Here is a 60,411-nt window from a genome sequence, read left to right as displayed (position 1 = left end):
TGGGCCTGCGCGTCCGGAGCCTGTGCTCCGCAAAGGGAGAGGCCACAACAGAGGGAGGCCCGCATACGACAAAAAAAAAAAAAAAAAAAGAGCTGCTTGACTTTTGTTGAGTTACATCACTCCTCTGAACCTCATTTTCCTGACCTATAAAATAAGAACCACCAATATCATCTGATTGCTATGATATGAAAAACATTTAGAAGAAAAGCCTAACAAATAGAAAATGCTCATTAAATATTTGCTACTATAAAAGTCAATGTTTATTAAACATGCAATATTTTACAATACTCTGCTGAGAAAAAGTATTCATAAAATAGCTCCCAGGCAAAATAGAAACCATTTCCATTTCTGCAGAAATCAAGACCCTTCCATAGCTCCCTCACATGCATGTCAGATAACCCTCCAGAGACCACTAGCTTTATCTTGAGATCAACAGTGCAAGCAGGAAACCCAGGCCTGAGGAGCCTGCAGCCGGCACTGACAGCCCAAGGACCCACGAGACCCACCAGACTCACCACTTCCTTCCCCCACCCCCAATTCAGGCCATGCCCTCCTACCAGTGACTTGGCGTGTCCAGCCACAAGGTCCCCACCTTCCTGCCTTCTCCTTGAGCACACAGCCCGGCAGACAGGATGTCACCGCTGCAAGCATTCACCTTCTTCTCCTTCTGGGCTCGTGAGTCACTTCCTGACCATTTCGGTCTCGATAAGTGAGCAAACGAATTCTTTGATGGGGGCACAGTTTCGATCCCTGGTTGGGGAACTAAGATCTAGATGCCCTGAGGCATGGCCAAAAAAAAGGAAGAAAAAAGAAAGAAGAAGGAGTACATTTCAAGACCAGAAGAGCTAACATTGTGTGTGTGTGTGTGTGTGTGTGTGTGTGTGTGAATGAATTCTCTATCAGTGTTCTCAATGCTTCGCATGTATTAGCTCCTTTAAACAGCACTAGCTATAACGTTTTTTTCCTTATCATGAAACATATTTGACTCATGAGGCAAATAAAGTACCAGGTGGTACAGTCACTTGGCCAAATCACACAGCTGGCACATGGCTAGTTGACAGAGTAGGTTAGGAACCTAGATAATCTAGCTCCTCTCAACTATTACACTAAACCACTTCTTAATTGAAAGACAATAAAAGGATCAATCCATTGTTGCCATTCCCACAGAGACCGTACTGAGCATTACAGAACACTAACTGACATACATTACACACGACTGACATACATTACATGACTGACATACATTACTTGTTGAAGCGTATGCCTGGGATTTGAGTGAGTAGGTGTCTTCATAGAATAAGCAAAATGCCAAGAAATTATCTACTGGCTTTTCAATGTAAAGCAAAAAAAATTCTTATTTTCTATTTCTAATAGTACTATCTGCAGTGGGCTTTTGCTAGGAATATGGATATGATCCTTCAACCTTTCTTCTCCCATTTCTGGTGGGCTTGTATTTCTTTAATTTACATCCTGACCTACACTGCTTATGACCATGACAGTTTCTTCATGGAGGGACCATTGCCTTTTTGAGTCAAAAAATAACCTTCCTGACCCATATATCTTTAAAAAAAATGTTTTTTGGAGTATAGTTTATTCACAATGTTGCGTTAGTTTCAGGTGTACAGCAAAGTGAATCAGTTATACATATACATATATCCACTCTTTTATAGATTCTCTTCCCATATAGGTCATTACAGAGCACTGAGTAGAGTTCCCTGTGCTATACAGTAGGTCCTTATTAGTTGTCTATTTTATATATAGTAGTAGTGTATATATCAGGCCCCTATATTTTTTATGCAAGCAAATGAAAGACCGGAAACTGAGTGGAAAACACCAAATGTGAGAAGAGGGGCCTTTTCCAAAAGGAATGCATGGAAAGTGTGGATTAAGCTTCTTAAAATACTTTTGCTAAGTTCTCTGCATGTATTTTTTCGTGTAATATACAGAAGAGCAGTGTACCTTAGCTATATGATGACTTTAGAGAAACAGATCTCAGGAGATAAAAGTTATATCAGCTTTTCGATATTATCCCTTGGAAAAAATAGTGACCAAATAACTCAGTGATGAACCAAGGGAAAGAGGCAAATAATTTATGTTGCATTCAAATGATAGAATATTATGAAGTCATTAAAATGGCATATTGGAAGATTTCTTAATAAAAGTGAAATTGTTTAAATTGAATTATCAAAAAATCACATAAAGTACAAACAAATATACATCCAGTCTCAATTCCGTACATGTCTATATTGGTGGAAGAAACAAAATGAAAGGAATGTGGGAGTTGTACTGTAGGGTTTTTTCCTGATAGGGTCGACGGGTTATTTTCTTCTTTATATTTTTAATGACTTTCTACTTTTTTAAAAAACAGACTACAAGAATTTTTACAATTAAAATCCTATTTAGGGCTTCGCTGGTGGCGCAGTGGTTGAGAGTCCGCCTGCCGATGCAGGGGGCACGGATTCGTGCCCCGGTCCGGGAAGATCCCACATGCCGCAGAGCGGCTGGGCCCGTGAGCCGTGGCCGCTGAGCCTGCGCGTCCGGAGCTTGTGATCCGCAACGGGAGAGGCCGCAACAGTGAGAGGCCCGCGTTCCGCAAAAAAAAAAAAAAAAAAAAAAAAATCCTATTTAACAAGGTAGTTTTCTTTTGTCGTTCAAGAATATTAAAAATACATACAATTTGAAAACATCATAAATGGCTTACTGTGTCAGGCACTATTATTTATACTTTATATCATTATCATTTTTAGTGTTAATGTAACTTTCTTAAGTCTCTGAAAGATATTTTTCGAGGCAATTAGAGAGGCAAAAACCGAGACACCAAGAGATTAAATAACTCAGCCAACATCAGAAGGGATAAGCAAGTTGTATAGAAGGGTGCTTATTTTCATAGGTCATTAATAATGATATTCACATAAACTGGTTTTTTTTAACATCTTTATTGGAGTATGATTGCTTTACAATGGTGTGTTAGTTTCTGCTTTATAACAAAGTGAATCAGGTATACATATACATATGTCCTCATATCCCCTCCCTTCTGTGTCTGTCTCCCACCCTCCCTATCCCACCCCTCTAGGTGGTCACAGAGCACCGAGCTGATCTCCCTGTGCCATGCGGCTGCTTCCCACTAGCTATCCACCCTACGTTTGGTAGTGTATGTATGTCCATGCCACTCTCTCACTTCGTCACAGCTCACCCTTCCCCCTCCCCGTGTCCTCAAGTCCATTCTCTAGCCTGTGTCTTTATTCCTGTCCTGCCCCTAGGTTCTTCAGAAAATCTTCTTTTTTTTAGATTCCACATATATGTGTTAGCATATGGTATTTGTTTTTCTCTTTCTGACTTACTTCACTCTGTATGACAGACTCTAGGTCCATCCACCTCACTACAAATAACTCAATTTCGTTTCTTTTTATGGCTGAGTGATATTCCATTGTATATATGTGCCACATCTTCTTTATCCATTCATCTGTCGATGGACTCTTAACTTTTTAAGGACCTAATATATTTTCAAAATATAGTTATTTAAAAGAGCAGATATTATGAAACTATATGTGTAAATCCCAGTTAAATTTAAAAAAATATGTATAATGATCCAAGCAAACATATTACATATTACTATGAATAAATGTGTAGAGAAAACACTTAAAAGTAAAAGATGGAGAGTGGCACTGACATATACACACTACCAAATGTAAAATAGATAGCTAGTGGGAAGCAGCCGCATAGCACAGGGAGATCAGCTCGGTGCTCTGTAACCACCTAGAGGGGTGGGATAGGGAGGGTGGGAGGGAGATGCGAGAGGGAGGGGATATGGGGATATAAGTATACGTATAGCTGATTCACTTTGTTATAAAGCAGAAACTAACACAACATTGTAAAGCAATTATACTCCAATAAAGATGTTAAAAAAAAAGTAATAGATGATGGCTATTACATATTTTCATCATTTTGTAACACATTTACTCTGATCTTCTTCGATGAGCGTCTGTTACTTATCCAAGCTCCCACATTTCCCAGCTTTTTAACATGGGATAAGGTACATTTGCCACACTGTTCTCATAGGTCAAAGTGAGATAATAATACCACTAACTCTCAAGATTGAGAAGTATAAATGAAAGAATGCGAAAAAGATATTTAGAATGGTGCCAGCAAATCCTCAGCAGATTTGTAGTAGAAATACCCTACCTACATCTTCCTCCTGTCCCGCCAAGTCACACGACACCTGGATCTTCCCAAACCCCATTTTCCTGCCTTCTTCTTGGTGACATGGTCAGGCAGACAGGAAAATGTCACTGCTGGGCACATCCATATTTTTCTCCCTCTGGGCTTGTGAGTTGCTCTTAAGAGATGAAATACATTCTTTATTATTTCCACTTTCTGTGTCAGATGTTCATGGGAGTTTCCCTCAAAAAAAAAATTTTTTTTTTTTTGTGGTTGGACATGGGCAGTTAAAGTTAGAGCAACCTCAAATGTCATCTTCCAGAGCAACAGAAAAAGAAATAACATATCCTGTATGAAGAAGGCTTTGAAAATATACACTGGTATTTGCAGAAACCCAACGAAATTATGACACATCAGATGTTCGCCATCTCAATAAAAACCCCAGTTTGAGTTCACTTAGGTGAGAAACGAAGCAAATTTGAGGCAAGAAAATTTTCAGGCACCCAGTTCAATCCTTACCATAAACTTCAGAGAAGAAGCTGTGGCCACAGACTACAGCGTGGTGGGACCCACGGCACTAGAGGTGCCAACAGAGCCTACCAACTGCCTCTGACGGGGCTCTGCCCCACATCACAGCCTCCCCACAGGAGCAGACTCAGCTAGTTCCTGCCTGGGCTTCCAGCCTCTGCCTCACTGTCTCTGCTACTTTCCTGAGCTTTCCAGGAAGCCATCTTGGCTTGTCCTTATACATCAGGCCCTGTCTTGAGCAGGAAGCATTTCTGACCATGATGTTCCCAAATCTTCCTTTAACACAACTTCCCAATGAACTAAAGTCTTGTCTGGGAAGGAGTAGACACAGGCTTCATTTATCATATCACCATCCAGAGATTTCCAGTAACTGGGAATTGTTCAGGCTGAGGGAAGGAACCACTGTGTACCAGGACTCCTAGACTTGATACATATATATTACCACACGTAATTATCACAACTCCCCTGCGTGATAATCATTATTTGCCCATCTTATAGGTAAAGAAATTAAAGCTTAGAGAATTAAAATAATTGGCCAGAGACAGGAAGTCTATGCTTTTTTAACTGGACCTTGAGGCTATCCTGAAAATTTAAAGATCACAGTTCTATAACCGACAGAATACTTGAGGTAAATTTGGGATGGAGCAAGTGTCTTTTTTTCTGGGGGAGGAGCAAGATGTTTCCTCCCTTCCCATTCAAGGCTGTGGCAGCCTGACTTCATCAGAGTAGAGGTCTGAGCTACTGGAGCCAATAGATGAGCCCACCAAATTGTGAGCAACCCTCGGTTCTGCCTATGAAGAAAGAGGGAAGATGGACCAAGAGAGGAACAGCTAATAATTCTGTGTGTGAGAGAATTCTGTATTAGTGTTCTCAGTTCTTTGCACATATTAAGTCTCTTAACCCACACGGTAACCCGGGAGGCCTCTTCTGTTACTGTCATGAAGCCATTGACTCACGAGGTAAATAAGATACTACTTGTCTCAGGAATTTGTCCAAGTCACACAGCTGGTACCTGGCACAATAGGGTTGGACCCAGGAAATCTAGCTCCATTGTCTGTCCTTTTCATCATAAGAGGATAAAAAGAAGTACTATGCATCGTTCCTACCTCCATAGAGAAAATAAAAGTCACCTTTGTGGAACACTCACTGGCACAATTTATTATTATTATTATTATTTTTTTTTTTTTGTGGTATGCGGGCCTCCCTCTGTTGCGGCCTCTCCCCGTTGCGGAGCACAGGCTCCGGACGCGCAGGCGCATTGGCCACGGCTCACGGGCCCAGCCCCTCCGCGGCACGTGGGATCCTCCCAGACCGGGGCGCGAACATGGTTCCCCTGCATCGGCAGGCGGACGCGCAACCACTGCGCCACCAGGGAAGCCCTATTATTTTATACTGAATCATGTGAGCAGGATTTGAGGCAGTCTTCACAGAATATGTGAAATGCCAATAAGTCATCAGTTTATTTTCCAAAGTATAAAATAATAAAATCTATTGTTTTCTGATGCCACCTCTCAAATAATTGTGAAGCAAAGGACTATCCTGTAATCCATGCATTCTTTTTATGCAGTACACACTAGGTACCCCCTGGATATCACATTGGCCATGGCTCACGGGCCCAGCCGCTCCGCGGCACGTGGGATCCTCCCAGACCGGGGCGCGAACCCGGTTCCCCTGCATCGGCAGGCGGACGCACAACCACTGCGCCACCAGGGAAGCCCTATTATTTTATACTGAATCATGTGAGCAGGATTTGAGGCAGTCTTCACAGAATATGTGAAATGCCAATAAGTCATCAGTTTATTTTCCAAAGTATAAAATAATAAAATCTATTGTTTTCTGATGCCACCTCTCAAATAATTGTGAAGCAAAGGACTATCCTGTAATCCATGCATTCTTTTTATGCAGTACACACTAGGTACCCCCTGGATATCATTTTGCATCTGTGCCATGAGTATTCCCTTATTTATTTGATAATTTCCAAAGTCATGGCAACATGTTCACCCCCATCATCCCGTCTACTAAATATTCCAGTCCTATTTCTAATTCAGGGAAGCCATGGAAAGAAAGAAGGGGGATTCACAGGAAAGACTGACATAGAATCAGTCTGTCAGCCTTTCTCTTCTTGCCTCTGATGCAGGCAACCTTTTCTGATTGCATCCTGTCTGTTTAATTTCTGTCCATCTTATTCACTCAGTGTGGGCCGCCATTGATTTCTTGAAATTAAATAGGGCGTTACTGGTTACCTAAACTTTGAACACAAGCTAAGGTAGAGAGCCAGACCTTAGGGAAACCAAAGGTCTGAAAACATCAGCCCTTTTGAGACAGGAACTCGAGGACAAGCTTGTCAACCTACCTCTGCTCCCTTCTTGACATGGTTGCCCACTGAGTACTCAAAAGTGCCTCATAGGGCTTCCCGGGTGGCGCAGTGGTTGAGAATCCGCCTGCCGATGCGGGGGATACAGGTTCGTGCCCCGGTCCGGGAAGATCCCACATGCCGCCGAGCGGCTGGGCCCGTGAGCCATGGCCGCTGAGCCTGCGCGTCCGGAGCCTGTGCTCCGCAACGGGAGAGGCCACAGCAGTGAGACGCCCGCGTACCGCAAAAAAAAAAAAAAAAAAAAAAAAAAAAGTGCCTCATAAAGCAGTATGAGGTGTCCAAAGCAGGACCTCCTGTGTCACATCTTAGAGGAGAAGTTTCCAGTAGGTTCTTATGTGTCAGACTAAATGGTGAATAACAGAGAAAGATTTACATTGTGTTAAAAGGGTAGAAAACTATGCAGCCGTTGAACACGTTTTGTGGATTTATTAATAGAATTGGAAAATATCCACAATACAATATAAAGAAAATTCATGAGGATATGACAATCTATTAAAATTATAAAGGTTGTGTTGATAGAAGAATTTAAAAAGAGGAGGAGGAGTTCTCCAAAATCTTAAGAATATTCTTGAGAAAACAAATGGTTTTATTTCTACTGTGTACTTTGATAACCTAACTTTACTAAATGAGCTACTATGGTTTTACTGTAAAACAGTATCTAACAAAGTAACTTTCTCTTGCTTGATAATAGTAATAATAAGATTTCATAACATCACTGAAGACTCAGGATGTGCCAGGTACTGATTATCTGAGCATTTTCTTCATGTAATAGGATAATGTAAGCCTCCTAATACCTCTAAAAGATATGTATGCAGTCAAGGTGTACCTGTGGAAAGTGAGGCAAAAGAAGCTTAAATAATTCAGCTCATGTCAGATAGGGTAAGTGGTATTGGAAGGTGTTTACTTATCTTTAGTCATTAAAAATAACATTCACATAGTTTCGTTAAAGCAATGTTCCTTACTATCATAAGTTAACCAAAAGCCCCAAATGCAAATCCCACTTAAATGTATATTTATGTAAATAATATCCAGCAATCCCATCTCTAGCCATAAAAATGTACAGAAAAGGGCTTCCCTGGTGGCGCAGTGGTTGCGCGTCCGCCTGCCGATGCAGGGGAACCGGGTTCGCGCCCCGGTCTGGGAAGATCCCACATGCCGCGGAGCGGCTGGGCCCGTGAGCCATGGCCGCTGGGCCTGCGCGTCCGGAGCCTGTGCTCCGCAACGGGAGAGGCCACAGCAGAGGGAGGCCCGCATACCACACACACAAAAAAAAAAAAAAAAAAAAAAAAATGTACAGAAAAATTCAAACTAAAAGTAAATGATGGGTGCCTCTCTTGTCCTTTTTTATATCGTATTTTACCCGTTTTCTTTGATAAACAAAGGTTACTTACGTGAGCTATATCACATTTACCAGCTCCGCGTCTCTGAATGAGTCTGTTTGCCAATATCCTCACTGGTCACATGGAGATGTTCATAACAGCTCCCTCACAGGCTGATTAAGAGGATTAAATAAAATTATAAGAGAACATTTAGAACCATGCCTGACAAATAGCAAGTCCTCAATGGATATTAGGTGTCATATTAATTTTAAAGATTACCTTTGCATATTAAACAGAATATTGCTTTTAAAATACTCCTGCATGTGACATAAAGTTCATGAGACTGTTCTCAGGTCCAGGTTGAGTGAAGCTGATTTCCATAGATCGCTCTGTCTCACAGATGCACTAGCAATTGTAATCTAGTCCCTTTATGAAGGCACCCTGATTGTAAACAAAGTATGATTTCTCTGACTGGTAATTTGCATGGTAACATCTCAATTAATTTAAAAAAACACAAAAATACCCTAGTGCTTATGCACATGGCATATTAAGTAATGTCCAGGAGGGCTTCCCTGGTGGTACAGTGGTTGAGAATCCGCCTGCCAATGCAGGGGACACGGATTCGATCCCTGGTCTGGGAAGATCCCACATGCCATGGAGCAACTAAGGCCGTGTGCCACAACTACTGAGCCTGTGCTCTAGAGCCCACGAGCCACAACTACTGAGCCTGCGTGCCGCAGCTACTGAAGCCCGTGCACCTAGAGCCCACGCTCTGCAACAAGAGAAGCCACCACGATGAGAAGTCTGAGCACCGCAAAAAGAGTAGCCCCCGCTTGACGCAACTAGAGAAAGCCCATGCACGGCAACGAAAACCCAACACAGACAAAAATAAATAAATTAAATAAATAAATTTTAAAATAATGTCCAGGAGATGTTCTAGTGTCTGATTTTTTTCTGTAGCATTACAGAAAAATAAAGGTTAGTTTTCATACCCGAGTCCTGGCTCACCAGCCAGTTACAGAAAGATAGACATAGGGAAAGAACAGAGTAGGGACATCCTCATATTTCTGTAGCAAAGTTACTACAGCAGGGGATTTCAGGGGGATGAGGTGAGTGGCTATGAGAACTGCTCCACCTCCAGGTATACGCATTCATCTCAGGGTTTTCTTTCCAGATCGTGAGCCTACTTAGCCCACCTGCCCAGCACTCAGGGGCAGGAAAACCCCCACGAAACCAGAACTGCTCATATCCGTAGCAGGTCATGAAGAACCCTAGAGAACCACCCGACCTGATCCATCGCTTCTTCTGAGACACCTGCCGCTGGCCTGAGACTTCCTGCCAACAGAGCCCTCACTTTCTTACCTCCTCCCAGGGAGCCAGTCTGGGAACGGGATGGCACTCCTGGAAGCGGTCCTCTTCTCCTCCCTCTGGGCTTGTGAGTTGCCTCCGAATCATTTCAGTCTACAGGAGAGACTGAAGAAGGTCTTTATTGTTGCCTCTTTACAAGTCATTTGTTTATGGGAATTTCTCTTCTTTGCTTGCAGTTGGCCTTGGACAATTAACGTGGGAGCAACCTGAAATATCAGTTACTGGAGCAAGACATAAGAGTGTAGTTATATCTTGCAAGGTGTCCTCTGCAGACTTTAGCAAAGAATACATCCACTGGTACCGGCATAAACCAGATCAGGGTATAGAACATCTAGCATACGTCGTAACAGACCCTGCTCTACTTCACTTAGGAGAGAAGAAAAACAAGATTGAGGCCAGAAAAGACATCCCCACTTCCACTTCTACCTTGAAAATAAAATTCTTAGAGAAAGAAGATGAGGCCACGTACTACTGTGCCAGATGGTTTAATGTCCACAGCGTTAGAGTTTCTTGGGTAACACACACAAGAACAATCTCCAGCTCTGTGCCCACCCACATCCTCAATACCAGCAGCTATTGAGGCTGCACAGCTGAGAGCCGCGCCTAAGTCTCCCATGACAGAGAGCGCGTCCCATGTGATTTTTTTTTCACCATCCAGAGATTACTTGAAAGTTACATGGCTCATCCTCAAAGAGGAAATCACCCATTGCCAGAAAACACGCTGGTGATATTACAACTTATATCAACGTCACAACACTGTTGCAACGTAATTCTCACTTTTTCCACTTCAATACTAATAATTTGAGGCTTAGCGAGACAAAATGACTTTTTAAACCTCCAAATCCCATGCTACTTCAACTCTCCCAGGCCATCCTGAATAAGTTCAGAGTTTGGTTACTCCCTACATATTTGGGGGTGAATGTGGGATGGGGCTCTTGCCCTCCCTTGCAGGAAGGGGATTACTGTGGACTGCTCACTCAGGGTTTGTGTGACAGCCTGACCAGCGCACTTCCTTTTGCACAGGCCTCTGACCCCCAGGGGCATTAGGTGATCACACAACAAGGTGGATACTCCTGTCCGGATCCTTTTCCCCGGGATTCTGCTGGGAACCTGCAGAGCGTCACAGAGTCCATTTATTCAGGCTGCTATTCTTTCTCAGACACTGTTCTAAATCCTTTAGGTCTAATTTTTCTCAGGTTTGGGACAATCCTTTGACATCAGTGCTATCATGATTCACATTTTATAGGTGATGAAACAGAGGCATGGAGACGTGATTTCCTTTGCGGTAATAGTTACCGAATTGGGGCAGAAGCGTGCAGCCAGATGGGGAAAAAAGAGTAGACTTTCTTCAGAGAGCATATGCACACAAGAAGACAATGGACAAAAATCTTTAAAATATTGGAAGGGAAAACTGACATCTCAGCAAAAATATCCTTCGAAAGTCAAGGAGAATTGAAGAATTCTCAGACAACACAGCAACTGAGCGATTTCATTGCCAGCCCACCTACTCTAAGAGATGTTAAAAGAAGTTATTCAGGCATAAAAAATATGGTATAGGTCAAAAATTTGAATTTCCATAAAAAAATGATGTGCACTAGGAGTATAATAAATGAAGGTAAACAGTAACCCTTTAAAGTTATTTTTATTTTTTTTTTTGCGGTACGCGGGCCTCTCACCGCTGTGGCCTGTCCCGTTGCGGATCCCAGGCTCCGGACGCGCAGGCCCAGCGGCCACGGCTCACGGGCCCAGCCGCTCCGCGGCACGTGGGATCTTCCCGGACCGGGGCGCGAACCCGGGTCCCCTGCATCGGCAGGCGGACTCTCAACCACTGCGCCACCGGGGAAGCCCTAAATGTTATTTTTAATTGCTCTAAAATAGGAGTTGGCAGACATTTTCTGTGAGGACCAAAGAGTAATGATGTTCAGTTTTGTGGGCTGTGTAGTCTCTGTCCTCAGCTTTGGCACGGCAGCATGAAGTCACTCTCCTTTTAGACCTTTAGGGACACGGAACTGCTATGACAACAGGGAGGGTATCTGTACTGAGAGGTCACTTTGGGAATTCCCTGGCGGTCCTGTGGTTAGGACTCGGCGTTCTCACTGCCGAGGACCCGGGTTCAATCCCTGGTTGGGGAAAAAAGATTCCACAAGCAGTGAGGCGTGGCCAAAAAAAAGAAAGAAAGAAAGAAAGGGAGGTCACCTGCCACGAGCTGTGGCCTTTAGTAAAGGGACACAACTGTGTGTCAATGCAAATCATTCATAAGTAATCTTTAATAGGAAGAGAAAACAAATTTTTTGCTTGAGCTAACCTGAAGACAGCCTAGGAGACACAGATCCAAGGACCACAGTTTTTCTGTCAGTAATTAGGATTAGAGTCTGCAAGATGTAAAGGGCGACTGAGCTGGCAGCTACTAGCGGACACTGTTTTTGAAAGGGCTTGTAGTGTCCTTGAGTTTGATACACTTCAGAAAATTCAAGTTCTCCGTAATGCAGGAACGTGTGGGAAACCACATCCACAATGGCACCCGGCTCCATTTGGGATGCCTCAAACAGTTTTGTTTCTGTCGGAACAAAGGACAGACATTGAACGTGACAAGGGCACGCTTCATCAAGGTCTCAAAGAGACAGATGAGTATGTACATGGCGACTCAGCTTGACCTTGGTGCCTGGAAAGGAAATCTCATCTTCAAAGGAGTACTAGCATTGACCTCATAGGAAGGGAAGGGCATTCATTTGTATCTTCAGAGTGGACATTCTAAATAATCTGGTAATGCATTCTTTTTTTTTTCTTGAATGGTTAAAGCGAATGTGCAATACATGTTTGACAGGCCATAAGACAGGCTGTTCTAGTTAGCACAAAGTTCAAGCCAAATGAGGTATAAGCAAGAATGACTTCCCCATACCTCAATATGTGAACATGTCTTCCATCAATACCTACCTATCTTAGTTTGGGTTCCCCAGAATATATGACTTGGGATATGAGTATAAGTAGTTTATTTGGGAGGTGCAGGCAAACAAGCAGAGCAGTAAGGAAAGGAAACATGAAAGGCAAGGCAGATGATAAAGTGTATTTCGGTAGCCAGTTACTAGGTGACACAGGGGGCATAACAGGGGTTCAAAACTGAGTGATGATAAATACATAAATAAATAAATAAAAATTTTTTAAAAAAGAATAAAGATGTTAATCTGAGGTCACGAAACGATCTTTAAGAAAAAAAAAAAACTGAGTGATGAATTGTGTAATGGATTTCCTGTTATGCTCTCCTGTTTTGTGGACTGGCCATGTAAAAAGAATAGAATCTGTGGGACCCTAAGCGATCTGAGAGTCAACGTGGTGGTGAACCAGGGAATCTTGCTAAGAGTCAGAAGACTGCAAGGAAGTGCTTACGGAGTGGAAAAATGTTCCTGGTATCATATTAAGTAATGAAGACAGAGCACAACCTTAAATATACGATATCATCATATCTATGTGAAACAAATTTTTTAAATGAACAGAAATTAATCTGTAAGCGAATGTACCAACTGTTACCAAGTAATTGTCTCTGAGCGATGGGACAAAAAGCGATTGTCTTCTCTTCTGTTTGTATTTCTTTATGATGCATACTGAGGAGGCACTCATTATATATTAGGAAACAACAATGGCTTTTGTTTTTAAGGTATATTAAGGGACTACAAGGACACGGCATCTCTAAGGATCCCATTTAATGGTCACATTCAAAAATAAGAGAATCTGAAATGTCTTCTTTAGCTGGGTTATCTAAAGCATAGAGCAGTGACATACACAAGTAAGCTGTCCCTTTAGCATACATCTGAGATTGCCTGATGCAGTGTAGTGACCGTCAAAGGTGTTAGATTAGAAGTTTCCCATGAGGCTTGTCAAGTGTGGACTTAGGCCTCTTTCTCCCTCTCCCTCCCTCTGTTAGACCAATAAAGGACTTTAGTCCTTTAACAAGAAAATGGGTTCTTAACACTAACGTCACTGGTTGGTGAAAATCACACAGTTACGAGAGGAATCTGCTGATGAATTAGCAGACCTATTTCCGCAGGGTGTTTTGAGCATTACCACGAGCCCCTTTCTCTGCAGTCTATGGCTCTTAGCTGTGTGTTCCAAGCATCACTTCCTCGTACTAGATCAGTCCTCCGGTTGGCTCTGCAGTCTTCCCACTTATTCAATTACCTCTCCTGACTAGAGCTGGCAGTACGCTGTTCCTGCCCCAGGGCTTGGTGGTGGCCTCCCTCTGGACATGTGAGTGGCTTTACCCAAGGGAGGGGATAGATCACGGGCAGTCCCATCGCCCCTTTCAGGTGGACACGTGTCACGTGGTCATTCAAGCTAAGCTGACAAATTCCATCATCACCTTGAATTCTTTGGGAAGAAAATGTAAACATCAGTCCCCGGGCTTTTCATGAGGAGAGAACACATGTAGACTATGCTAATGAACATCATAACTTCGCTAATTTTTCCTCTTGTTTTTCTTTCAGACACAAGTGGAGATATTCAAATAACACAACGCATAACATCCATTACCAAGAAAAAAGGAAATACAGCATCTCTTGAACGCCAGGTAAAAACAGCTATGTTAAAGAAGAGTGCATACATCCACTGGTAGCGACCGAAGCCAGAGCAGCCTCTAAACCGAATTCTGTATATTTCCTCCAATGAAAATGTTGTTCACGAGCAAGGGATTAGTGAGGAAAGATACGAAGCAAGGAAATGGCCAAGTAATTCACTGGTGAGCCTCAGGATACACCGAGCCACCGAGGAGGATGCGGCACTCTACTACTGCGCCTGCTGGGATACGCGGTGCGCCAGGGCGCCGCTGTCATTGAACAAAAACCCTCCCCCGCCATCACACCTGTGCAAACACACACCCCTCCTCCTTTCTGCCTCGCATAGAGGACTTTTCTCCTGCACGTGTGTCCTGAGCAGTGTCTGAGCAAGTAGCCCAAGGACCTGATCCTTGAGGCTTCTTTCAGTTAGGTCACTTGATCCTCCATCCTCACCTCTGGGGTCCTGGCACAGTTTGTAAGTGCCCCAAATTGTCTCTGCTTCACCATCTATGGGAGCCTCCTGGGAAGGAAGCCATAATCCAGTGCTGAACATGATGTGTTGGCTTGGAAAGAAGAATGAATGAATGAATGAATGAGTGAGTGATGGAAGATACAAGTCCTTTTTAGTGACATCGGACTGGGTTTCTAACTCCTGCTTAGCCACTCATTGACAGGGTGATATAGGAGAGTTACTGAAATGTTTATTTCTGTTTTCCCAATTTTATTTTATTTCATTTATTTTAAAAAATTTTCCATTGGGGTATAGTTGATTTACAGTGTTTTGTTAGTTTCAGGTGTACAGCGAGTGAATCAGTTATATACACACACTCTTTTTTAGATTCTTTTCCCATCTAAATCATGACAGAGTATTGAGTAGAGTTCCCTGTGCCATACAGTAGGTTCTTGTTGATTATCAATTTTATACATAGTAGAGTGTAGATATCAGTCCCAATCTCCCAATTTATCCCTCCCCCGCACCACCACCCCCCCCTTATGCTCTGGTAACCATAAGTTTGTTTTCTACATCTGTGACTCTACTTCTGTTTTGTAACTAAGTTCATTTATACCTTTTTTTTAGATTCCACATATAAGCGATATCATATGATATTTGTCTTTCAGTGTCTGACTTACTTCACTCAGTATGACAATCTCTAGGTCCATGTTTTCCCAATTTTAAGTGGGCATGGTGCTAACAACTGCATAGGTTGCTGAAGAGTGAATGAGAGTCACATATGAACGTTTCAGCACGATATTCAACAAATCACAGTGTCCTTTCCAACTATGACTAAACCACTTCACTGAGCCATCACAGCTAAAATAGGAGCTTAGGACCCTTTAAAAATCACATCTTACACTGTGCTCCAAACCACAGGAAAGCATAGCTTTTTTTTTTTTTTTTTTTTTTTTTTTTTTTTTTTAAATACTGCAGGTTCTTATTAGTCATCAATTTTACTTTTTGCGGTACGCGGGCCTCTCACTGTTGTGGCCTCTCCCGTTGCGGGGCACAGGCTCCGGACGCACAGGCCCAGCGGCCACGGCTCACGGGCCCAGCCGCTCCGCGGCATGTGGGATCCTCCCAGACCGGGGCACGAACCCGCCTCCCCTGCATCGGCAGGCGGACTCTCAACCACTGCACCACCAGGGAAGCCCTAGGAAAGCATAGCTTTAATGCTGACAAACTAAGAATGGTGAATAGAAAAAATTGCAGGGTTTTTTGCAAACAAGGGGATTTTGTTTCCTTCAACACTTTTCTTCATTCACAGCAAAATGAAGAAATGTCATATAATAACGTCGTAGTATCCTAAGCGATAACTACAGTAATTGTTAGTATTTACCCAACTTTGTGAGCTTTCTGCAAACTAATGATCTATATAATATACAACCTTCTGTATGAGGTCGTGGGATCGTTATTCATGTATTACTATCTACAGTAATGACAATATCCTTCTAATTCTCATGAAAGCCATACAAAAATCTATTAACTCACAGAGTGAAAACGAGCCCAAGGATAAGTGTGTTTGAAGCAACACGTAAAGGAAAAGTAGGAGACCATTTCTCCCAAGGTGAAGTTAACATCAAATGATTATAACATAAATGTTTTTTGATGAGCTTGTCGGGAGTCTGAAAGCTCCTTTATACCAGGAAGATGATCAAAATCACACTGCGACACATCTTACTGTGAAAGACTTTCATTGGCTCTAAAGCAAACCTTCCTCCCGTATTCTTGCCTCCACAGAACCAGGGCTGCCACTGCGTCCTCTGTCCTGTCCTGATTCACACCCCATTCTTACTAATCACTGGCCATGCCATCCACGTGGATTTTCCTTGTATCTTTGGCTTGGGTTTGTAGGTTGACTTTTCTCCTTTCTTGTCTTTTTTCTTTCCATTGTTTTTGCGACCAGCGTCAGCCTTTTTAAGTGCCTCTGATTGCCCCCCTTGCTTTTCAGATGGAGACACCAGCATGAGAATTTCTCAGGATCAACTCTCCTCTCCCCGAAGACTAGACAGAACAGTGAGCATAAGTTGCAAACTGTCTGGGGTTCCCCTGGAGAATGACATTGTGCACTGATATCAAGAGAAAGAAGGGGAGCCCCTGAAGCGAATCCTTTATGGCTCAGCTGACAGTTACAAGCTGGATGAACCTAATTCCAGCTTGGAGACAGATAAGAAAGAGGATGGAATCATTTACCTGATAATCAATAACGTTGTCAAGTCCGATGAAGCCACCTACTACTGTGCCTACTGGGATCTCACAGTGTCACAGAGTCAGAAGGGACCTGGAAGAAAACCTTCTCTATTACTAACTCTCAACCCCCCTCACACTCGGGCAACCACGACAGACTCTTCAATTCTCTTGATCATGGGTTCATAGTTTTTGGAACAGGAAGGGCCTTTAGGACAAATTTAGTCCAATGCCCACACTTCAGATGAGGAAGCTGGGGCCCAGAGATGGCAAGTGGCCTTTTGCAAAGCCAGTTAACCACAGAGGTAGGACACACCTGCATTTCAGATTCTCAGTCCAGTGCCTTTTCTTGCCTCTCTTGTGGTTAGCGTTGAACTCCTTTTAGCGCAATTGCATTTCTCTCAAAGGGAGCTGTGACAAGGATGGCTTGTCTTCATAAGCGATGTCCCCATAACCCAATTAAGTCTGATTTGTAGGTAAATTATGTGACTGCCACACTGTTGAGATGGGATAAAGGTCAGCAGGGGATGGACTCCCAGCTCTGTCTACCTCTCTGTTGTTTTCCTATGGCTACCCTATTATCCTATTACCAGTCCCCCTTCATTTCTGTAGCTTCCTATCTGTTGTGAAATCCTCAATGATTGGAATAATTTTGCTGGCATACACATCACACATGGGGATTGCTTTCTTCACGAATACGTTTGTAAATTCTTTGCCACTTACCGAAGGACCTGCCCAACCAAGCCCTTAATTTCCTGCTCTTCAGTCTGAAACCTGGGACCAATCCTAACCCGATGGTCATGCACTTGGCTCCAAGTTTGGTAGCCCTGATCTGCTTTTTGCAGTTCTTACCAGCCAGACTTGAAAATAACATGAAGAACAGCAATAACAACAAAATCTATACCCTTACAATACAGCTAAATACCTCTCTTCTTGGATTTCTAATAAGTAGCCAGAATAAAATTATTGATTCCAATTCCATTCCTTCACCCCAATCTGCACAATTTGCATTATTTTCCCCCCAAACTTTCCTATCTCAGTAAACAGCAAAGGTCTGTGTGTCATTTAACACCATGCAAGAATACTTGGTAAAAACAGATGGTGTTTTCTCGACCTTCCACATCTTTGGCTTCCTTTGATATTCAGAAAAAAGAAATGAGGAAACGTGACAGTTCTTTAGGTATTTCCCGTCGTATGAGATCTGAAAGGCGGAGACAGGAGACCCTGGGAACTGTGGATTCATCTGGTAGAAAGGAAACCACAAACCAGGCCAGTGCCTATGGTGTGCTGTCTGAGAACAGAATTGGCTGTCAAGACAAAGCCCCAAACCAAAAGTCTCAGCTCTGAGGCAGAGATCTCCCACTCCTTTCTCTCTCTGACTTGGTGCAAGTGTAGAAACTCTTATTTTCCAGCTGACACGTGCAGGGTAATCAGCAAGCCCAGCACAGAAATAACCACATAATCTTAACAATAATTATGAGATTCATAACTTCTGATGATCTGCCAAATTTGGTTGAATTTGGTCAACTATGAAATCATCATCACACCTGAAAAAGCAATGCAAAACTTCAAAGAATCCTTTTGAAACTTGTGCTTTACTTCACTTGACTTGCTTGTTATTTCTGTATTCATTCCTCATACTGAAGAAGAATTTAAGTTGCCTTTGTTGGTCACCTTAGAATGTGGTGAGTGAGGGGTGTGTGTGTTTGCATGTGTTACATAAAGCAGGGTTACGAGCGAAATGATTCTGTAGACAACACTAAGATTTTTCCATTCTTTCCAAGAAAATGAATTCTCTGCTCCTGAACTTATGCATCATCTTTTCTAGATATGTTATCTCATGCGAACTTTACAAAAGTCCTGAGAAACAGATATTATCCCCTCCTTTTTAAAGATGAGGACCCGACACTCTGAGATGTGGCCAAGGACACATCACCAGGAGGAGAGGGGCTAGAATCGGAACCTGATCTTTCTGGTTTAGAACGTCTTTTTCTTCACTTTCAACCTCCTTAATGGTAATTTGATTTCTCCCATTTGAATTCTTTAGAAGCTCTGATAAACCTGTTAATATTTATTGCACCTGCCCTTCCATCCATCCCCACTGTCACTGGAACAATCTGGGTCCTCAGATGCCTCTCAGTGGCTCATGGCGACTGTCTCTGAAACACGTCTGCTTCGCCGGCATTGCTCCCCTGACCAACCCACCTTCCTGCTCTTACATTACCTTCTGATCATGTCACTAAAACCTTCAGTAAGTCACCACCATTTATTCTTTTCAAAAAATGTTTATTTGAAAATACTGGAAAAAAATAAACATTCTCCAACTTTCTCCATCTGAAACATTAAGTATTAAGTAAAGGTGCCTCCTAATCCTCTTCCCTTTCCAAGCTCCCCTACACAACAGACCCAATTAGTCCCTTACTTCTTTCCAGCTCACATCTCTAGATTCTTTTTCACTTAGATATTTATCTACTTGGAACCCAATTTATATGGTATGAGGTAGAGAGCTATTTTTGCTTTTTCCAACAGGGTAATCAATAGTCCAAAACTTGTTTTAAAATAATCTATTATTTCCCTATTATTAAAAAATACCAGATCACTGGGGCTTCCCTGGTGGCGCAGTGGTTGGGAATCCGCCTGCCAATGCAGGGGACACAGGTTCAGGCCCTGGTCCGGGAAGATCCCACATGCCGTGGAGCAACTAAGCCCCCATGCGCCACAACTACCGAGCCTGAGCTCTAGAGCCCGTGAGACACAACTACTGAAGCCCGTGTGCCTAGAGCCCGTGCTCGGCAACAAGAGAAGCCACCGCAGTGAGAAGCCCGCGCACCGCGACGAAGAGTAGCCCCCGCTCGCCGCAATCAGAGAAAAGACTGTGCGCAGCAACGAAGACCCAACGCAGCCAAAAGCAATAAATTAAATACAATAAATAAATTCTAAAAAACACCAGATCACATTTTAATATCAGCATACATTTGGATCATCTTCTGGAGGATTTCTGTTATATAAATTTCACTATTCTTACACCTTTATCCTACTATGTCAGTAGCTTTGTAATAAGTGATAAAATCTACTATGCTAAATGTCTCTTCCCCATTGTTTTTAAAAATATTTTTCAATTATCTCATATTTATTCTTCCCATCAGAGTTTAAAATCAACTTATCTAGTCCACCCCGACATTTTACCACAAAGAACAAAAAATAAAATGTTATCATAATTCTGGTTGGAATTGAGGTCAATTTATATACATGCTTTTAGGAAAGGTTAGCATCTTTATGATCTTGAGTTTTTCCTTTACAAATACGGTATATATCTGTTTATTCAGGTTTTATTTTATGCCCTTTAGCAAAATATTATACTCGTCATATAGTTTTTGTAATTTAATAAAGGATTTTGTAACTCTTTACTAACTCTTTTGTATTTTACTACCTTCATGGATCTTGAAATATAGACAACTCCTAAAATACTTTATAATTCTGCTCATTTTCTTGGAATAAAGTAAAACAGAGGAAAAACTATCAGAAAGGAATTGAGTGGACATCATTTGTGTCTACAATAGGTGCAAAGGGTATTTGACAGCTCCAAGTAATAATACCTTTGAATTTTCAATTACAAAACCCTTTCTAAACATGATTTTCATCCAGGTCTTCCCCCACTGTGTGGGGGGTTCTGAGCTGCTGTGAATGAACAGTTGCCCACCGTGACCTCCTCTGACTTTCATTCTCAGGGCAGAGGCAATGATTGCTCACAGGACTTAGGCCGGAACCAAGTGGATCTGGAGTGGACCTGGGGATATTCAGGCCCTATCCTGTCTGGGTCCTGGCAGTTGGACAGCTCATCTGTATTCAGAGGAGCACTCAGCTGCTGCAATTTCTTTTTCCTCTGATCCATGTTGAGTGACATAACATTACAGAACAGCATCCCAAGACGGCATCTTTCAACTTATCAGAGAACTAGACTGAGTTTTTAAGGTTTAGTTTAAATAAGGAATCTATTATTTCAAAGAGACAGAATGCTACAAATTTCTTCTTTCATCCCACGAAAAATAATGTCATCACAGGACTTATTTTCTCATTTGACACTGCCTTTTTAAAAATCATGTGGCCCAACGGTAAAAGCGGTTTAGGAGAAAAGAAGAACTTTGTTCACATTGCTCGGTATATTTGTGTTGGCATATTTGCATTTTCAGTTACTGAAGCGTTTCCTCCTTTCAGAAGTACATTCCCTAATCACTAATGGAGCAGCCCTGGTGTTTGTGAGAACAAAACAGACTTTCTTTGATGCAAACTCAGCAGTTTCAACACAACCGAACACCGGGAAATTAAAAAAGCCTTAATTCTCTGAATACTTTTCCTGGTAATTTAGAAAAGCAGTTGGTTGACCAGTTGGGGCTGAACTCTTCTTTTCCTGCTTTTATCCTTTTCATTTTCTATCAGTGCTTTTTAAAGTTTTTGACTCGGAGGAAAACAGACATTTGGGTCAATTGATTTGAGGAAAATCTACAAAATATCAGATGCCATGAAACCTACGTTCAGGGACGTTGGAAAGAACCGGAAGATCAAATTGACTCTACAAAGTTTTTTTTGTCGTTTTTTTTTTAACGTCTTTATTGGAGTATAATTGCTTTACAATGGTGTGTTAGTTTCTGCTTTACAACAAAGTGAATCAGTTATACATATACACGTTCCCATATCTCTTCCCTCTTGCATATGACATTTTTTTCTTAGATTCCATATATATGTGTTAGCATACGGTATTTGTTTTTCTCTTTCTGACTTACTTCACTCTGTATGACAGACTCCAGGTCCATCCACCTCACTACAAAGTTTTTTAACTGCTGGTCATGTCATGAAGCTAGGACAAGGCTGAGATTTTTGTAGGTGCTCTAACCATTGTGATAGCTCAGATTGGATCAAGATATTTGGAGAAGGAACTAAGCTCATAGTAACTCTCCCTGGTAAGTAACTTTTTTCTATTTTAACTCAATAGTGAAAAATTCATGGTTGCTTTTTAGAAAAAAAACCAGAAAACAATTTAGGATTCCCCGTTATCTGACTGCCACATTCCTGTCCTCAGCATCTGAACAGCAATTTTGCAGCTACTGGTCGCTGTATATGGAAACAAAACTCTCTTGTAAATGGCTTATACTTTTCCCTGCTTGTTAGAAGTTGAAATTCTACCTTTAGAAATTCAACTTTTTATCCAAAAAAGAATAGACTCAGGGTAGAAATTAAAGTATTTTGAGGACCATGTCTGTAATCCGTTGCTGTAAATTATTGGTTCAAAATGCTTTTCTTATAGATGGGCTTTTTTAAAATAGATTTTTAAAACATTTTTATTTTTTCTTTGTGTCTTTATTTTTGGCTGTGTTGGGTCTTTGTAGCTGTGTGGGGGCTTTCTCTAGTTGCAGCGAGCAGGGGCTACTCTGCGTTGTGGTGCGCAGGCTACTCATTGCGGTGGCTTCTCTTGTTGCGGAGCACGGGCTCTAGGCACACAAGCTTCAGTAGTTGTGGCATGTGGGTTCAGTAACTGTGGCACGCAGGCTCAGTAGCTCTGTGGTATGTGGAATCTTCCCAGGCCAGGGATCAAACCCGTGTCCCTTACATTGGCAGGCGGATTCTTAACCACTGAGCCACCAGGGAAGCACTATGGATGGGCTTTTAAATGAGAAACAATATTTACCTCTTCTCTATAGTTTGAGATAAACACATTGCTCCTTTCTCCCAATAACCTGAAAAAATGACATTACTGGTTGTCATCTCATCCTTAACAGCAGTGCAAAAAAATTCTTATAGTAAATGACTATAGAACATCGATAAATCCCACTTCTTGCTACTCTATCTTCTCAGAGATAGGCTGAGATCAGCTGAAATTCATGCAGTTACAACTCTTGTTACATTGCCTGGATATGGACCAGTTTCATGGGATTTGTGAGCTCAGTGAGCCATCTCAGCTCCAAAGTCCATGAAAAGAGTCTGCATGGTTGTATATTCTCATTTGCTCCTTCTCTCAGCAAACATTTATTGAGGACACTTTCTGTGCTGGATGCTGGAGATAAAAGGGTGAACAAGACACAGATAGAACAGGTCCCAACACTCAAACAGCTTCCAGTCTAGTGGAAAAGCCTTCTAGATTCTGACTTGATTGGGCCCCATATTCTTTGGCCCGTGGCTGCCAGAGAGGTACGAGGTCTTGCATTGATGAGCTTGTTTCCATTCTTAATTGATGTAATAGCGATAAAATCCATATACTTTGTTTACTGGAAGATTTTGATGAAATGGCCACGACCATCCCATTAAAGGGAATAATAATAATATCACCTACTGTTTACTGAGGACCAGACGCCAAGATAAGTAGTTTCAGCGCCTTATCTCCTTCCTCAACAGGAATCCTCTTCTTCCCATTTCATAGATAAGGAAACTGAGGTTTAGAGAAGTTCAGTTACTTGCCTAAAGGCACATGACTAGTTACTGTGGCAAAATTTGGGATCCAATAGCGACTTGTCGATTCCAAAGTGCAGCGTCTGGACCATTGTGCGATGTTAAACATCATGTTTTTATATTCTGAATATTTAATCTTTTGCATTCTGACCTCTTAAAAGGATTTTGTAGCTGACTACCTAATTAGTAATAGTTCATAATTTGTATTAATACTCATGTGAAAATAATGCTCCTGCTTCTTCTAATCATGGCACCAAAATGACTTGCTCCTCCCAGAAAAGATCATGTAAGTCATACTGAATATGCAATTTTTAAATACTCAAAATATGATCCTTAGAGTATCTTTATAGAATGGCAATTCATTCTGACACCATTTCACTCAATTTTCCTTCTGTATTGGCATCAGATTTGCTAAAAATATTGAATCTGGTAAAAGAATTATAGCATTTATACTAAATTGCATAACTTAGAGCTGCTTTTCCAGACATGATGGGAGTGAAAAATACCAAATACACACTATTATATTTAAGATAGATAACCAACAAGGACCTACTCTGCTCAATATTCTGTAACAACCTAAACGGGAAAAGAATTTGAAAAAGAATAGATACATGTATATGTATAAGTGATTCACTTTGCTGTACACCTGAAACTAACACAACATTGTTAATCAATTATACTCCAATATTAAATAAAAATTTTAAAAACTAGTGCAGAAAAGGTGATACCAAATGCTTGAGAAATACCAAACTGAATAGGCTTCTCTGATGAGCAGCGGAGGATTTTATTTCAATGCCCTTGAAACCATAAGGTTACTTTCAGGTAGAAAGGAGCAGTCTTTCAGCAATGAATAACTTAAGAGGTCATCATTAAAAATTCACACTCTGCAGCAACTCATCTGGTCTTCTAAATGGGGATTGGATTCTGGAAAGAAGTTACTTTAGAATTAACCCAGATACCTACCTCTCAATACATATATATCACAAAATAGCTATAAAAGGTAATGAATATATATTCATTAAATAATCAAGTACATTACCCCTAGTTCAACTTTGGAAATTAAAGAAACATTAACTGTATACCCTAAGCATGAACGAATTTTATACTTGAAAACCCTGTAAGGGAGGATATTTAGAAGATTTAGGCAAAATGGTGAGGAAAGATGGAATCATACTCTCCAGTGTATGTGAGGTGAGATGGGAACAGACACAACCCAAGCTGCCCAATAAGAGCAGGTTCAATTTTTCAGTTCTTGACCACGTCCGTACCTAATGTGCTTTTGCTTGAGTTCCATCTTTGTTTATTGTTAGCAGGGCCATTTTTTCATATATTTATACAAATATTGAAAAAGTATGGGCACAATTTTAAAGCAGGCCCAGAGGGAGATTTCTACAAAGGCTTTTTAGATAGTGGGCTAACACATGGCAAGAGAGTCAAAGTGTTTGGTTCTGGAACACAGCTCATTGTTACAGGTAAATAGTCTTTAAATTCTGTAGTAAGGTAGGGGAGGGAGGCAAGCAATACAGGCACTGCACGCTGCAGTGCTGGTGTTGGGCCAGAATTCTTGGATTTGATCCCTGTTTGGTCACCAATCAGGGTGGGGTCTCTGGAGAGGTCGGTGACTCCATCCCGGTCTTTGGAGTCTGCCTGGTTCCCTCTCTGCCTGACCTAGTACAGAGGACATTGAGAAGAGTTAGCCAGTTAGACCAAGTGTGAGTCCCTCAGTGGTGGATACATTAGGTTCATTGGGTCTTGGAAAATTTCCAAGACTCTTAGGTGGTTTTGTAATTTGATTCCAGAAATAACCGATGGAAAAATTGGACAAATATTGTTCAACTTGTCATTTAGTTAGAGAATGATTAGTATAAGTAGCAAGATATTTAACTTTGCAACCATATTCAAGCATGTCTTAAGGTGGATTTTTTTTTTTTTTCAAATTTAAACCCATAACTTTGCAACCATATTCAAGCATGTCTTAAGGTGGATTTTTTTTTTTTCTAACTTCAATCCAGTAAATTTGTTCCCTCCTCATTTGCCCTAAAGGTGATATTTTGCCTGGATGAGGGGGGAACATCTCTCAAGGATGTTCCTATCCTATGGGATCCACGGAAATGAAAGTATTTTAAAATTTTCACAAAGTTGATAAAGCATTGAAAAAAATGAAAGAATTATATATTTTGATCTCTTTAGTGGTTGTGATCATATGAACAAATGAATTTGTAAATTGAAAAGCAACATTCCGGTCCCCCTTTTTCAACTGACTCTATTCAATGTAAATTACAGCAATCAAATTAAATAAAGGTGACCCAGATATAACTCATAAGTGTCATGAAAAATGATTTTTAGTAGTGTGTGGTGCAGGGAAAAATATGGACTTTGATTCTAGATCTGTCACTTTCTGTATGATGATCCTTTAGCAAATAAAATTTGATTCACTGGTTAGTGCTTTAAAAAATTATGCAGGGCTTCCCTGGTGGCGCAGTCGTTGAGAGTCCGCCGGCCGATGCAGGGGACACGGGTTCGTGCCCCGGTCCGGGAAGATCCCACATGCCGTGGAGCGGCTGGCCCTGTGAGCCATGGCCGCTGAGCCTGCGCGTCCGGAGCCTGCGCTCCGCAATGGGAGAGGCCACAACAGTGAGAGGCCCGCGTACCGCAAAAAAAAAAAAGCAAATAATGCATGCCCATTGCGGGAAAAAATTGAAAAATACCAAAATAAAGAAAAATAAAAAATTTTTATAGACACATCACTGTTAACAGTTTGATGTATTTCTACTCACTTATTCCATCTGTGCAACAACCATCTCGAGCAGATGTTGTGAGGATTAAACAAAATTAAAAATGAAAATTACCTACCACAAATGTTGGGACGTGGTCTATGATAAAAAGTTCAATTCTTTCTCCAGAATTTAAATTATTACTCATTTACTCATTGGAATTCTTTATGAAATCAGGAGTACAGCTAAATGTATTAATTACCATCTAGTCTTAGGTCATTTTAGAACAAATGGTCGGTACTTAAAAATTCTCTCAGTTTCTATGACCAATTGTTACCTGCTTCTAAAAGTGGTAAAATGTAATAAGCATTATCTCAAATACTATTAGCCTGAATATAAGGTGCTCTCTCATCTTGCAGTAGAAATATCTGGAAGTAAAAAAAGTGTTTTTTTTAATATTTTTTTTTTTTGCAATTTGAACATATAAGCTTATAGAGATATAGACAAAAGTCAAATATTCAATTGTAGTATTTAATTTCTTATTTGGATTACACTTGAAAGTTAAAAATTATGTCAATACAAAACCAGTGGAGAAATATTGCTTTTTGCCCACACATTTCATTAAAAATTTTGTTCAGACCCTAAACAGGCACCTAAAACATCTACCTTAGAGCAACTTTCTAAGTCATCTCAGGGTCTGTTTGTTTTGTGATCCCCATACGATGATGCCAGTGGGTGTTTCATTCAAAGAAATAATTACCCACTTATAAAATAAAAGGAAAGCATTTGTAAAATTTATTCTGTTATTCTATACATGTGCAAGGTAAGCACAAACTGTAGAGACTTCAATCCCAAATAATTTTTACCAGGTAATATTAATACTCCCAAACCAGCTTTAACTGAGTTCCTTTCAGGTTGATATCTTGTCCAGGTAGTACTCTTTGATCAGAGCAGAGTATTAGAAGAGTATCTTTTAATATGAACGGTTGCACAGGCACTGATACATAGGCAGCCCCTTGTTTTGTGAGGGATAATTTTGAGAAAGAAAGCCTCACCTTATGTTCTGGCACCCTCGGTCTGTTTGAATCCTGCATGTTTTGCTTCTATATCACAGAACTAGGATTAGTAAACATATTTTACCATACCTCATGTCATACTAGAGTTAGATCTTACTAATTATGAACCCCTAGGGCAGAAACACAAGCAACCTATAATGCACAAACTATTTGTCACTGCTTGTTTGCAAAATCTATTTGAGAAGACCTAACAGAGCAAACATATATAGAGGCAGAGCATGAAATAAGAAGAGAAGATCAGGGCTTCCCTGGTGGCGCAGTGGTTGAGAGTCCGCCTGCCGATGCAGGGGACACGGGTTCGTGCCCCGGTCCGGGAAGATCACACATGCCGCGGAGCGGCTGGGCCCGTGAGCCATGACCACTGAGCCTGCGCGTCCGGAGCCTGTGCTCCGCAACGGGAGAGGCCACAACAGTGAGAGGCCCGCGAACCGCAAAAAAAAAAAAAAAAAAAAAAAAGAATATCAAAGGCACTAGGGAAGCAGAAGGAAAAAGGCCTCTGATAATCTAGCAAGAAGCACAGGGTAAGATTTTTATGCTCAAAGGTAGGAGAGTTATGTGTCAGTTATATCTCAGTAAAAAGAAGTGAATAAAAAAAGAAGGTAGGGGAAAATGTAGTAGAATACATACCCTTTGTTAACTGATAAAATGAAGCACACCAAATTTTCAAATATGATATGTTTTCCCACCATAAAGTTAGAAAAAGACTTCAATGCAGGAGACTTGAAGGAGGAAAGTGATGTAAAGCATGGGCATTGGCTTCAATAGCCATTCCATAAAATGGAAGAAAGGGTCTTTAAGCCAAGCCGGTTTATACTCCCAGTGCATCGATGATATGGCACCATAACATTTAATGTCATTCGGATGGTGACCCTCAGCAGATAACATCAGGCAAGTTTTCGTGATCCAAGGTGACAATAATAGGATTTGAGGACCAGGCATCCTGCCATTTCTCTAGTCATCCTGCCTCGAAGGTCCACTGCCAGGAGTTGCAAGCTGCACTCTGACCATGAGCTGGAGAGAATTCAGATTGAGGCTGAACTTTCTGGTAAAACTTCGAATGCCAATAGATTGTGCTATTGATTGGGGAAAAGCCATTTGTTTTGGACAACACGAGTTAAGTAGTCCCATATACTGATTACATATATTTAACCAATGTTCCCTTTGAGTTTCTTCACCATAGATATGCAGGGGATAAGACAAGATAAATTATTGCCTATTAATTGGGTGTGTAAAAGGCACATTTCCTATGATGAAGGCTTTGAAAATTCCAGATCTATCAGAGCACAGCAAACCAGGGAATCAGTCTTCCTGCTTGATTGCCACAGATACAATTGCAACCCCCAGATACTGAATTTCTAGCGGTGAGGGCATGATTGGGTCCCATGAGATTAAAATGTCATATTGGACCACACAATCATCACAAATTGCTAATAAAATGATCATGATAATAATAATTATTATAATCTCATTTCTGTAGCACTTTTAATCAAATTGCTTTTCAGAACTTGTTTTCTTTTGGTCTCACTTCAGCACTGGTAGGGATGTTGAATTGATTTACATTAAATCATTGTTTTCAAATAAATAAAGGCTTTAGTTTACCTGATTAGCTCAGACACACAACTTGTTAAGAGCAAAAAGAACCAGGAACAGAACCCTGGTCTCTTGAATAGCAGGCTGTTATAGTTCCACTAGGATCTGAAGAAATCAGAGAAGCTAAATTAGTCTAAAGTTTTTGATATGGGTTGAATCACTGTGGAGTTAATACAAAAAACTTTTTGGCGATGGGACAAAACTTGTGGTCACAGGTAGGTATCAGAGGAATGCAATTTTTTTCAAGTTTTTGGAGGGAGGGAAGAAAAATTAGAGTAATAGTTAAGAATCTTTAGAAAAAACAGGGCTGTGATGGTATTTAAATGTAGAAACATTAGAAGGAGTTTTAAACAAATCTGTATAGTAAAGGACAGCACAGATAACACCGTGCACATACTGTGATAGGAATTAGCTTTGTGTCCATGTGGACTTATACGAAGTGCTCATACGTATGTAATTATTATGAAAATGTTTGACCCAAGGCTGAAGTTTGCTATTACAGGTAAGTTTTGTGAGTTGACGTATTACTTTTCTGATGGTGAAAGGGTGTTGTCAAGGAGCCTGGGCTGTGGCATCAGGCTGAGCTGGAGCTCCAGGTCCGTCACTTACTGCTTATGTGAACTTGGTGTGGATTCTCTGGCCTCAGTTTCCTAATCCATAAATGGGATAACAGTATGTATCGAGCAGGGGTTGTGTTGGAATTGAATGAGACAGTGTGAATAAAGTACTTTGCACATTGGCTAACCCATCATAGGTGCTGGATAGGTGTATCTACAACTTATTCCAAGAGAATTGTGTCCAGTATAGAGTTATTTGCAGCCTATAATATTAACAGAACAGATATTCTTCAGTGAATACAGTTGTACTTCTAACTGCTCAAATGAAAAGTTATCTTACTGTCCACTCACACAAAAAGATTGAATTTAGACATACTTTTTTCTCTTTAGCAGACTTTTTCCTCACTTAGCAAGAAAAATGAGATTAAAATGGGTCTGTTTTTCATTTCTGTTGTTGTTCTGTTTGTAAACATAGATTATGAACACTTTAGGCACATAGAACAAGAAAATAAATCTTAATCCTTTATCTCAATTGCTATTATCTCAACACCAATATTTATTGCCTCTAAAATTTATAGCCAATAATTTTGATTTTCATACTCACGTTTATAAGGAAAAAAATTAAATTCATACAGAAAATGGTCAAGATGTAAAGTCAATTAAATGTAGTTAGAAATGTCATAAATTTGAAATTCTTATTTAAATATAAATTAGCTGTCATTATTTATTTGATTAAAAATGTGCAAGACAAACTAGAACATGTAAATCAAGATCAACAAAGTACATATATAGTTGGAGAAATTTTTAGTGTCTTTATTATAATCAATCAAATATTATTTGTGCTAAAACTGAGATGTATAAAATTAAAATAAGCACACTGTGAACTAACTATATTTACAGTATGAGTAAAAAATCAACATTGTTTGCTTACTGATTTAGTATAAAAATCAGGAACTTGGCCTCAAAGGCAGAAATTCTCAAGAATATTTTTCCTTTTCTGCTCAACGGGGAAATCCAGTTCTTCTTTTCTTAAGAAATTGCCCACTGAATTATTAAACTAAATCCAAACTAGTCAAAAGACAATATCAGTAAAGCATTAGTGTTTCAAGTGAAGATCAAATTGGAAAGAGTTCTGACATTTATAATTTCAATTGTTCTATTAACAGTACATGTATAATCAAGAACATTCCAGCATTCAAGTGACATCCGTTGCAAACTGTGATGTTTTTGTACGTATCTTGATGTTATGTCTGCAAGAAAACTCGGGAACCATAACTTTTAACATTACACTAATTATATATACTCTTTATTCAGCAGGCGTAAACACAGAAATATTTGAGCTTGAAAACAGTTCAGCAGCCCAACAGGGTAGACTCAAATTTGGGGGGAGACAATAAAAGTCAAAATACGGTGCCTTCTTAGTCATGCGTCAACTTCAAATGAAATTCCAAAATAAAATGTGTTCCTGATGAACATTTTCTAAAGTGGAACAAAATTCTGTAAGTGTATTACTTGGTAAGGTAAATATAAAAGCATTTCCAAAAATAATATATTTCAATAGAAATATTGGAAGTATTGCTGTTCTACTTCTAAACTCAAGGCACTGTTTTGGAGGTGCAACTTTAATATTGCCCTCCTCAAAAATCTAGAGTGGCTCAGATGTGACATTGAGAAGTTGTACAAAATTAGAAATCAACAAGGAGAACTTCTTCACTTCAGAACTGAGCATGGGACCCACATTTGAAGCTCAAAGTTCAACTTGATAGATTGTCAAATACAGGTGGAGGTAGAGTCCCATTAATACAAGTAACTGTATATTGTTTTTTAAATGATAACCCCCGCCTGACATTTATTTATTTAGGAATTAAGATAAATATGGTGCATTCCAGAATCAGTTAAATGAAGAATGAGGTCCCACAGAGATGCAGAACATGAGAACGTATTAACCGGCCAAAGAGAGCGTGTTAACAAAACACAGGATAGGAAAGGGAAATAGCTTAGAAGTGACTAAAGATTCTTACCTGTAGAGAGACCATCAAAGTTACATGGTCTTCTCCCCCAACCCTACCACCCACTCTCATCCCCCTTAAAACAGACTCCACTATGATAGAACAAAAGAGATTTAAGAAAATAAATCTGTTCCTGAATGTTCCAAGCATTGATATGGGGCAGTTTTAAGCCATATTCCAACTTAGCAAGTGGAGAAGGAACCAAAGCCAAGGTGCGAGCCAGCCTCTGTTCCTGAACAGCTGAGACTTTGGGCAGGTTATATAACCTCTTGACCATCTCTTCCCATTGAAAATAAGAGCAATAATACGTACCTAGACATCTACTGTGTATGAAAGGCCATGATGAGAACTGATTCAATGGAAGCTTTTCTTCCTTTTACTATAAGCTAGGTTGTTCCAAACCACACAATATTTATGTTTCTCTAATAATTCTTTTCAATTCTATTCCATTATCCCCTACAGATAGAAGCCTTGATGTAGACATGTCTCCCAAGCCCACTATATTTCTTCCTTCGATTGATGAAATAAACCTCCACGAGGCTGGAACACATCTTTGCCTTCTCGAGAATTTTTTCCCTGATGTTATTAAGGTCTATTGGAAAGAAAAGAATGGCAACAGAGTTCTGGAATCCCAGCAGGGAAATATCATCAAGACTAATGATACATACATGAAATTCAGCTGGCTGACCGTGACTAAAAGGTCAATGGATAATGAACACGTATGTATTGTCAAACACGAGAATAATAAAGGAGGAATTGATCAAGAGATTCTTTTCCCTTCAATTAACAAAGGTATGTGATTATAAAGAAACCTAACCTCCCATAATTCTTTTTTTCAAAGAAAATACCCCAGCTTTACGATCAAGCATTAGTGACAAATAAATATAAATTGTTAAATGTTGTTACATTTAATGGTAGCATAAATGTCCTGCTATTTCCCCACAAAATTAAAATTGTATTGGCTTTGAAACATAAAAAGGAAAAAAATTTACTGAAGCTTTTTCAGCTCAGTTTTATCATCTGAAATATAAAGGTCACAATGATGTATTTTAGGGTTGCTGTAGAGATTAAATGAAACAACGCATGTCAAAATACCTATCAATTTGGCACACAATAAATGCACAAAGATCCCTTTTTTTTTTTTTTTTTTTTTGCAGTACGCGGGCCTCTCACTGCTGTGGCCTCTCCCGTTGCGGAGCACAGGCTCCGGACGCGCAGGCTCAGCGGCCATGGCCCACGGGCCCCGCCGCTCCGCGGCACGTGGGATCCTCCCGTACCGGGGCACGAACCCGCGTCCCCTGCATCGGCAGGCGGATTCTCAACCACTGCACCACCAGGGAAGCCCAAGATTCCAATTTTGATGATCTTACTTGAACAGGAAATAATAACAATTACACATCTTTCAAGAAGTTTCTACTCAGCAAGCAAAGTCCCTCTCACTTCACTCTTACTCTACTCAAAGTATAACCCAGAAATAATGAGTTATTAAATGACAAAATGGTGTTCGTATGAGGAAGCCAGATCACGGCTCAACAAAATGTAGAATAATTACTGCTGCATGTTTATTATGGTCTTACGTTTTTGAGGTTTGTGTTTTATCTGCCACTTAGGCTAAAATTTTGTAATTGAACATTGGGTGAGCCTAAAGTGTACAGACTTACTCCCATTTTACATAATGAGTGTATTTCTTGCCATTGGTAAATGCCTCTCAAGAAACTTTTACTGCAGCCCTAGCACATGCCAGGCCTGGAGGGATGTGTGGATGAACACACTCGGGTGAATTACTGTCCCAGGAGGATGCACTACAGTAAAGAGAATATACACTTTTCCTAATCACTCGGGGTCTCTCGTGATTCAGGCATGATGTCCCAAAGGAGTCCCTTTGATGCAGATGCTGTACATATCCACACAGTGTGGGCAGAGGGCTGGCTGTACCCTGGCTCTGGCAGTGGTCCTGTAACTCACCGGACTCGGGACTTAATGACCTGAGTATTCACCTAACAGACCAAAGGACCCAGAGTGCCCATCAGAAGAAATCATGTTGTATCAGTTCTTTTCTCTGTAGTTAGGAAAACTTTTTAAGCAGTGGCAACCAAGCATAACACAAAACTGTGCAGAGACTTTGGTGTGTAGCAGTCTGAATTTCTGAAGCAAGTCTTTATCTTCTCAGATCGTGAGTTCATCCAATGATCAAATTACATTTGAGCGCTTGCCTTGGCTTTGTCCTGGGGCTGTGATGAAGAGCAAATGAAATAACATCAGTGAAAATGCTTGTTTTCCAAACCATAGCACTGATGTATTTATTCATGCATTCATTGTATTTATTGATATGCTTTTCTCAAACTAACTAGAGTAAACTTACAAAAACAACCCTAATTTTCTATTTCTACAGCTAAGAAACAGAAGGGAAGCAAATACGCAAAGGGTAAGTTTAACATAACCTTGGGCATAAAGGTCCTATTAGGTTTTGATTTTGCTAGTGATCAGGGAGAAACATGAATGATAAGTTCCATGGTGATGACGATCATAAAGGAGAGAAGTTCCAGTTCATAATGTGTTTTACTTGGCACTTAATTTCTGAAATAAATGTCTCCCATGGGCTTCTCAGTGCAACATAGCGAATGAGGGCATTTCTGTCAATGTCATTCTACACTAAATTCCTAATGCTGTTTCATAGAAGTTTTTGTTGGTTGTTGTTTTTGTTGTCTTAATGAAAGATAAAAATATAACATGGAAGCACAAATCAATGAAGTGATCTTGAAGGCTCATAAAAGTAATCTGGTCCAAGTTCTTGATTGAGAAAGGGAACTTAGGATATTCACACAAATTTTATGACGAAAACTTTTTATGCTATTGTTTTTACCTCAGTCAATGCATGGTGATAAGTGATTTTTATTTATCTTATAATAAATAAATTCCCTGAAAGGAAAAGAAAGAGGTTTTTAAGACATATTAAAGTCAGTTCTTAAGTATATTTTAACATCTAACATGAGTGTACTAACATTTTCCTTCTTGGGATTTACCCCAAAGTCTACACAGGTGTACCCTCTACCTGAAAGTAGATTGTTCCCATGAAACATTTCCTAAGCTGAAAGGCATAAAGCAAAGAAGCAATCATCTTAAGACAGATCATGCTAACAGATGCGCAAAGTAAATGGCGATAAGGCACAGATGCTCACAGATACAGTTCAGAGCTATGGCAGCTTGATGCTGAAATGCTGAGTGTAGTGCCTTGGTGATGCTGTTCTTGTTGCTGGAGTGCCCGCTGCCTCTATCATGGCTGGCTGCAAAACAAACACTAAATGCTATTTTTGCTTTTAGGCTTTTCTCGTAAAAGTGAAAATCCTCTTCAGGTTTCTTTCTGTTAGCAAAAACAGGTACTAATGTAGGTCTTTCGTAAAAGCGAAGTGGTGTAAACTTTTGAAAAATAGGGGATACTTGTACCTTGAACCCATTTTTTAGAGCAAACCAAATAAAGATCTCCCTGAACCATATCATAAACTAGAACCATATCATATGTACAAAAACACATCTAGGGGGAAAAGGATAAACCAAACAACCTCTGTGTCTCTGATTTCCTCCATCCAACAGTCTATTATTTTTTTTAAGAAATTTTGTTTTTGTATGAATGTTTGCCTTTTTTTTCATTGTAGATAAATACAACTTTCACCTCAGGTTTTCATATTAACTAGAAATATGATTTGGTCTATCTCTCTATCCTGGAAAGAATTGAACTGAAATGCTGAGCTCCTGTAATAAATATTTCATTTGTTAAGAATAATTAAGATCTCTGGAAAAGAAGATGTTTTCAGTGTCTACCATGGTGGAATTATGTTGTCTCTCTATAGATTAATTTCTCTGTATTTCTGTGGATTATTTTTTACAAAGTACCTCCCACCTACTCTATCTCATTTAATCCCACATGACCATCCTTTGAATGCACTCTGTCATCACTGATATGACTTATCCTCTAATCTTTATTCATCTTTTGTACCGTGGAATACCCCCAAATACAACTCACTCCAGTGTCACTGGGGAGTTGAAGGAGATAATGCATAGGAAGTATTTTAGCAAGTACCTGGCACAGTAATAATCACTCACTAGCTATTAGCCTCATTTATATTGTTATCCTGACGTCCACAAACTCCACAACTGCAGAAAATCACGTACATGAGTTGGGGATACTGGGGGTATGTGTGATCTGGAAAGGTTTGACTGCTTTTTTTTTTTGCTGGGAAATTTACCTAAGCCAGACTCCTTCAAACATGAGATTCTGTTGTAGATTCTGGGATTGGATGCATCCATTTTGGGAGCATCCCTTCATGTCAGCAGTGGGCGCTGAAGATGTAGAGCAGCCGCTTTTTCTGACGATTTGTCTTTTGACAGTATTTCCTGAACACTTTGGGGCGTAGGAGATGCAAACACAGAAGGAAACCAAGATGGTCTTGGATATTACCCTCCAGTTGTAATAAAGAAGAACAAAAATGTACCCTTCATGAACTTGAACATCCTCGGATACAGAAAACAGTATATGAACTAGATCTACTGAATTACATTGAACCAGACCATCTATTCCCAGATTGTAGGCACCTTATTTTTAATGATTCTCTCCTCTCTCGGCAGATTCTATCAGTCTGTCTATCCAGAGACACACACAGAAATGCACACTGTCAAATAATGGATATAAACAATTCACTAATACTTGCTCTTATTTCTTGTAGAGGTCACTACACATGCCTGCGTGAAAAAAGGAAGTGGTAAGTTTTTGTCTAGGTTTGCCTTTATGTCATGCTACAGCACATTTTTTTCCTCTGGATAAATTTAACTTTTGAACTTCCTTGGTTTAAGGTAGAAAAACCAGAATGTCTGGATGCTGCAGAAATAGACTGAGTGATATTTTAAGTAAATCTATCATCATTTCCTAGGAGTCACCTTAACACAGTAAATGCTGGTTTTGGTGTGACATGACTCTAAATTAGGGGGCGCAGTGATAGGTTCTGAATTATTTCAACAGTGGATTTCCTCCACTTGTGTGGCTTGTGTTTCTAATGACTAGGGAAACGTGATATCAAGTTGTTTGTAGATTTTTTTTTTTTAAGTTTTAGTCCTTGCTAGTAGCTAATACATGAACTGACTCCCCTCTCCTCCCTACTGAGAGCTTCATATACACAAGGTGTTGCACTGCGTCTTGCCTACATATTCTGTTTACTGCTTATAATACTCCTAGGAGGTGACACAATATTTTCCCCTCACTTTACAGATGAGGGCAATGAGCTACAATTAACGAATTGTACGGATACGTGTTAGGGGGAGTGTACGGGCCAGGGTACGGGTTATGGTTAGGGTACGGCTTAGGGTTCAGGCTACGGCTTAGGCTTAGGGTTGTACGAAGGGACAATTACAATTAATTAAGTCCCTTGTACGAAGCCACACAGCTCTAGCTGGGGATTCAACCCAACCCATCTGGATCAACGGTTCATGCGCTTACTCAGTTCTCTATCCCTCCTCTAAGATATAAATATAGAGCAAGAATCCCAAAGTCAAAGCCCTGAGACAGAGTGGGCAGGGGTGTACGAGCCTGGGCTTCCGCTATCACAGGCTGGACTTTAACCCCAGTTCTTTCATTACCAGTTGCATGAATATGGGTAAATTCCTTACATTTTCTGAGCAATACAGTCATCATCCGCCAATAGGGAACAATTACACCCTACTCAGTTATTGCAGACATAAGGTCACATATGTGGAATATCTCCCATAGGGTATCCATTTAGCTGGCCCAGAAACAGTACTAGTTGTGGCCCTTTCTCCCTACATGAAGGTTCTAAGTGAATTTAGAAGCACTGGCTCTGGCCCTGCTGATCCTTCTTTCGTTCCCCGTATCAGGGGGCCTGGAACGCAGCTAACACCTGAGCTGACTGAGGGCAGTGAGTTAGGAGCACATCACCTCCTGAGATCCCTTTCCACACCGAGTGCTGGTGATTCTGGAATTCTGACTCTATGAAGATGAAGCGTGGAAAAGGGAAATTTCCTCAGGAACGGACTCCGCCTTGTGGTCCATTCAGTAGCCAAGTCAGGCCCGTCATCACTGTTGTTAATTATTTCTTGACATCATATATGTCTCCGGAGACTTGATAGGAGAGGAAAGTGCCATCACCTAATAACATCCTAGCCACAGTGAGAGATGTTAAAGAAAATACAGGTGACTGAGGCATGAGATCCTAAAGTTTCAGAGAATTTGGATTCAACAGTTTATTCCATTTCGTGCAATGTTCTCTTTACTAAGCCCCCAACCACCCCACTGTGAACATCAGCAGATTTCCCTGATTTGTACCCCTCATAGGAATCTCACTGACGCTTCTAACTGTGACGCGTTCCCCCATCACTGTGTTTTAATCCTCTCAAAAGAACAGGTGAAACTAACCAAGATGTCTTCTCCTAGATTCCCTGCAGCTGCAGCTCATGAACACCTGTGCCTACTATACCTACCTCCTTCTCCTCCTCAAGAGCTCGGTCTACTTTGTCATCGTCGCCTTCTGTGTGTGTAGGAGAACAGCTGTCTGCGGCCATGGGAAGAGCTCGTGACAGAGGGGACCACAAAGGGGTCACCTTTCCTTCATCATCTCTTGTCTCTAAAAGTGTCTGCTGAGGATCTAGCTGGGCTTCCTTTCTGGGTTTGGGTTATTTCAGTTCACATGTGTATTCTTCTATGTGCCATTATTGTGTAAGGGCTTTTCAAACCACTGGGCAAGCAGACAGTTTGACTCCGTAACAGGGAATTCTGCCACTACTCAGGGGCAGGGCCCAGGGCTGGCCCAGGGGAGCCTCTCCCACCACTGTCCCCACAACCTCATCAGCTCCTCCTGCCCCCGAGTCCTCGTGTCTCCTGAGGGCACACAGCGGGCAGCTCCCCTCTCCTCCCTCAGTGCCTCCACCCAGATCACGGCCCTGACCCTCCCTGCCACCCACCCTGGGGCCGCCAGCTTTGCCACTTGAATCCTGTCCTTTGATTTTCATAAGAGACACAAAAAATAAAAAAAGAAATCGAAAGTCCACTTTTGTCTGTGTATTTTAATTTCATGAAATCTAACCAAGGTAAGAAACAGCATGACAACCGAGCTATCAAATCCAGCGCTGGCTGTAATAACGGTCATACCGCATTTCTGAGTCTTTCCCTGAGGTGCTGGTTATAGTGCTTTCTTTGGGGCACTGGCTCCAACGGGACCCACCGCCAAACGAAGGGGCCCGGGTTCCTTCACTTTCCAAGGTCACCGGATTCAGACTCATTGGTTTGGGACGTTCCTGTGATGACAGTGTAACAGCCAGCGTGACCTGCACTGTGTGTGCTCAGATCTGTACTAGTGTCTCACAGGCACTGACTCCTTATCCTCACATTAACCCCATGAGAACTGCACTGACACCAGAGGGGCACTGGGCGGAGGGTGAAGCATACAGACTCTGACCCCAGAGGGCCTGAGTTTGAACCCTGGGTCTTTTTTTTTTTTTTTAATAAATAAGAGAGGCTGTTATAAATATAATTAAGGAATAAGGACAAGAGCAAGAGACTATCAGAATGATCGGACAAAATTTTCAACTAAACTCAATTGAAAAATACAGTAAAATGGAAACTTAATTGTTAAATAAGTCATGCATTGTAGAAAAAAATTTATAAGCTAGAATCTAAAAATGAATAAATTACATGCACACAGATATATATATATATATCACATATAACATAGAAAATATATAAATATGTATATCTATATGATTAGAAAAAAAGGAGTAAAGAAAGAAACTATCTGACATACAAATGGACTTCTGGAAGAAAAGAACACGAAGAATGGAGGAAAGACAGTATTTAAAGAGATAATGGCTAAGTATTTTCCAGAATTGTTGTATGGCATGAATCTTCAGTTTCAGGAAGTCTAATCAATCTCAAACAGGATAAATAAAAAGCAAGATATACTTAGCCAAGTTGCTGTAAAACTGTAGGACCAAAGACAAAAACATTATTTTAAAAGCAGCCAGAGAAAAAAGAGAAATTGCTTACAAATGGCAAAAATAAGATCAAAACCTGACCTCTTGACAGCAGCAATATAAAACAGAAGATAATTAAACAATAGCTTCAACTGTCTGTGAGAGAACTACTGTCAACTTAAAATTCATTATCCTCTAAGCCTACCTTTCCAGGACAAAGGAAAATATATTAACTTATAGATTAAGGAATTTCTAAGATAAGTATTTAAAAAAAAAAAAAGAAAGAAAAAGTGATCTCAAATGGAAGCACCTGAGATGCAAGAAATTATAAGCCAGGGCTTCCCTGGTGGCGCAGAGGTTGAGAGTCCACCTGCCGATGCAGGGGACACGGGTTCGTGCCCCGGTCCGGGAGGATCCCACATGCCGCAGAGCGGCTGGGCCTGTGAGCCATGGCCGCTGAGGCTGTGCGTCCGGAGCCTGTGCTCCGCAATGGGAGAGGCCGCAACAGTGAGAGGCCCGTGTACTGCAAAAAAAAAAAAAAAAAAAGAAGAAAAAGAAAAAAAGAAATTATAAGCCAAAAATATGGCATGCATGTTAATCTAAAAAAACAATTACTATATAAAGGGAAATAATATCTCAATTATAATCAGGAGAGAAATGATCTGTTCTAAGGCTTTGCTTTTATATTGATTTAACTTTACATTGTGTTGAGTTAAATTTCCTTATTGAAGCTCTTTAGGGCAACCACTAAAGAGAAAAAGCCAGAGAGGACAAAAATAGAATGGGGAAAATTAATAATAAAAAAGGTAAGAAAACAGAGAGGAAAGAGAAAACATAAATCAAAAAATAACCTAGTAGTAATGAATCCAAATAACTCAGTAAGCATTTCAAAAATAATAGATTATATAAAAAACAGAACCCAACAATATATTGCTTGTATATGACACAATCAAAATGTAAAGGCATTTGGGTGGAAAAAGACCTACTAGGCAAATACTAAGCAAAATCAGCTGGGCAAGTATTATAACAGAAGAAAAGTAAATAAATGACATAAAAGTTGGAAAGGAAGAACCAAATCTATCACTATTCACTCTCCATAGATCATATGATTGTTTCCAAGAAATTCCAAAATAAACAATAGGAAATGATTAGAATTAATAAGAACTTAACAAAGATGTTGGATATCAAATTGATATATACAAGTAATTTGCATTTACACATATTTGCAGAAAATAGAAAATGAAATTCAAAAAGGTGACTTATCATAGTAATTCTTTATATCTATCTAACTAGCATCTATGTACCTATGTATCTATCTATCATCTCTTTGTCTACCTAAGTCTTTCACCTATCTACAACATCTAGAATTAAGTCTAAATTTAATGTGGAACGTTTTGAAGAAAATTATAAAATTTTAGTGAAAGACATTAAAGAAGAATGAAATAAGTAAAGAAATACCATGTTTTGGGAAGGGCATATTTAATGTTTTTAAGATGTCAGATCTCTCCAAAATTATCTGCAGATCCTGTACACGTCCAATGAAAACACAAAACGTATTTTGTGGAATTTTACAAGCTGTTTCTAAATTTTATATGGAAGAGAAAGGGGCCAAAAATAGCCAAGAAACTCCTGAAGAATATAAATAAGGTGAGTATGGGTGGGGTGGTGAATGGCCCTTCGATGTTATCAAGATTTAATATAGAACTACATAATTTAGACAGAGTGGTATGGTACAAGGATAAACAGGGAGAAAAAAGTGAAGAGAATGGAGATCAATTCATATAAAGTCCTATACAAAACAGGGATGGCAATGGAGGAAATCAGTGGGGAAAGGATCAATTATTCACTGAATGCTGCTGAGGCAATTGGTTATCCATATGGAAAACAAAATGAAATTGTATCCTTAACCTCACACCATGCACAACTTCCTTGTTTTATGCCTCCTGATGCTCTGAGGGGCTTTCTCCTGTCACAATGACCACTGGGGCAACAGGACAGGGGCTTTCTCTAGTGATTCATGGTGGAAAAGCCCTAAAGAGAGAAACTTCTAAAAGCTATCAATGGGTAGCAAGCTGATTCAGCTCTTCAGCAATTCAGCAGTAGGTTGTCACATAAAGAACATACAAAAATTCAATTCCCTGCTGATTCTAACTAACATTTTGGAATCCTAGTCACTTCTAAGTACATTTCCTTTCCTTTAAGAAAAGGTTAAGTGCTAATGCGGTTGCTGGTTTGCCAAGAGAAATCTGGCAACTCTTACAAGTACAGATGTAAAGTGTAATTAAATTCTTAATGTAGAGCCATACAATTCATTGCTTTGAAAATAATACTTAACTACAAAGCCATCCTACATTCTTTTACTAATAAGTATGGACTGGAGTTGGAGGAGGAATTTTTTTTCTGACCTGGCTGATGAATTCAAGTGACAGAGCCCTGGGTGTTTATTAGTACCTTTCTGTGTGATCTCAGGCAGCGATTTGAACTCTCTGTGCCGTCACTTCCTCATGTGTGTAATGAAGTTACAGTGCCCTGTCTCCTGGAGCGTGAGGATTAGATGAGTTAATAATGTTCGGTCCAGGCACATCCTCGACAACATTAGCATCTACTGTCAGTGGCTTTACTGTAAAAATAGTAGATTCCACACATACACACGCAGACACACCGAGGATCACCTCTAATCTCATTTCCCTGCAGACAGGGTGGGTGTGGATGGATCAGGGACTCAGTTTAAACAATTCCCCAGGAATCCCGTTCATCGTCTAAGAGCCCTTGGGGGAGGGTACAGTTATAGCCACAGTTTACAGATTGGAGAGATTAAGTATTCTGCTCATGGTCACTATTTTGTAAGTAACAGTCAGTTACAGCCAGGGCTCTCTGAACTCAGAGCTCATATTTTGTTTCCTAGGATCTTATGGCTTTTCCTTGACTCACTTTCTACTGGGAAAAACAAAAACAGAACAAGCCACAGCAAAATGAAACATGCACTGCTTCTTGACTAAAGACATGCTTCCAGGAGTCGGTGAGAATTTTCTAAAGGACTTGTGGGTGCACCTGTCTTCTCCTCATGTACATACTCTGCAATCACCATAGCTGTTCCCTTTATTGTCCACGTCATGGAAATCCTGCCTTACTCTGTGAGTGTGTCTAGATTTGTAACTGCTCCTCTGGGGGGGTGTAATGAATTCGACTGAGATTCTCAGGCAGAGCAGGACACTAGATGGTGCTCTGAGCATCCTGACACCACAGCTCCTCCCCTAGACTCAACGGGCCCTGAGGTCCTCAGAATCTCCCTGTGGAAGCCTCTTACATGTCCAGGAGCATTTCTGAGGTGGGAGGAAGGCATACATCCTTTTGGTCCAGTCCTTTTCCGCTACAGCGTGGCTGCAATGTGGTATTGGGGGAGGAACCCTGGACCAGAGGTTCTACCTCACATCCCATCGTTACAGCCTCCACTTCCTGGTCTGTTATAACCAGCTGTGTCATTTCTCCTTGACCATGTCACGTTGCCTAAGTTTACCCATCTTTAGAAGAAAGTGTTCAAGTTAAGTCATTTCAGATTTCTATGGCAATTTACAAATTCAGTGGTTAATAACCCAATGAAGTAATAATAGCAAAGGTTTTCTGGTACTGGTCTAAGTGCCTGTTAATTTATTTAACTCTCACAAGACACGTGCAATTATCGCTGTTCTATAGATGGAGAAACTGAGGCAGAGAGGGTTAAGGAGGGTCCCTAGAGTGAAACAGCTAATAAGAAACAGACCTGGGATTTGAACCCAAGCAGCCTGGCTACTGGAGCTCTGCTCTTACCTTCTACATTAGTTGCTGCTATTATAGAAACAGGTTACATTTACTTTCGCTTAAAACAGGAAAATTTCCTTCCTCGTCCACGTTTCCTCTCCTTGCTCCTAGGCTGTGCGTGCAATTAAAGGGCCAGAGGCCAACCTGCCCCCAAATTTTTCATGCTGGAAAGACGTTTATACACTGACTTGCCAACCACTGATAGAACCTCTGTGACTACAGTCCATGACACTTGGTTGGATAAAATATATACCACAACAGCAGGCTGCATCTGCAGGTGTGAAATGGAACAGTTAGGCAAAGATGGATACAATTCCACATTAGAACTCTCATGTGTCAGTTGTTTTTATAGAACTAGAGTACTTCATACACTTCTCAAGTATACAAAAGGGAAACTTCAAGGCAGCAATTCTCAGTTTTTCCCATTATGAATTCTCTTTACTGTTTTGGAATTCTTTCCCTCATAGACTTCAGTTTTTGAAGGCTTCCTGTCAATCTAGCAGGCCATGATTAAGTAATACAGGATTTCCCACTTTATTTATTCAAAGTCATATAGAATTGTCAATTAGAAATTCTGAGTAAAAAGAGATAACTAGAAATACTACACCAAGCTGGTATAATTCAGCCAAAAAGCTAGAAATTCAACATTTCTGTTAGCCATGAGAACTATTCTGGGTAAGTGCATGGTCTCTGTAATGGCCTCTTAGGCTACTTTTTGTACGTTCGCTTTCTTTTGTTTTCTTTGAATAATAGCAAGTACCTACCACTTAGCGAGCATCAGGAATTCTGCTGGGCAGTTTGCTTGCTTCATGTTTGATGCTCTCACTAAAACACAGATCAGGTATGACACTCATTTCACTGATGAGAACACCAGGCCCCAGAGAAACTAAGAAATATACCCCAAGTTAACACGGAGCAGTGCCATAGTTCACATGGGCCAGGTCTGCATGACTTAAGCCCTACTGCTTTATCCTTATAACAGGTGCTGTCTTCTTGGGAACCCATGGAATGTTAATTATAACTCAAAATAAATGGAAGGAAGAGAGGGAGGGAAGGAGGGAGGGAGGGAGGGGGGGAGGAAAGGAAGAATCACGGAGGCCCAGACTTCATAACAGCCCAGGCATCAGACTTTAAAAAGCCTCCTTCAGTAATTCTAATGTGCAGCCGGGTCGAGGCAGCAAGTGACTGAAACAGTCCCAGTACTTCCAGCTCAGATCTCAGGCAGCGAGGAGTCATCACAGAGCCCATTACACAAGTGTACAACGGGCTTCACCTGGAAAGTGATCTTACCATCCACGCATCAATTTCCTAAGGAAACAAAATGTATGTACTGAGATTAATGTGCCCAGATGTCCATCAAATGTAGCACCACTTACAGCAGCCCAAAGTAACCCAAATGCCCAGTTAGAAACTACAGAAATAAACTAAAGGACATCGTATGACAGACTACTATGCATCTTCCAAAAAAATGTACATTATTTAAAGAAATGGAGAATTAGTCAGGGAGTGTTGTTGAAAAACTAATATGCCTAGCAAACTCCAGTAAAATTGTTAGATTATACCACCACATGGTTCCAAATCAATCAAAACACTCTAGAAATTGCATTAAGAAACCTCGCTTCAACCACTGTATCTAAGTCCCTACCTCTTACGGGTCACACTTCTGTTTCCTCTGCATACTTCCAGTTTTTATTTAGCAAATTCGAATGAACATACAAAATAAATAAATAAATAAATAAATGAAACATATGTATATGCGTGAATACATATTCTAATTTCCTGCTTCATACACAAAGGGAATAAACAATACACATTATTCTGCACCTCTCTTCTCACTTATACAACCTAGAGCTCTTTTCATGTCAGTCTCTGGGGACACATGGACAGCTGTGTGATACTTCACTGGTGAATTACAATACTTTACAAAAATCAGTTCCCCCGTGATATGTCATTGGCTTACTTCCACTCTTCTGCTATTACAAAAGATGCTGAAATTATAATAGTGTTTTATGTCATTTTGACCGTGCATATTGGTCATTTTGACAGCTATGGCCAACTTGCCTATGATGGACACAGCACCATCCTGCATCTGTACCACAATGTAGGTGAATGCTGGGAGAGTGCTGTCAAAGGTCAGGATTCTGCTGATCTGACAGGTGAAACACAGTATCTCCTCCATCTCATTGTGGTTTTAATTTGTTTTTCTCTTTCTGTGAGTGAGGATAAGCATCTTTATATAAAGTCTATTCGTATTTCCTTTCCTGTGCAACATTTGTTCATGTCCTTTGATCACTTTTTTCTATTGAGTGGTAACAGTAACAAGTATGGTGCTCATTTATATGTGTGTCTGTGTATTTCTACAGGCAGGCACAAAACAAAATGTTCACTGCATGGTAGGTGGGTGAAAAAATAAGTGATTGTATATTTTTCTATTTTCTCTAATCCTTTTAAAGTAAAAATCCTTTTTCTGTATTAGAATTAAAACATTGTCTCCTTTAAAATTGGGAAGCTGTTTTTTTGTTTGTTTCTGTGTTTACAGTTCACTTCAGCTTCTGTGAAACTAGTTCTTTTGAAAACCAAATAGAGGTTCCTATTTGGAAACAAAATAAGAGCAACCAGATACAAGAAAGATGGAATCTAATTTAGATAGTCTCCTTGGTTGAGACTATCTAAATTAGATATTTGAGCAGATCTCTTTAGCCCAAGTACCTGGCCCTCGAGGCTCTTGGAGATTGGAAACTATTTCTACATTGGGAAAGCATAGAAAGGCAAGATGGCAAAACTGCAAATCTCTGAAAGTTTTGTGCAGCTGATTTCACCGCCAGGGCCCTGCTGGGCAGTGCCTCCTGTGGTTTCCAACTTCTCAGCAACTTCTTCCTTCTTCCAACTCGCCCTGGGCTGCCCTGGCCTGGGAGGTGCGGAGACGGGAGGGTGGTGGTGGTGAGGGTGACAGCGTGAGTGGCAGGAGGGCGCTGGTGTGGCTGGTGGTGTTGCATTTTCTCAGGCTTCTTTTGTTCGTGTGCTCTGTCGAATGTGGTTGATTCGTGGAAAATGCTCAAAGCCAAACCGGCCCCTGCTGGTTGGGACTGTGCAAGGGGTAGATGGGGTGTCACAAGGAAATAAGAACAGTTAAACCACAACCAACTTTGCTCACTTTCAAAGGGTCACAGCTAATGGAAAGAAAACATCTCTCTACACAGGCACCTAATTGCTATGAAACATACCCTAGGCTGTGGCTTAGGGCTCCCCGTTATTTCTGTATATGCACTTCCTCCAGTCAGCTCCGATGTGAGTTGGGAAACTTACGCCCAGAATATTCACATACTGCTCCCCCGTCCACGCTCAGGACTCTGTTCTGGAGGGAAGGGCAGACAGGACTCCTTGCAGCACTAAGATAGTCCCTGACGTTCCACCAACCACCCATGCTCTTCCATGATCTGTGATTTACTGAGGCTGGTACTTCGTGGTTTCATTTTCTCAGCGTAGACAAGGTGACATAAGACTCGATCCCCTAAACCCAGGTGCATGGACAGATGTGATGTGCCTTTTCCCTCACAGGAACAGAGCTATGGAGGCCCTGATCTCACCCATGCAATTGAGTGTCATATACTGAGTCACCTAAGTCCCCCCGATGGGACAAAATGACTTCAGAGTCATCCTGAGCAAGGCTTCATAGAAGCACTAACATCAGATAACAGTGTGACGGGTGAATGAGCCGAGGGCTGCTCAGCAACGTGAGCATGAAGAGCAGGTGTCCCACCTCCACCCCGCCCAGCAGGGGTCCAAGCCCTGGACTCCGTCCGTCCAGTCCCAGAGGGAAGCACGGCTCTATGGCTGAGACCAATGCTTTAGCTCCCACAGTCTGACCTTACAGCACATTCAAGTCACATCCTTCATTCTTCTTGGTCTCTGCTCTGAGAGCCAACATCGCGGGGGGGGGCCTTGCTCACCTAGGAGGACTGGCCACATCCTACTGGTCCAACCCAGTGTGTTGGGGAGAGCTCCTTCTCAGGTTAAAGGCACACAGGCCACATCAGTGGTCATGGCGTAGATGGGGGTCCACTCCCGAGACAGGATGTTCTCATTGTGATGACACCACTGAATTCTTGAGGCTTTAGTCCAAAGCCAGACCTTGGAGCTCTCCCTCCCCCTTCCTCCATGGAAGAAGCTCCCCCTGGTTAGGCCCCAGCCTCCCAGGGAGGCTCCAGCTGCACTTCGGTCCTGTGGCCCATTCTTAGACCAAGCACGGATGGAGTTGATTTGATCTGCATAAACGGTCAGCTTCCATCCAAACCAGCACCATTTCCATCATACCCAGTTGAGTATTTCTTGAATGACACAATGAATAATGAAAGAAAACTGATAGACATGCTGCCTTCCCATGAAGCACTGCGTTGAATATTCCTGTTTAACAAAAATAGCTCAAATATAATTGAGCTCATTTTAATTCAAACTAGCTAAACACAAGGGAAAATGATTTCGTAGAGTGGGTTCAAAGAAGAGTATTCCGACTATTTTAGATCATACTTCTGAGAGAATGATTCTATTTCTGGTGACTTTTTATATATATTCACAATCCCTCATGTTCCCCTTTTGTAATTCCAACACTTTAGGCCAAATACATAATGCAAAACAGGAAAAATAAAATTGATCATTTTGATATGTTGGATTTTATTACCTTTTAAAATTGTACAAATAGTGCATGTGCATATGAGTTATAAAACCACAAGGGAAATGCAGGGAGTTAAAAAAGAAAGACAAAGGAAATCCAAGACATGAAACAAAAAAATTCCATTCTGCAAGTCAAAATAAAAAGATATTTTGCATACTAAAAAAGTGTTATTCCAATAATATTAAGAAGTCTTTTGATCAGGAACACAGCACAAGACTTTCTGCAACTATTCTTTGACAGATCAGACTCAAGTCTCACTGAATACGGGATGGATCATGACATTATCTTACCAGCCACAGGCAGGTGATTAAATGTATGTGGAGATGGTACCATGTCTGTGAGGTATTACAATCAATAAATTCTTTATTAGCCATTCAGTAACGTCAGCAGTGGATGTCACCATTTCAACCTTCAATAGGGAGACCCCCAGTTTCAGTCCTTTTTTCCCTCTGGTGACGTTCAGTGAAGGTTTTTCACACTTAGAAAAAGAGAGAACACAGAAATATTTGAGACGTAGTGTAAAAAGGCAAAATGCTACATTTTGCTCTATGTATTTACAACAAAGTCTACATACTAAAGATAGGCTGTGTTACAGACACTTGAAAGGCCATGGGTGAGGCCACCCAAGAATTTATTTTAAAGCATTTTAGAAAAGGACATCCCTATTCACATGCCCATATTTTTGTCCTATGTCGGAACACTGTTGTAGAAGAAGGGGCCGGAGCGTGTTGGGTACCACTGATGCAGGGCGGGGCCTCCATTTGCTGCGACTCTGGCTGCCACTGGCTGCCTTTTATTTTTTTTAAATAAAATTTTAAATTTTATTTCATTATTTTTTTAAGTTCAGGTATAATTGACATATAACATTTTATTAGTTTAAGTTATACTACCTAATGATTCTATATCTGTATACATTGTGCAATCATCACAGTAAGTCTAGTTAACATCCCTCACTATACATAGTTACGGATTATTTTTTTTTCTTGTGATGGGCACTTTTAAGATCTACTCTCTTTTCCCTTCTGTAGTTAAATAATTAAGCAGGGTTGCTGCTTCTACAATTGACTGTATGTTTATTTGCTCGGATTTCTGAGGTTGAAATGTTTCCTTTGATGATTTGAAGGGAATGAACAACGTGCCCTGACCTGGAGGTACATCGGGCCCGACTGCTGTGACTGGACCACAGGTGTCATCTCAGAAGCTCCAGAACCCTCCAAAGACGTCCATCCGGTGCGGGACCAGAGCGGATCCTGGTACCCCACGGAACGCCTGAGTCCTGGCTCTGCCCCTGCCAGCTGTGCAACCTTGGACCAGTCACTCACCCTCAGTCTCACCCGCCTCCGTGTAAGTGGAGACAATGACAGTACCAGCCTCCCAGGACTGCTGCCCTCGCCGCCCTCAGAAGTTAGGGTTTGTAATTAAACACAGTCTGACACGGAGACGTTCTGGCTACAGAAACAAAAAGGAACTAAGTCATCCTTATTTAGAAATTTGGGACTCTGAGGTATTTCTCATCCTTCGCAGATTTATACCTAGAAAAGGTTAAGAGATTTTACATCATAAAATGTGCCTGACAAATTCATGTACTTAGGAGAAATGTAATGTATAATCACACACATATTCTTTGAATTTTACTTTGAATCTACTCAAAGAAAGGCTCCGTATTTAGCCACTTCATTATTACAGTTTCATTTTTGAAGACTTACTTTAATACAAGTCTTACTCATAGCTCTAAAAGTGGTTTTTCACTGTCCTGCTTTTCTTCAGCTTCATTTTCAGATCCTAGACGGTAGGGAAGGGGAAGGAGAAAAAGTACTGCATTCGATGACAGTAACAAATGATTTCTTTAAAATTATAATCTATGAGCATAAAATTTTAAATGAGGGATACATATGTTTAAGCCACAAGAGATTCAAGTTAACAAAACTGTAAAGTAGTTCTACTTTATATCTTGTAGGAGGAAAACCTTTCAAATAGGACCTATCGCGAGCACCCATCTGTCAAAATGGATTTCACGTATGTTCTAAAAATATTCATACGAACCAAGAACTATTATGCACTGCTTCTCCTCTTCCACTTCTTTGCTGAAAAGCTTACCCGTTTTTCAAGTGCAAGTATCTTTGGGTATTAATAATTTAATCCACGTATTTTGAAAAATAGCTGTATTCAGTGAGTGAGAGAGCAGTGAGGGATTCCAATGTACAGGCAAAGCTGATGGTCACCACCGTGCGCTGTTGCCAGCAACCATGGTTACAACCATTCTGGGTCAATGTTGCGTGAGCCTTCTATTATTCTTGAATGTGACCCAGTCATTCCGCTCTGGGATGATATCCTTAGGATATCTCCCTGAGGAAATAACACTTTTTTCCATTATGAAGACTTTCCCTCTAAAAATGAGAAGAAAAATCTAATGTCTGAGAGTAGAAGAAAAGTTAAGTAATTATTATATTTCCATAAAATATCTTCCATCCACTTAAAAACTGTGTTTATACAGTATATAACAACATGGGAAATGCATATGCTATAAAGTAAAAGCAAATATGTAATGAGAAATATAGTGTAAGATCATACTTGATAAAAATTTTAAGAACTTGATATACTTGTACAAATCAGTAAGACTAGAAATAAATAACCAGGTGACTTATGTACATTTCTGGATATTCCAAAATTTCTACAATAAACGTAAAGTGACTTTATAATTTTTAAAACAGGGTATAAATAACACAGACAGTATGGCCAACAATTATGTAAATTACACAAAAGTAGAAGGAAACAAACTAAACTGTCAATACTAATGCTGCTGAATAGTTTGAAGGAGTGTTATCTTTCATTTTTGTTCTTTTCACACATTTTTATGACAATTACGCATTCCTCTCATAATCAGGGAAGGGAACTAAAGAGAGTGGTGAGGAGACCAAGGGAACAGGTTAGAATGTCACCTACTCACCTGCAAAAGCAGCCAGCCTCACTGTTGCTTTACTCTTATCAGATAACGCACTTCAAAAAGGGCACTTTCACCGGAGGGAAAGTCGGGGGAGAGGGATAAATTGGGAGATTGGGATTGACATATTCACACTACTGTATATAAAATAGATAACTGATAAGGACCTACTGTATAGCACAGGGAACTCTACTCAATACTCTGTAATGACCTATATGGGAAAAGAATCTAAAAAGAGAGTGGATATATGTATATGTATAACTGATTCACTTTGCTGTACACCTGAAACTAACACAGCACTGTAAGTCAACTATACCCCAATAAAAAGTTTTTTAAAAGGGCACTTCTTTCTTCGAGAACGTCTGCCTGGATTATAGCCAAGAACAAATCTGGTACAGAAGAATGAATGCCTGGGAATCGTAAGAAAAGTTTTGAGTCCCACACCTCAACCTCATAAATGTCATGTCGTTCAGGTTAAGTTTGTGGTCAAACAAATACATAAAGATATAGTAGTTGGGAGGCTTCACTTCCCAGCTTATTAAACTGCTGGAAATCTTAGAGACACTGGAGTGGTTTAACTGCCATGTCACTTTGAAAGGAGTCTAAGGAAAGTGGTCATACCAAGCCTTCCTGTTTATGGGCTCACTTTCCACCTGTCAGGGTAACGGCACTCAAGCCACAACGAGCTGACGTGGCTTGGAACTATTTGGGAGTCCTAAATAAAGCCAAACTTTAAATTAAAACATAATAATGCACATGCTTTCCATAATTTAAAAGTGAATGCTAGCAAGGCGTTCTGGCTATTGTCGAATAAGGAGTTCAACAAATCTTCTCCTTGAAAAGCGACTACAAAACTGGACTAGATGAACCAGACAGCAAGTTCAGTGTTGGGGAAACGACCAAACGCTTACAACTATGTGAGAAGTGCTTGAAAAACTGCAGAATTGCGGGAACAACCATGTTGCTCTTTCCTTTAGCTGCCCCCATTCTTCCCCCACCTCCCATCACCCAGCTCCATGGCATGAAGGTTCTTCCAGAGTATGGCAGGCCGTGAGGACTGGCGGCAAATTTACATGGTTGAAGGAGCTCATTTAATCTGGGCTGAGAAGTGACGCAATGGTGAATGACAGACTTAGTGGTATGTGAGCACAGGGGCCAGAGCCTCTGCTGGTTTGAGGTGATGGTCATGGTTGCAGCAAGCATAAGCTTGGCTGAAGCTGTGTGCATACACAACGGAAACCCAAGAGAACCCACGCTATAGCCTAAAAACCACGAGGCTGTGAGCATATGCAGAGGAGGTGTGAAAAAAAAATATTCAGCAAAAGAAGACTCAAAAAGACCTGAAATTTGAATGTGCTATCCAATACATACAAATATCCATTTGGCCGAGGATGAAAGTCTTCATCAAGGTGACTGACCACAAAGGCTGTCTAATCATTGGCTACCACTAAGCTATGTAGACACAGGGGTGACCCCTAGGAAGCCAGGCTTAAAAATAAAAGAATGAAAAACAACAACAACAACAACAACTGAAAAGACACATCCACAACCGCACACCATAGGGGACATAATTTCACAGACTTAGCCCACACCAGCATGCATGGTGTCAAATTCAAATTTCAATGCCTTACTCAGCCATAAAAAGGAATGAAATTGGGTCATTTGTAGCGACGTGGATGGATCTAGAGACTGTCATACAGAGTGAAGTAAGTCAGAAAGAGAAAAACAAATATTGTATATTAACGCATATATGTGGAACCTAGAAAAATGGTACAGATGAACCGGTTTGCAGGGCAGAAATTGAGACACAGAGATAGAGCACAAACGTATGGACACCAAGGGGGGAAAGCGGCGGGTGGTGGTGGTGGTGGTGTGATGAATGGGACGATTGGGATTGACATGTAGACACTGATGTGTATAAAATGGATGACTAATAAGGACCTGCTGCTGTACAAAAAAATAAATAAAATAAAATTCAAAAAAAAAGAAAAGATGTTTCAAAAACTCCAGAAAACTTATCTAACGTACAAAAATGGCCCATAATTTATAAAGGTAAACTCGTATTTAAATGTTAAATTCCATCTTATTTTAATGACTTTTATTTATTTATTTTTTAAGACCTCAGGCAGTTTATTTTACTAACTAGTTTTTTTTCTTCAAATCTACTTATAAAACTACATTTTGCAGTGTATATATATACACATATGTTTAACACAAATAGACTCATACATAGTGTATATACTCTTCTGCAAGTTGCCTTTTTTTACTTAATATATAGTGGACATCTTTCCATATTAGTTTATAAACCTCAGCCTCCTTTGAACAGCCTCATAGGATTTATGATAACGATGTACCATAAGTTATTTAAATGTTTTGCCTCTTTTAGGTGTTCCCAGGCTTGGGTTTCATTTTGCTCTGCTTTACTTTATAAACAATACTGCACTGAATAGCCTTACCCACAGATCCTTGAGCGGTGTGGCCACACCCATTTTAGAAGGCACACACACACACAAAAATTTCAATGCCTTCATCTAGATTTGTTTAGCACAGAGGATAGTATGCAATTGAGCTATTCTTCATTTTAAGTCAGTCTTTCAATGATTCAAGAGGTGACAAATTACCTTTTCTCCAGCATCACAACTGGTTCATTTAAATTGTCTCAGCACATAACAACCTCAACCCAATCATCCGAGAAAGGACTCTGCTTCCTCATTCTTTCCATTTAATACACAGGCAAACGGGATATGGCTAAACAAACAAGCAAATCTGTAAAACAAACCACCTTTATATCCTTTAAAAGCACATCCACTAAAATGTGCTAATTTTCCAAAGCTCTGTGATTCTAAAATTCAAGCCATTCCTTTACAAGGAAAAATGCTAACATTTAAATTTCTGGTGCCTCCAATAGTCTTTCTTTCTCTCTTCATTCATTCCTTCAACAGTTCCAAGTTTACTATGCGCCAGGCACTATACTAGGTGCTAGGGAAAGACAAGAAAAGGCAAGGCAGGCCCCAGACACCCTCTTATTGATAGGGACCAATTAGCACTGTTTAAGGGCAAAAAGCTTATAACTTCTGCTGCTAGAAGACTATTTAATATTTGTCTGCTGACCTCATAAGAAAGCTTTATTTTAAAGTAAAATCTTCTTTTCTAGGCACATTATTTCCAATAATAGTTTTCAATCTTAATTCTTTCCTGAATTGAACACTCAGACAATGAAAATATAATACAATAAAGTAAGTCACTTTGAACACTCCTCTGCCCACTATTAATCTGGGCTTTGTCTTATACAATGCAGCCACCCAGTGGAACGCTGACAGGGTTGTTTTTGTTTAGCTTCATCATTCAATGAAATGGTAATGCTTCCAAGTGCCACTAGGTGGTGGTAAAAGTCAAAGAAGGAAGCCAATGGCTTGCTGGATGAAAAATGCCTGAGGTATTCCTCACATTTTTATCCTGCTGTTCTGAACTTCTAATTAAAAAAATACATTGGGGCAGAGAAATTTTATTAGTCTTAGAAAGAAAGTTATACAAAAGCATGAACTGTAATGCAAACTTTTTTTTTTTGAAAGAATGAGTCCTGTGACACACAAAAATCTCAAGGAAATCATCCTTATAATGAGGTAATGAAAGTTTAATACTTATTGTAGTTTCTGCTGGCTGAGAAACAGCTTTTCTGCTAATTCATATCTTTATTTCATCTAACTCTATGATTTTGTGTTTTATATTGCTTTTAAATCTAACACCAACAGTCCAGAATATCAAGTTACTTCGAGTTCCCCTAATATCCTATGTGCCATTGCTGTGCCTTTGATATTCACGTGGCTCTTTCTTCCTGGAGTCTGTTTTTACTCGAGTGTGTGTGTGTGTGTGTGTGTGTGTGTGTTTAAAATATTTACTAAATGTAATGTGGGGAATAAAACAATGTAGTCTCTAACCCAAGTTTACATCCCAGTAATAGAAACAGGCCACGTCACTGCCAAAGACACTGCAGTCAACACAGGATGACAGGGTTGTGGGAGAGACCTTACAGAACCGAGGCAAAAGACCCCCTACCTAGGAGTGCTGGGAGCCAGGGCAGGGTGGGGGTGGGGAGAAGCCTTCTGCACGTGTGAGTGGAAACTAGGACTGCAGAGGGTAATGTCAGGGATACAACAAGCAAGATGCACAATGGCTTGAGGGTTTTAGTGTATTTTCAGAAAGCTAAGAACAGCACACAAGGAGCATAATGAGAAGAGCGCTTGGATCACTGGGTAAGGGGGGACACAGAGGTGCTTTCTGTCAGGCTAAGGATCCAATGACTTTCTTAATCCTTTGCGCCGCCCAAGGCTTTCAAGCAAGGAAATAAGGTGATCACTTTTGCATATTCATTAATGCTGCGAGGCTGTATATTAGCTATGATCATGGACTCTAGCCCTGGAGCTGGGGTTCAAATCCTCCACCTTCTTACTCTTTGTGTGATGCTGGACAAACTACCTCACTTCTCTGGGTCTCAACTTGCTCATCTCTAAAACAGGGATAATGAGAATTTCACCTCATAGAGTGGTTATGAAGAACCTTTAGAACAACGCAATTGTTCTATTTAACATGGCATTCTAGTGGCTGGTTGGGAGAAGGTAACTGAGAAGGAGCCTCCTGCAGAAATTGAGATGAGAAATGCTGGGGACTTCCCTGGTGGTCTAGTGGTTAAGACTCCGCGCTTCCAATGGAGGGGGCACGAGTTCCAGCCCTGGTCAGGGAGCTAAGATCCCACAGGCCGCGCGGCGCGGCCAAAAAAAAAAAGAAACAAGAAATGCTGAGCTGAGGCTACAGATATGATAAGCGGTGCGATTTTTTTTTTTTTTTTTTTTTTTTTTGCGTTACGAGGGCCTCTCACTGTTGTGGCCTCTCCCGTTGCGGAGCACAGGCTCCGGACGCGCAGGCTCAGCGGCCATGGCTCACGGACCCAGCCGCTCCGCGGCATGTGGGATCTTCCCGGATCCGGGCACGAACCCGTATCCCCTGCATCGGCAGGCGGGCTCTCAACCACTGTGCCACCAGGGAAGCCCCATAGTGGTGCAATTTAAATGAAATCAAGGAGGCAGAAACAAAGAGGATCAAAACGGCGTGGTGAATGATGGGCCGGGAGCCACAGGTAAGGGGCAGAGTCCCCAGTGAGACTCTGGTTTCTGACTTGGGCAACTGGGTAGGCAGTGCTGCTACTCTCAGACAGGGGGGACTGTGGAGGAAGGTCAGTTAGGGGATGACAGATAACAGAGCATAGAGACCCTCCCCCCGGCCACACATCAGGTCTAAGGCCCTCTACCACGTTTATTTTCACATCTCTGCATCTCATCACGGGTCGCACATCAACCACATCTTAGTCTTAGTTATATTCACAATCTAAATGCCTGGTATGTTAAATGCTTGCTAAGCGTATTGAGAAGTAGAGGGAGTAGCGAGGGGGAGAGGGGGACCAAGTTCTGAATGATGGACAAAGACGCAAATGATTATCAAATGTTTTACCTGCTTCGGATTCAGGAGGAGAATAAAACTGACCATCAGAAAGACCACCAGGTATCAGCGCTGCCCTCTCCGAGGCATCCTGAACTATCAGCAGTCCTGGAAGAGAAGAAATTCAGACACTGGGAATGATGTCAGTTGTCTGGTACCTTAGTAGCCAGGTTAATCACAATAAAATGGTGTTATTATTACATTAAAAAAAAAACTCTTAGCAGGAAGGGTACTCTGAAAATCTTTCAACCAAAAACAAAGCGTTATTAATAAACTATGAACCAGTACAATAAGGACAGATTTCAACTAGTTAAAAAAAATTGCTTCATGTTACTCGGGATTCTTTGGCTCTGTATTTATAGCATTTTTCCCTTTGGAAATACCTACTTCCCTATAGAAATCAACATCAAAACCAAAGCACGAAGCCAATCAAAAAACCTGGTCATGCTTTACATCTGTGTCTGGTTAGAGAAATGGCAGACGTAAAGCATCAAAGCACTAGCACATGATGAGAGAGGCCGTGGACAATAAGTTCTTCTGGCTGAAGCTGAGTGAACACCAAGATAAAGCTAGAGGAAGCACCGGGCCAAATAGCAGGTGCCAGGTATGCATGTAATACAGGCTACAGTGAAAGTAAATGCTGTTTTCCATTTTTTCATTAATTATATGTTCTGCTTTATTAGTTACTTTGAATTTGGTTTAATCACATAGGCATGCAAGCCTCAGTCACAGTAACAGTTGATAATGCTTTCAATAAAGTTCAGTTTGATGTTTAGATACAACTTTTTATTTTTTATTTTTGGCTGTGCCATGTGGCAGGGGGATCTTAGCTCCCCAACCAGGGATCGAACCTGTGCCCCCTGCAGTGGACACGCAGAATGCTAACCACCAGACCACCAGGGAAGTCCTCTATTTACAACTTTTTAAAAAGTGGCTTCCGTTACCTTTATGTGTCCCCCTTTCACAATACATTTTCATAAAGGAACAGAGGGCACAGAATAGAAGACGGATCTTGGTCTGATTAATGTGTTTTAAAATGTACACTTGAGGGGCTTCCCTGGTGGCGCAGTGGTTGCGCGTCCGCCTGCCGATGCAGGGGAACCGGGTTCGCGCCCCGGTCTGGGAGGATCCCACATGCCGCGGAGCGGCTGGGTCCGTGAGCCATGGCCGCTGAGCCTGCGCGTCCGGAGCCTGTGCTCCGCAACGGGAGAGGCCACAACAGAGGGAGGCCCGCATACCCCCCCAAAAAAACCAAAAAACTACACTTGAAATTATAATTCTTTTCTTCTAGATTTCTTCTTTGTATATGAGCTTTTGAAAAATAAAACCACTTGCAAGGTTATTTTCCCTTCTGCTCTATCTTGAGGTTACAATCATGCTTAACTTTCTATAAGACACAAGAATTTTTTTTTTTTTCCTATTAGGCAGGGCAAATCCAGCCAGATGACTGACAGAGCATAAAAGCAGCATGTCTTGAAACTGCCCGGGTCTCTGCAATGAACTTCGATTATATCACCTCTAAGAGGGCAGCTGGGATGTGCAGGCTTTCACTAAGGCCATCATGCAGAGAAGAATTCCAGCCCCGTAGTTCATCCTAAAGCTCAGTCAATCATTCGGATTTCCCAGTGAACATCCAGTGATGCTCAAAGCCACACAGGGAGATTATAGCAGCTTTGACGGGACTCATGACTACATAACATCATCTCTCACTCTGCCTCTCAGAGGAGGACTGGAAAGCCTGAGATGGGTGAACATTTCCAGCTGGCTAACTCCCTCCTCTCCATCTCCATCAGCAACCCATCAAACCGTCCCCCTGTAGGCACTCAGCTGCTATTCACACTGTGGCCCATTCAAAGGCACCACCTGTGGGACAGACAACGACGGGAGACTCTGGAAAATTGAGGACTTCTATGTAGAATTGCTACCTCGGCACAAAATGCTTCGTGTCCTCCGGCTATTATCGACAGGAAGAAAAGGTCAACCTGTCCGAGGAGAAGGAGGTGTTGGCTGTTGTTGCTGCTGGAATGTCTTTTCCACCAGTGTTCACACTTCCTTCCGGGGAAGCCTGGCCTAACAGCTGGAGTGAGGAGCCACATCCTGTCCCTGTCCTTTCATCCAACCCTTCCCTCGATGTCTCCTGCAGCCCTGCAGGGTGGAGGCATGAGATCTGCCTAACTGCATCCATAGCTCCGTGCAAAGCCAGGTCTCTGAACCCTCCTACACTGTTGGTGGGAATGTAAATTGTTCCAGCCGCTATGGAGAACAGTATGGAGTACACTTAAAAAACTAAAAATAAAGCTATCATATGATCCAGCAATTCCACTCCCGGGAAAACCATCACTCGAAAAGATACACACACCCCAATGTTCACTGCAGCACTATTTACAATAACCAAGACGTGGAATCAACCTAAATGTCCATGGACAGAGGAATCGATAAGGAAAATGTGGTACATATATACAATGGAATACTACTCAGCCATAAAAAAGAATGAAATAATGCCATTTGCAGCAACATGGATGGACACAGAGATTATCATACTAAGTGAAGTAAGTCAGAGAAAGACCAATATCATGTTACCACTTATACGTGGAATCTAAAAATGATACAAATAAACTTATTTACAAAAGGGACACAGACTCACAGACTTAGAAAACGAACGTATAGTTACCAAAGGGGAAAGGTGGGCGGAGGATAAATTAGGAGGTTGGAATTAACATACACATACTACTATATATAAAACAGATAATCAACAAGGACCTACTGTACAGCACAGGGAACTCTACTCAATACTCTGTAATGACCTATCTGGGAAAAGAATCTGGAAAAGAATAGATATATGTATATGTATAACTAAATCACTTTGCTGTACAGCTGAAACGAACACAACACTGTAAATCAACTCTATTCCAATATAAATAAAAATTAAAACAAACAAACAAAGACAGACCTCTGCAGCCCCTCCTCCCAGCCTGGCCAGTCTCAGGAGGGGAACTTGGAGAGAAACTTACTGTTTTCTTCTTCTGCCTCTTGAGGTAACACCTTGAAATCCAGGAACCACGTCTCGATCCAGGCAAGGATGAAGGAAATGATGGGCAGCACGTAGCCGAAAGCCCCTTGAGAGAAAAGCTGGAAGAACAGACGTGACCAGGAGAGAGAAACGCAGTTACCGTGAGCTCACCCTGGAGAACGCAGCTGTGTCAGTACAGGTGGTCAGGGTACAGAAAAAGCGGAAAGCCATACCTTTGAGAGGATCACTTTTGCTAGTAAAAAGGCACTGGTCACTGCTGTCGTCAACTGAAAGACACATAATCCAGCAGCGTTCAAATTCGGTATTTTACACTCTGAAGGCACCTTCCTCAAGCATGAGACCCATCTGAGCCAGGAGCAGGTAATGCCTGAAAGGGTCTGTCTCACCCAGCTCCCTCCCGTGTCAGTCTACCCACTAAACCAGACAGGGGCAAAGTGGGCTTCTACGTGGCACACGAGCCCTGACTGGCAGCTTGAGGTTTCCCTTCACCCACACGCTGTGTGTTGGGAAACTGTTTTGTCCACTAGAGGGTACAACATACAAAGATGCTATCGGCCTAGGAGAAAGGACCAGGGAAATAGAGAGGCAAGGCTCCTCCAGGGCTTGGGAAGCCCAGAGACAGTCCCACAGCACCTGGGCTTTTGTCTCTCCATCCTTCAACTAATATTTGCAGCAGTATGAAACCTGACCAAAGTGAGTGCCAACAGCAGCCGTGACTGACAAAACGGAGGTTGGAGGTTGGGGAACATCAGGCACCCTGCTTAGTGTTGACAAAGTTGCAGAGTTAGTTTTGTCAGCAAAACAAAACACACACACACACACACACACACACACACACCAGCCAGACACACTCATACACACACACACAACACGGGAGGGGAGGCATCTTACATTCTGATACTAATTAACTTTACAGGCTGACACTAAGTGCTTTTCAGGTACCAGCTGACTCCTTCCAGCTGCCTGGCCCCCTCTCTGTAAATGTTTTTTAAAACGAGAATCAAAAACAATAAAAATGGATGTGCTAAATCTGACCTGTCCCTTTTTTTTTTTTTCCTTTTTTTTTTTTTTGTGGTATGCGGGCCTCCCTCTGTTGCAGCCTCTCCCGTTGCGGAGCACAGGCTCCGGACGCGCAGGC

The 60,411-nt window shown here is 41.0% G+C and overlaps 2 protein-coding genes across 6 annotated transcripts in view; one reads left to right on the top strand and one right to left on the bottom strand.

Moving 5' to 3' along the window:
- The first annotated feature begins 9,771 nt into the window (after positions 1-9,771).
- TARP (TCR gamma alternate reading frame protein) lies at positions 9,772-38,371 on the top strand. Of its 2 annotated transcripts, XM_055084692.1 has the most exons (7): positions 9,772-9,814; positions 9,924-10,230; positions 17,494-17,504; positions 24,840-24,890; positions 31,827-32,156; positions 36,086-36,121; positions 37,804-38,371. In XM_055084692.1, the coding sequence occupies exons 1-7, from the start codon at positions 9,772-9,774 to the stop codon at positions 37,944-37,946; spliced, it is 921 nt and encodes a 306-aa protein (XP_054940667.1). In that variant the 3' UTR covers positions 37,947-38,371. The 2 variants fall into 2 exon arrangements, with proteins under 2 accessions (XP_054940667.1, XP_054940668.1); XM_055084693.1 differs by lacking the exons at positions 9,772-9,814; positions 9,924-10,230; positions 17,494-17,504; positions 24,840-24,890 and adding exons at positions 28,982-29,013; positions 33,757-33,789.
- A 9,418-nt stretch (positions 38,372-47,789) lies between these two features.
- Positions 47,790-60,411, bottom strand: part of STARD3NL (STARD3 N-terminal like) — a 50,545-nt gene continuing 37,923 nt past the window's right edge. For all 4 annotated transcript variants that reach the window (XM_007110535.3, XM_028490198.2, XM_007110536.4 and 1 more), the window contains exons 5-9: positions 59,486-59,539; positions 59,254-59,371; positions 56,255-56,350; positions 49,515-49,590; positions 47,790-48,286 (exon numbers count right to left, since the gene is read on the bottom strand). In XM_007110535.3, coding sequence (XP_007110597.1) covers positions 49,532-49,590; positions 56,255-56,350; positions 59,254-59,371; positions 59,486-59,539 — 327 coding nt within the window. In that variant the 3' untranslated portion in view covers positions 47,790-48,286; positions 49,515-49,531. The remainder of the gene's footprint in view (positions 48,287-49,514; positions 49,591-56,254; positions 56,351-59,253; positions 59,372-59,485; positions 59,540-60,411) is intronic.

Source organism: Physeter macrocephalus, chromosome 5 (genome assembly GCF_002837175.3).
Source record: "Physeter macrocephalus isolate SW-GA chromosome 5, ASM283717v5, whole genome shotgun sequence".
NCBI lineage: Eukaryota > Metazoa > Chordata > Mammalia > Artiodactyla > Physeteridae > Physeter > Physeter macrocephalus.
The sequence above is the reverse complement of the archived record's forward strand: the minus strand, read 5'-3'. Positions and strand labels throughout refer to the sequence as shown.

Excerpts from the sequence above, each read along its gene's own strand:
- TARP (XM_055084692.1), top strand. The coding sequence starts at position 9,772 with ATGGCACTCCTGGAAGCGGTCCTCTTCTCCTCCCTCTGGGCTT. Across the intron at positions 32,157-36,085 it reads TTTCCCTTCAATTAACAAAG|AGGTCACTACACATGCCTGC; the intron begins GTATGTGATTAT and ends TATTTCTTGTAG. Across the intron at positions 36,122-37,803 it reads CTGCGTGAAAAAAGGAAGTG|ATTCCCTGCAGCTGCAGCTC; the intron begins GTAAGTTTTTGT and ends GTCTTCTCCTAG.